Source organism: Hydra viridissima, unplaced genomic scaffold (assembly GCF_058129835.1).
Source record: "Hydra viridissima isolate aposymbiotic clone 2 unplaced genomic scaffold, HvirCarnegie_v1 scaffold_11, whole genome shotgun sequence".
NCBI lineage: Eukaryota > Metazoa > Cnidaria > Hydrozoa > Anthoathecata > Hydridae > Hydra > Hydra viridissima.
Genome location: NW_028324310.1, coordinates 9,970,342 through 10,035,000, shown reverse-complemented (window position 1 = coordinate 10,035,000; position 64,659 = coordinate 9,970,342). Strand labels below are relative to the sequence as shown.

Genomic DNA, 64,659 nt, shown 5'->3' with positions numbered 1-64,659 from the left:
ATAATCTCAACGAAATCACTGGGAGAATTGTGTGTGACGGAAAAGTTTGCTTCGCTGAATTTACGATTGTCGAATGTTTGGATTACATGTTTAAGATGTTTTGGATTTTTAATTTGGAGAATCCTAGCGGTTTAGAGATGTTTTTTAAATTTTTGCAATTTAATATATATAACTTAACTTTTGGCAATGAAAGAATGATTGGTACCATTAACAGTGTAGCTCACCTTTTTCAACTATAGCTTATACTATCTAGTGATCACCACTGATGATGTATAAAAGCATGGCATAGTTAAATGAATATAAGTGTCAACAAATTTGTATAATTACTTCAGTTTTTCTTGTATAATTACTTCAGTTACTTTGTGTGCTCATCATGCTACAGTTATTAGATTCTATTAACTTGAATATTTGGTTGTGTAAATGGTCTTGTTTCATTGTATGCTCATGCTGCAGTTGTTTCATCGTATTTACACGAATATTTTACTTTTTAAGTTACTTTGTAAATTTCTATGCATGTGCAGCATTTATTACACTGTATTCACTTTAATTATAATTGGCTGTACACTTGTTACTTTTTGTGATTTGTGAATTTATTTAATGCGCTTGATTTGATTATGACGTGGAACTTTGGTGCTACTCATCGTGCATCTATTTTGTAATGTAGCTTTGGTATATGTTTCAAAGTAATAACCAACGCGCTGCTTAATAACACAATTTTGTTTTAAATGTAAGCAATTAAAACCATTCTTTAATATTTATATTTGAAACCAGGAAATATACTCTTTAATACATTTTTTAATGGGAGGAATAATTGCCTTAATTATGTTCCATGTTGTCTGGAAATTATCCCTTACTCAGGTGATTTAAGGCCAGTCCAAATTTTTATGGTAGTTCGTCCTACCTTCTACAACTCCTTTTTAAAAAAAACTGTTTTTGAAAATTTGTTGTCTAAGCTGAATAATACTTAGCAAAAGTTGGGCTAAGTTGAAAAAAATATTATTGACAAAAATATGGTGGATGACGCATATTGTCCTTAAACTTAAAGATGAATGTTTTAAAAAATAAGGGTTTAAATTGTTAAGCACAACTTTTCTAGTTATCTACAAGCTAAAAGACATCGATATTGAATTATATTGTTTTTTCATACTTTGATTCAGAAGATAGGGTAGAAAATCCGACATTTAATAATTTCTTTCAACGACGTACAATGAAGTGTCGAGAACTCGGTAATACTTAGCGATTTTGTTTTGAAAGGCTTTTTGATGACCGCATAAACAGAATGGTTTCTGTTTATGCGGAAGTTATTTGTAATAAACAAAATAGAGCGTGTAGTCACCATATATACATATAAATATACATATTTATATGTATATATAGTGTTAATACAATTTATTATTTTTAATTGGTATTTAGAATTAAATAAATTTGGTTAATAAGTTTGCTCATTTGTTTTTATAATTTTTTAAAAGGTACTTATTTTTATGTCTGCATTTAGAAATAAGTTCAGTTTTTTTTATTTAGTAAATTTTCTTGATCTAAATAAGTAATAATTTCAAACTTTTTTGTTAACAAAATATACATTTTTGAGATATGTTATTATAGGTAGGCGCAGTTTTTAGAATAGACCAGTTTAATTTAAAGTTAATATTTTTTCCTTTTAGTTGCCAAATATGTTTTGACAGCATAGTCTCTTTTCAGTACTTTTCATGATTTTTTTTATATATACATACATATATACTTGCTGCCAGTTTCTCTTTTTTCAGAAGTCTTTCTATTTTCTTGTTCTTTAAGAACATTGAGCACTTTCTATTTTCTATGTTCTGTTTTGAACATTGAGCACTAATTTAGTAAAATACACTAAAACAATTTACATCCAATTTAAAAAACCTATTGCAAATAATAAGTATTCAAGATTTGAATAATAAATAATGTGGTTTGTTATAAGTCATTATATTATATACTAATTCATAACATGTTATGAACTCATGATATACTCAAAAAATTAGAAAACTTTCTTGTCGGACTTTTTTAGTTACCGCTTTATTATAAACGTTTAGAAAAATCCCGCGGGATCTGAACGGCACAATTTTACGTCACCCTCAGATAAACGAAACAAACCCGAAATTTACGGAGACTGGCCTTGAACTACATGAGTAATTACAATCCTAAATGTCAGTAAAAACTGCATTAATTAAATTCCTCAATGTCGGGAAATATTGCCTTAATTACATTCCTTAATGACAGGAAAAATTGCCTTAATAACAATTCCAAATGTAAGGAAAAATTTCCTTCAAGTTTTTATTTACATTCAGGAGAATGTTTTTTTTTAAGGAAATTATTAACTTAATTATTTCCTTTTTTTAAGAAAAATTTTTTAAGGAAAACTATTTCCTTAAAATTATGTTTCCTTATTTTAGGGAAATCTTTACCGGTGCTGATTTTAAGGAATTATTTCCTTATTTTTTCCTTTAAATGTAAGGAAAATTTTTTTTGAGTGTATGAAATTATAGTTATACGTGTTTCTAATCTATTTCTAGTTAAATTTCTTATGACAAATAAGATTATAAGGAACTAAAAACCGGATCATTTTTGGATACCAAGTCAATATCTATTGGCCCAAAATGTTAAGCGGTCTCCAACAACATTTTGGATCGAATTTTTGTGTGGACTTTTTTTTAAAAAATACGATGGCCAGAGAAATTCAAATAAAACTTGAGAACATATGGTTTAAAATTTATAGAAGTTTGCACATTTTTATTGCTTGCTACCTGAGACTAATATAGAATGGATGTATTTTTTGCTTTCGAACTGTGATTTCGAACTTTCGTAACTCCTAATTTACGTAATGGTCAAATTTGCCTGTAGATGATTTTAACAATTTGGTCAAAAGTTTGTTCTAAATTTTTAGCAACTTTTTCCAATTTTGATTAACATATTTAATTTTTGGTTTTTTGTTAGCCACTCTAACAACATAGCATTACAAAATAAATTGATTCTTATAACGTTCCATTTTGTAAATAAGTTACTCAGTCCTTCTTTTTCATCAAACCTTGGAAGTAAAAAACATTTAAATTTGTAACCGCTATACCCAATTTTTCCGAAACAAAGTATGACTTCGTCACCTAATGTGGTGTGATTGATAAAACACCTATTCTTCAAAGCCTCGTCCCTTTATATTTTTTCGTCTTCACTTTGCTAAGGCTTGAATAAATGTTTGACATAATAAGCCTTAGAAAATAAAAAAAGGCTCATTATTCAGTAAAAATAAAAAAAAATAAAAAATAGCAGGCGTCTTAGCTTCAAAGTATAAAAGTAAAAAAAAAGGATTAAAATGTAATAAATTTAAATGCAAGAATGTTTTAAAATACCTGAAGATTTAAAAATTGAGAACAAAATATTTTCATCATCATCATCATCTTCATCATCATCATCACCATCATCGTTAAAAACGATGAAATGAATATTCTTGAAGAAATATTGACTCGCGTTTAGGAATACTTAAAAACCATACAGAAAAAAACAAACTCGAAAACACTCAAAAAAAAACACGAGGAGATTTTCAACGTCTTGACGGCATCTGAGCGAAACAAATGTTATCTGATGGTGCTGAGTCTAGTTTAAATATTGCATTTTTAGGTTTCCATAACAAGGTGTGGATGAGCGTTGTCATGTAGCAATATGACTTTTCGCTTTCCAGGAGCCCAATTCTTTTTTATAAGATTGCTTCATTCAAAGTGCTTAATTGTTGAGAATAAAACACAATAAATCATTCATAGCCCGCCAAACGCAAAAAGTTCTTTTATTATAGAGTTTGTCTCTTTTTGGAGAAAACCAAAAATGCTTTTCATTTCTTCCTTTACAGTTTAAGTAAATTTAATAGATTCCTCGACCTCAGCTTCACTTATACCACTTATATAAAAACACTCAGCCAATAAGAGAAATTGTTTATAAAGTTTTTGATAAAGTTACAAGACTATTTTTAAACCGCGATAGGGGGCTCGAGACTGCAACATGGTAAATATTAATAAAGAACATTTAGGCAAGCACTTGGATGTTCAAATTTTCAGATTTGTTTTCTTTAACAAGTTCATCCGGAATTCTAAAAACCGAAGTACATGGAAATACATGGTGATAATTTAGATTTTCTTTACTGTTGACGTGACGTCAAATTAATGTTCTAATTATATTTTTATTTCCTTTTAAACTGTATTTCAAGTTTCGGAATTTCGTATCAAAGCAATTATGTGGGTGTTTAACTTTATTCATTTATTCTACTACTGGTTTAGCATTAGCAACAGTAAGTTTTTTTTATCATCTATTTCAGCCGTTTGTTAATATCCTGAAACTCCTATTTATAAAAACTTCAAAGACTTGAAAGAGTGCAAAAGAACAAATTCCAAAAGACTTAGAGTATTTCTTATACGCGTACACACACGCCCGCGCGCAGATCTATATCTATATCTGTTTACATATATACACATATATTTACATATATAGCAATTCATGGCTATTTCAAAAAAGTTGCTTGTCTGGGGGACAACGCAGTAATTGATTTGGAGCTGAAACACTTTGAAGTATCAAAGTACACGTTGGCGAAAGATGGAGAGGTAATTGTTCCTACAGAGCGTATTGGAGTCAAAGAAAATGGCTCCTTATATGTATATGGAGTAAGTGAATATGACCGTGGGATATATGAACTTCACATACAAACGCTCGAGTTTAAGAAAACATTTGTAATTGAGCTGGTTGTTCCAGGTATTTCTTTTTGCTTTTAATCATTTTAAACTTAAGAAAAAAACAGAAGTTTTGTGTGAATAATATTTTGCGTGATCACATTACAAGTATCATGTATGTAGCGGATATACGTTAAACAGATAATAGATTGGAGCTTCTGACAGCCCGTAAAGTTTATGTGAAAGAACGAGGCAACATCTCTATTAAAGTCAAGACTAATGTTAACGGAAAGTCAACGTGGACTTTCAGAAACAAGCTAAACCAGAAAAAAGATTTGCAAACCGTTGGGGAAAAATACAGTTTCGTTGGAAACGTTTTAAATATTAACAATATTTCAATGAAGCATGCAGGTCACTATCAATTTCTACACAACGTAGATCAATGCACTTCAAATGTTGAGGTGGAAGTCATTGTCTTTACGGGTGGGTGTTTATAAGTTTTATGAGAATGAAGAAAATTTAAATATACTTTAAAAAACATCGCATCGATTTCCATTTTGATTTGCATATATGACAATTTTTTTTTGTTTTCTTTTAAAAATCAATTTTTTTTCCTTAATATTTTTAAGAAGAGTTTGTGGACTACATGCGCTGGCGATGCCAAGAAGATGTGCTGATATTATCATTTCTTTTACTGGCATTTTGGGTGAATCGCATTGAGATTGGTTTGCTAAAAAAAAACTAAAACAAAGTTAAAATGTAAGGTGAGAATCTTGCAAATGGTTGATTTTGTAGGCGGGGATCTTTAAACTCTTTTGAAGCTTTTGTAAGGAAGTTGATCTTTTTTAGGTTTTGCGTAAAAAAATACAAGCATATATTTAAATCCTAACTGGTGGAACGTTAAAAATATTTGTCAAAGTTTGTTAAGCATTTTTGAAGTTTTATTTATCTTTATACTTTCTTATAAATATTTTTGTAAACTGTAAATAAACATATATTTCATTAAATTGTTGATTTTTGATTGCATATTCCTTGTTACTTAAAGCGGACCAAATATCCACATCAAGTGCTTTTTAAAACCTTTTCAAACGCTCATAGAAAGGGTTTTAAAAAGCATCTCAAAGTATAACAAAAGTATGCAACCTTGTACCCATACGGAGAACTGTGTGCCCTGGATCAAATTTCTTAATGGGACATAGAAGCCTAAGCATAGTAGGGTTGCCATAAATTGACTAAAGTTAGGTGGATTTGAAAAATAACTTTTTAGAACAAAACTACGAGTTTTTGTTTTAGAAATATTACACATAGCTTATGTAGAAGTCAGTTTAAAAAGAAGATTCTACAAAAATATCAACAAATAAGTTAAACAAGCAAACTTCAATCAACTTGAAACACAAACATACAGGTTATTTGCTTTTTCTTAGGGACCTTTCGTATTTGAATGCTCACATCTTTTACAATTGAATAATGACAACATTTATTTTCAACACGTAGAAATCATAACGTGTCTAGAGCATAATTAACCCTTTGCACTCCAGCCTAGTAATGCATAAAGGCTACCAGCAACTCCAGCACTATATTAGTTCCAAGTACATACCTATGATATAGATGAAAAATAGAGTCGTTTAAATAAAACAAAATTTTTATTTCTTAGTTGTTTTATAAACAAAACATATTCTAATTTATATTATAAAAGAAAAACATAAATTTTATGAATTAAAATTTTTTAAAGTGTGATATCTTTCGAAACAATTGCCCATATGCATTCGCGGTTTACCGGGACAAGCATCACAGTATTCCGAAGTTTCGCGTCTTTATCCTTTTTCCTGTCTATTAGAACAAACAATACAATCTCTTTTCTTGCCTTTTCGCAATATGTGCAGTTTTTTGTCCAGTCTTGTTTCAGTTGCCGAAGTGAAAGGTGTTGATCGACCTTCGCGGAATTCGCCTACAAGTTGATCGACTAATCTCTTGACGAACTTCAAATAGGGTAGTGGTTTTTTATTCTTGCTTTTTTTTACACACTTATATAAAATGTATGCATTTATTGCAGATATCTCCATTCCCCAAAAGAACATCTTCCTCCACCACTTAAGAGATTTTCTTAGAAAACAATATGATGATGCGTATTGATCAGCGCGATCAGCACCACCCATTGAAGCCGAGTAGTTAACAACAATATTTGGCTTTTCCACATTTTGTTGTTCACCTCCTCTTACAAATCTGGTTTTTGTAATGAATTCAGCGCTATCACTGGTGCTTATCAGCGTAACCACCCGTTTATCTTTCCAAGACAATATCATCGTTCTTCCCTTTTTGTAAGCGATCGATTTATTTTCACCGAATTTGGGTTTCTTTATTGGATCAGGTATGCCCTTGCGATTAATTTTTATTGTACCTGTTAGATGGCATTTCATTTGTAATAATTCTTCCGCCAGGACAATGCTAGTTCAATACCTATCTGTATACATATGGTAACCTTGTGTGTCTGGTACGTTCGACAATAAATTGTTATACAGGTGCAATGGAATTCTAGTACTGACAGGCAATTGAGGTTTTGTAAGATTATCGGAGGTAATACCACCATTATATGGGAGAATATTGTACACATATCCAGTTTCTGAGTCAGCCAAAACGTATATGCGTATGCCCCATTTTGTAGTCTTATTTGGATTGTAGGTTATAAAACTAATTTTACCTTTGAATTTTATTACCGATTCGTCGACACATATATCTTGTCCTGGTACAAAATATTCCGCAAATTTTGAATTGATATATTCCATAAAATTACTGACCCGTTGAATCCGTGTTCTGATGTCTGTTTGTTGCTGATTAACTGTTTTTAAATGTAACATCCAAAATAATTGGTTAAGTCTGCTTATAGTGAACACATCAGAAAAAAATGGTATTTTGGTATTTGCACTAGTACACCAACAATCTTGAACATTTGGCAAAACCACAGTTCCCATATTCAAAATTACATCGATAAAGGCCCAAAACTCCTCCTTATTTGTGTCGCGCCATGTATGCCATATAGAATCTTTGGAAAGAGTTTTATTTTTCAATTTGGTCTTCGCGTAACTATTTGTTTCTGACACTATTTCGTCCACTAACTCTTCCGTGAAATACAGTTTAAAAAATTGTAATGGTTCCTCGATGTTGAAAACTTGTGGCCCTGGTATTTTATTTCCTGTTGAAAAATTGATTTTTTCCAAAAGAATGTTGCTTCCCGTAATATTACTCCATACATCGCCGTCTACAGATGGTGTATCTTCGTCCTCTAAATCAGATTCAATAATTGCAATTCTTCTTTTTTTTCTAACTACTATTACGTCACTATCTGTCTCTAAATGATTTTCTAATTCGATTTCACTTAAATCGGCGCTTGCAAACGCACAATCGAGTTCATCTTCCACATCACTTATTTTACAACTATCGTCAAAATTTCGCCGTCCATCTTCACTACACGAAGGGTTATAACGTTATGAATGTAACGAAATATACTAAAATAGAGCACTTTTTACTCTTATTACAATGTAAGCATAATAAACGTATGATAAACACTATAAGATAAGCACAGACTACTTTGATTACCTAACTGTTAAGTGCGCACAGGTAGCAAAACAACTATGTCGCCGTAGAGGTGAAAGCGGATTTACTGTTAGCTTTTTACGGAGTGCAAAGGGTTAATAGTTTCCCCTTTAATGTGAAGTCCTGGAATTCCCTCCGATTAAAAAAGTTTTTTTTCTAACGAGCCGAACTAAATGAACAGGTTATAGTTAAGAGCCTCATATATACACTCGACTTTTATTTTGTATGGGCCTCTACCCAAGTGTTGAATCTCCTCATAGATGTTGTTTTTTAAGGGCCACTTCATTGTTACGGTTACAGAAAAAAAAAACATCAACGAAATGAATGTAATTTGCGACTGTTCATAAATCAAATATGTTTTTGTAGGAAAAAAAAGGAATACTGTGTATATAAAAAAGTTTGAAATATTAGAGGCATTATAAAAAGTTATTGACACTCTTAATTTATTTGCGAATTTAAAACCTCTTGGCATGAATAGAATGTAACTCTTGCAAATCCACTAATTAATTATCATAATATTTTCATTATAACTTCATAACTGCTTTGTAATCAATTTAAAAAAAGAACATTTGAAATTAGATCAGCCCAAATCAAAGGATAAAATTAGTGTGATTGCTATGATTACGAAAAAGGTAACTGTTATCGTTACAATAATGTAACTGTTATCGTAACTGAGAAGTATTTTAATTTTATTCTAAAGTATTCTTAAAACTCTAAAATGAACATAAAACTGTTATTGTGGAAAACGTTATTTCACTAACAAGCATAATTAAAATCGCAAAACGATTAGACAAAAGTGTGCAAGTTGAAATTGCTTGGAGGTGTTCTAGTGTACTAAAAAAAAGCAAACTAAGTTTGTTTAGTTTTTAAATGCAGAATTGCGGTTTTTCTTTCTCTGATTTTGAAAAAGGAAAACCGGAGTTCTGCATTTAAAAGCTAAGCGAACAAAGAAACTAACGCGCACAAACCATTTACTTTTGTTCAGATTCATGCAAAAGCGGAAAATATACAAAACCGTTATTGAAAGGCAATACAGAAACCTTCTTTACACTGATGAGTTCAATCTTAAGAAACAGAACTTTTTAAAAATGCTTGTTTTGCAACTCGTGAGTTTTGGTTGTTACACTTTCAAACTTGTTTCTTTAATCTTTGCAGAATATTTTCAAACGGGAAAGCCGATATTTTATTGGTTGACAGTCTTGACTTTCGACATCTTCTAAGAGATGAACCAATCAGCGAATGTTGTAAGCCACAAAGGTTTCACCATAAGTCTCCAGCATAAGATAAGTAGTGACTCATGAACTCAGTATTAAAGTTCAACAAAATAGAAACAGGAACATCCAGCAAGAAAGTGTTGTCGCATGTTACTGTGAAGCACAGCTATCAACACAAGAGGACCAGCATAAAGCATAAACTAAGTTCTTTTGTTTTTCCATCCGTTAAGTTCACACAACGAACGCGCCTGAAAAGCAAAGTCGGATGGTTGCTTGCTATTTAAAAAAACAGTCTGTTTGAAACATCACCTCTTAAAATGTTTGACAGTCTGAATACTCAAGTACCCTGCATTAAAAAAGTCAAAGTTATTTTCGTCGCTCCGAGACCAAACTGGAGAGATCATTGTGCTGAAAGTTATACCAGTTGCACAGAGGTGCTTGACTTCTAGAACAAATTCCTTCTAAAAATCATCTGAAGCTTGGGGCTCAGATTTTCCACATGATAGAGAGAAACATGCCCAAACTAGGCCGCATTTGTACAACTGATGATTTAAACAATGGCAAGGCGTCTATATTGACCTTTAAGCTAATCTCACTAAATCCAACCAAACCTTTTTTTTTTTTTTTTTTCGTTTTGTACGTTCAATCCTGAATTCCAATACAAGTATAAGAACCACCGCTGGTTTTTTTAGTACAGATTCATCTATGAGTCTTCAGCAACGTTCCAGCATCCTTTTGTAATCTCTCGTAGCCGTTTTTATTGTACATTTAAAGATAAAGATAAGAGATGGAAAAGGTAAAAATCAACATTATCTTTAGATTAAAAAGGAAACAAAACGAAATAAGAATACACACACACACACGCGCACACACGCACGCACACACACGCACACACACTCACAAAAACCAATCAAAAGTCAAGAAAAAATTCAACTGCAGTCAATGAGCTTTAAAGCATATTTTTGCTTCTTAGCACATTCTAGCCCACTGTGCGTCAGTTCAAAGAAAAAATATAAAAACAGTTTTAGTGTTCTATGGATTCATATTGTTATTTGACCGTAATAGTTTAGAACAGTTAATAGTTTAATAAAAACCTTCTTTAGGTTCGTTTTTAAATTCATTTTTGTTTTTCTAAAACTCATTCATAAGGGGTTTTATTTTTAGTGTTTATCTGAAAGCTGGCATTTAGTGATTTTTAATCGGTAAACCGAAATGATGCCACAAGAGATTAAGAATAGTGCAATATTAAGGTGAAAATCTTGAAATAAGGGAGGAGATGTGGAAACCTTTATGAAGAACAACCTGACTATTAGTTGCGCTGTTAAACAAGGGATTATCTGAGATGGAGTGTTGGTAAGAAAACGCTCCTTATTTTTAAGTAGTTTTACACTCCATCTTTTATGACTAACAATATAGATGTAAACACAAACATAACTATACTTTAAATCCTCAAATAAGTGACCAGATGGCTTTTGATTCGATTGAAATGGTTGCAACCGTAAATGACGGGCTATTTTTAGCATTTCTATTTTATCTAAAGCTATGTAAAACTGTATAAACCAGTAAGAGCTATGTGGTAGAACTTGAATTAATGATTTTCTATTATTTTATTATATTTTTGTATTACTACGTTGTATGGTGCAAAACTGGCTTTTTTATAGGATCGTTTTTGTTGTAATTGCGCTTTATTTATTGTAAAACCAACTAAGTTTAGTCAGAGAACTTTAGAATACATCTAATTTCCGTTTATAATAGTTACAGAGTTATCTTCTATACCCAAATTATAGATAGAGATTGCTTTTTTCATTCATACTTAAACTTAAATGGGTTCTTAATAAAGAGAACATTTTTTGGTATTAAATCTGTATTTAACCTTTGCTTTTATTCTTTCTGTGTCCAGCTTTCTCCTTAGCGAGCGTTTTTTCTTGGTAATTTTAGCAAAAGCTCTCAGCCGTTAAGTCTTGATTGACGGCTTGAAATAAAGCTTTGTTTTTCGAGGTTATCAATTTCTTTAAGAACTATTTTTTAGAGAGTTCAGATGACGTGTGATTTTTAATTTTAAAAGGTGAAAATTTGCATAACGATATGTAATAGTAAGATTATCTTCACCTAAATTATATTTCATGCAAAGACTTCAATTGTTTTATATAGAGAGGTTATCATCAGAGAATCAGGCAGTTTCTGATCTTCCGTAAAGTTTTGCAAGTCGACCAAAAGTTGAAAGAGTGGTTGCGCCAATAATTGTTAATAAAGAGGTAAGACTCTTTAATACGAAATGAAATTTAATACGAAACGCTTTTAAGGAATTTAGACCTTACCGTAAAATGTTTGCAGATAAACGTAAAAAAATAAACACAGAATTTCTATTTGTATGAAAAATTCTTTTGTCTTTTCGAAGAATTTGAAAAAACTTTTCAATCGACAAACAATAAATGGCGATGCAAAACGATAATGATCTGAAAGTTGAAGCTGTTGTCAGAAAGTGTGCAATTTTTCTTCCTAATCTTTTTTTTTTTAGCTTATGACCCTGACACTCTTCCTCTCGTAAACACAAGAATTGACACAGAAATCCGAAAACTAAAAAACCAGAAAAAAAGAGTTGGATAATTTGAAAAGAGCCAAAAACCAAAAGCCAAAAAAATAAAAAATAAAAAAATAAAGCGGTTAAACAAAAGTTGAAAAAAAAGTTACTTAAAAAAAAAAGTGAAGGCTGAAGCAAAGTTAACAGCGCTTGAGCTACTAAAAAATGAAAAGAAAAAATACTCACGGCTGAAAATAAAAATGCTAGCTTTATTTTTTTTGTTCAAAATTGCGAAGCCAAACTGCAAGAAAAATTGAGCAAAAAGGAACTCAAGCAGTTAAAAAAAAGAGAACAAGTTAACAAAAGTGACTTCGAAAGCTGAAATAAAGAGAGAAATTAAGGAAAGTAAACTTATGGCAGCTTCTGCGCGAAAAAGTTTGTTTAGAATACCTAAATAAGATCGAAGAATTTAAAGAAGGAGCACCGAAATAAAGAAGAGCTTTTTCAGTGAAACAAATTAAAGAATTAAAAAAAAAACAAACATGAAAGACGCATCGAGAAGCTGAAAACAACGTTGATAAAAAAAAGAAAAAATAAAAGAAAAAAACAGCTTTGGTTCCATTTTTAAGAAGTCTCAACTTTCTAAAAAGTTGCATCACAAGTGAAACGCGTTACAAATTCGAAAATAAGGTTCAAAATCAAACGATTTATCATCCACACCAAGTGGCTGGTCACTAGTATCGAGCGGTTGAGGACTAATATGCAGCGTTTAAAAAATCATCTTGCTGATCAATCCGCAAATCGCAGCTCTTGCCAGATATTTTCAAAAAATATTCTCCACTCCTAAATCTCTCCAAGACCCTTAAAAATACATAAATATAAATATTGATTCTCGAAATCTGAAGCTTTCACAGAGGGTTTTAGATATTTTTATGCAAGTCCATAATTTTGCTTCTGAATATTGTTAATTGATAAGTTAACAAACATGTTTGAACGTAGTTAAATTAATGGTGACGATTTAATGATACTCTTTATGCCCATTATGGCTATCTGTAGCGCAATAACATAAGTGAAAATTGCGGTCGCATATGGGAAACCAGGGCCAGTTGCAGCACAATTTTAAAAGCTATACTTATTTCCAACAACTATGATTATCTTTTTTTTTTATTTTTACAGGATAATAAAATAGATTTAGTGATGAATTAATCCACCGTTGATAGTTATAAAACTTAGTTATCCCGCAATTGTGTAAATAAAGTAAAAAAAAAACGCTGTAACATATCCCGCTCCGGGGGAAATTGCAACACAATACTTTAAAATATAAGCCTTACAAAATAAAAATAAAAATTATTTATTAGCCTGTAGTTTATATTATTTCACATTTCACACAAATTTTGTACTTCAGAAAAATTCCAAGAGAAACTTCTGTATATAAAATGATGACTGATAATGTAGGAAACTTAATTAGAATTTTTTTAAAGACAGTTTGGTCCATTTTATAATAAAAATATTTCCCCGTAGGCATCATAATTAATCTGATGAATGAAATTTTAAGCTATGAGAAATAAAAAAATCTTTTTCAAATACAAAAAGTTAAAAAAAAAAAAAAAAAAAAGTTTTATTCACTTAAAACCTTTTTTTTCAACTTTTTGTATTTGAGAATGATTTTTTTACTTTTCATAACTTTCAAGGACCGGGACTCTGGATACGGTAAAGTTCGATGCGACATAAAAATTTAATACCGAGTTTCGAAAAATTTTTGTTTCACAAAAAAAATTTTGTGTCAACATTTTCAGAAATTTCTCGAATTTTTTGAGAGCAACGGTTTTCTTCGAGAAAAAAATTATAAAGTTCTGAAAAAAAATTAATTTTCGAAAAAAAAGCAATATTTTTAAAAATCGTCAAAATCGTTTGTTTTTTTTTTGTAATAAATTATTTTCCTCCGAATTACTCATTCAAAATTCGACTTTTTCATTTTCATTTTGATATCTCAAGGATACAAGTTATTTTTATTGTAATCCATCATTTAATTTTGAGATAAAACAACTAATTTTGCACATTATCATTTTTTCGCACAAATTTTATTGATTAGAAAATGATAAGATAAACTAAAAACAGTTTAAATAAATCCATTATGTCTTGCCTGGGTTCTTTCAAAGTTCTTTTGCTGGAAGGCTTCTTTCTTTTTGAAGACTTGGGTTTTGATATTGCCACAGGTTATTTTGGGGTTGTTTCTTTTTCTTGTGCTTCCTGTTTTGCAATTTCTCTATCTATTTTTTTCTTTTTCTTCATCTGTTAGCCGTTTGACTGTCTTTTTTTTTCCACCAGTTCATAGTTGACTTTGATATTGTAGGGTCCAAGTTCTGCCTTTTGGAAGTTATGATGTTGCCACTTTGTGAGAACAACTTCTCACTGCTACTAAATGTTGCTCGAACACAAGGCCACTCCCTAGCACTATCTGCAGGTAGAGGTAGGTGTGCCTTGTTGGTTTTTCACCATAGAAGAAGACCAACTCTGAGTTTTTAGGTATCTAAAGCATGGCTTGATATACATTGATCTTCCTTTGCTATTGGTTTTTACTTGAAAAAAAAAAAAATTCTGGATTTTCTTTTTCTCTAATATGGATCAAAGCCTTCTTCATCCTTCGGATAGCTAAAGAAAGCAAAGGAAGGCTAAGTCATTAACTATTTCAAAGGCTAAACCTAGAATTAAAAAAAAAAGAAATATAATTTCAATTTTATCGAAATTTTCCGAAATCAAACATGTTTTATTGAAAATAACTATTTTTTATCAAACTTAATGTAATGTGAAAAAAGTTGAAATTAAATGCAGTAACTACTATTTTCTAGAATTTATTTAAAAATTACCCAAAATGACAACTTATTTAAAAAAAAAATGCTCGAACAGTAAACTTAATGATCTCCATGTTAACCTCCAACTGCATCTTCATGTGCATCTCCATGTGATCTTAATGAGCCTCCAACTGTATCTTGTGTTGTGATGGATATTTGTCAAGGTCAAATTAAGCAACTGTTTTTTGAGTGCCAATAGCCCTTTGCTTGTCCCAACAAGATAGGGTGTAGAGGGCTACCTTGTCTTAAGTCTCATCTAAGTGGACTACTGCTTCTTGAACTCCTTTCAGAACTTCAGCCCTCTTCTTCACTTTAATCAGTTTAGTAAACTTTACAAAGTCCAGAGTGTGTTTCGTCCTTCCACTAGATGTTGATGAGTGTTGCATTTTCATCTTTTAACCATATTTTTTATACACAGCCAAAGGATTGTTAAGCTCAGACACAACTTCTTTGTTAAAAAAATTCCAAAAGGCTTTGTTAGATTTTTGCGTTTTGACTTTTCTTAACTAAAAATTTTGTTTTAATTTAAAAAATGAATGACTTGTCACTATGAGATCTTAAATAAGAATTGACATAAAAAGTGATGAATTCCTGAATTGCAGAATTTACTTTTGAATTTACGAATTTTTTGTAAATAGCGTTAATTTATCGTAAAAAATTAGATATTTTCGTAAGATATAACATTTCATCGCAAATAGGAAAGAAAAATTGATGAAACAAGGAAATTCTCTGAAATACTAAACCTAGTTGACCAAATTCTATTGAACAATACTATTTTTACTTCTTTCGATCCTTAAAATAAGTTTTACTTGCATTTGATTAAGCGTTTTCTGTTTAACAAAACGAATTAGTAAAATGACTCACACATTTTTCAATTAAAATAAAGCGTGTAAACGAAATAAATGTGAAATAAGAAATGTCGTTTTTTTTTTTTTTTAAGTGGTTGCATTAATGAATTTTTAATTTGTATTTTGTTTACACCATGTTTAACATGTGCAACCCAAAACACACCTGAAGTTTGGCACTCGGGATGAAGAGAAGATCACGGTCGTGTGAGAGGAGGATATTCTGAAGCATCAGATAAACAAATTTAAACAAAGCATTGGACATGCAGGCAGGCCAACCCACCACAGCCAAAGCTAAAGCAAGAACCATGGGTCCACTCTGTAAAGAAGCTATAATTGAAGGCATGTTGTACAGGAAAAGCATAATTGAAGGTATAATTGAAGGTATAATAAAAGGTATAATTGAAGGCATGTTGTACAGGAAGGCATGTTGTACAGGAAAAGGAAGCAACGACAATAGCAGTACCAACAGCAAAAGCATCACCAACAACAACAACAATAATAGCAACAACAATAATAGCAACAACAAGAAAAGTAACAATATTACTATTATTTTTTGCTAAATATTTATATTTCTGATTGCATTTAACTTTACTTGTAGCTGATCGATTTTAATTATTCCTTCGGTAAAAGTTAAATTTTTTTGAAAACTTAACTTTTTATTGAAAAAGTTGAGTTTTAGTCGGGTGAAAAATTATTTCTCGAAATTCGTCGAACAAGACGAAAAGAACCCAAAGGTTTCGAGAAAGAGTTTTTAGTTCCGACTTTTCGGTGAATTTTGAGAACGAGAAAAAAAAAATTTCTTCTTTCCGAACTTCTCGAAATTTTTCGCGAATTTCTCAGACTTTATCGTTTATTAGAATTCTTTTTAGCAAAGTCTGGTCCTTAATAATTCTAGTCATCATTTCTTAGTTTACAATAAAACCAAAAAAAAATTTCAAAACTCAAGTTAGAATTTTATATATATAAATAAAAAAAAATAAAGAAATAAAAATAAATTTTGCGATTATTTATCATTACTATAAGTTTTTTTTTTTAGCAGACATTTTGTCTGTATTGTTAAATAATGTAAAGAGTTGGGAATAAAAGCCAAAAATCATCCTATGAACGGCACTGTTGCAACTTGTCCGTATTGCAAATACGCCCCGGTCTCCCCTACGGTAAAAGTTTGTTTTACCATTTAACATAGATGAATTTATGTAGATAATATTGACAAAAGTTTACCAAGAAAGTTTACCAAAAGTTTACTGATATATTATGTTTTTAAACAAGTATTGTGAAGACCTCACATAACATTTCTAATCTAGTTTTATACATTTTCATTAAAACAATTACACGAAAATTTTTCCAAACACTCTCAACGGCCGAAAGAATTTATCAATTGTTTACAGGTTAAGTGTAAATGTAGCCTTGGTTTAATTTGGAAATCAGATGAATTTGAGCCATTAGGCAACATTGGTTCTATAACTTTAATTTAAATTATCATCAACTTTTTTTATCAAACAGAACGTTAATTAGCTCAATTTCTTATTTAAATACTCACTTGCTGTATTTAATCGTCTCATACTATAACGTTTTGTTTTCAAGAATGTAAAACTAAATATTAAACAGATCTTACATCAAAATATCACAACAAAACATCGCATCTAGATGTTCTAACTTAATAGAGCTTACAACTGAATTTACAAACTACAAGCAAAAAAAATAATGCTCTAACAAGGAATTCATGTTAGAAGGTTCTACATAAATTAAAAAAGCGTATTTACAAATTAAACAACTCTTGTTAAAATAAGAAACCATTAAACTATATGTTAGTAAATTTATAAAAGATGTCAGTCGAGTATTTTATTCTTCTTTTTTCGTAATTAGTTTAAGTTTAAACAAGCTATTGTGCTTTTAGAAATGAACTCATTAACAACTCAACAAAAAAACCTTACATTTTCACCTCTCAACTTTGCATCCTTATTTATTAAGTTTTTCAAGCTGGCTGCTGATCTCGAGAACTTGTTTCTTCAAGATGTCTATAGATACGTTGCAACTTTCTTCTAATCTCTCTTGGCGTAACTTGATGATAAGTAAACCGTATAAGGCCATGTTCTGCGAGCGTATATACTCCAAATACTCTTGTTCTCTTAAGGTAAGTGTTTTAAAGACCGATCCGGTCTTCAAACCTTTTTTCATAGACGGTAAAAGTATTAACAAATAAGTTGTTACATGGTAAAAAAGCCCTAACACCGAAGAGATTATTCCGATAACGATGAAAAACCATAGCAAGATTAAAACATAATGGTATAGCACGTGGGTTGAAAACTCGCAAATCAACTTGTGCTCATTAGCTCTACTACTGACTTCATCCATCCATTGCTCTTGAATATCACATAATCCAAAGCTCGGAAGTAAAATTTCTCCAGCTCGAAATGTGCTTCTATATTTTGAATAATCGAGCATTAAGGAGCTTTCCATTTCTGTCCATCGAAACCAATTGCGGGCGTAGCTCAGGTATCCTCCGTTAAGACTGCTGTTTATAAGGAGAAGCGTTCCAATGTTTGAAAAAATGTATGCAATTTTAACTGCAGTATTAACAAACACTTTATAGCGCATGCGTAAAGCTGTGTTTACTTTAATGTTGAAATAAGTGTTAAAAACCTCTTCACACGATTGAATTTTGATTGCATTCTTAAGAGTTATCTAAAAAAAAAAATAAAAAGAAAGTTTTACAAAAAGTTCTATTTTTTTAACGTGTTTCTTCTTCAATATTTATTAAACATATTTCGTTAAACATTTGAATGAGCGGATTGTTCAAATCAAGACTGTTGATAAATTTCCCAAAATCATTTCGGTTTGCGCACGTTCTGAAATTCAGCTAAAATTTAGACGTTAATATTTAAGTCATTAATTTCATTAACATTAAAACTACTGATGTGCATAGTTATCAAATTCGATAAAATTGTTGTGCGTTAAATTAATAAAATAACAACTCTGTTTTAATAGTAAAAATCATTAAAGATTTTTTAGATTGGATATAGATTACGTCATATTTGCGTAGTGGTAGTTACCACCAAGAAAATTGCTTACCAGTCTTAAGGGTGTTTTAAACATTTTCTAACAAAAGTGGGTTAGTTTTAGTAATTACTCCTCATTGAAAATATATTTTGATTTAAGCAACTAAAGGTTGATGTCAAAAACGAAAACATGACAGGCACTATTATTTTTCACTTTATAATCAGATTTTATTTGATACTTACCAGATCTGTATTTACAATTTTAAAAACAGTGTGAGGAATGTAATACAAAATCATTAATGAAGCCATGAAAAAGGGAAACCATTGATACTGAATGTAATACAGCTTGTCCATACGGACACAAATTTGACCTTTTTCTTTGACAGAACACAAACTTCCATCTTCTTTAGAAAGACCATCTTTACTTATATCTCCAGGTATGCCGTAGTATTGAGTCATCTTATTGGTCATATTTTGATATATATAAAACCCATTTATCCAACAAGCTTCGTTAATAAACTCGTGTGAGAATTCAACTTTTTCTGATACAGTACATGTCAGCTTATCAACATACCAGTTTACCCCAACGGCGAGTGATGATAGCAGCAATATTTTTGGCATAAATATTCGGCTGTATTGATCAAATAATCCATCTTGACGGGGTTTAATTTGTATTGACAATATACGTTTCACATCTTTTATGAAAACATCCATTCCTAATAATAGTAGGTTTATAAACCTGCTCCTGGAATGCCACTGACATTAACCCCAAAGAGATTTTAGTAAAATAGCTCGCCAATCAGCTGGTCATTCAGCCAATCAGTAATCTGGGTATCAAAAGATTTATTGTCACTCAAATTAAATAAAACTGCTTTGTAAACTTTGAGCGTTCAGATTTCAATTTTTTTTTACTTTTTTTCACTGCATGACAACAAAATATTGTTATGCGAAAAATAAATTTTTATCGAGAGAAGTTTACAATAAAACGTGAACATCTTGAGATTGAGCGAATAAAGAATGACGAATTGTTGCCATCGCCACAGATTTTTATATTTACCTTATAAATTAACAATCAAAAAAAGTCTTTCGCTTCGAGATGAATATCAGCGCTAGTGAACAGAGATCTAAATCTCATATACTTTATCTCAAAGTAAGATGGTCACGTCTGAATTTAATGTATTTATATTTTTTAAGAACTTAAGAACATTTAAAGGGTAATTTAATGTGAGGTTTCATGATTTGTTTCATTTTTTTTTTTTTGAACTTAGTACTCAGTTCATGGTGATCTGTGTTGTAAAAGCAAGTCATTGTAGAATTGATCTTGTTTCAAATTTCTTTTTCTTTAATGTAAATTTTCTTAGTTTCAATTTTAAAAAATTATTTATAAAAAAGCATGGGGGGGGTGAAGTTTGTATGTGTTTGTGAAAGAAATGACTAAAAATAATCAACAATCAATGAATTTTTACTTATTGCACTTATATAAAAAATTTCCAGAGAAATGTGATATATTCAAAGATAAAAAAAGTTTCAAAAATAAATGTTACAAATTATTTGAATGGTTAGTGAAACACTTTAGTCAAAGTTCGTTGGGGAAAATTTTTCTCGTTTATTGAAGACACTTTAAACGTGATCTTTCACTCATCTTAGCCAGCCTTTACACGACACCAAAGTGAACTGAACCCGATTTAGAAAGGTTAAAAACCTGTTTTTATTCATTTTTTTGCGTGAAATTGGAAGAAAGATGCTCAATTGCAATCTAGTTCTGAAAGAAGCCTGGAACAGAAAATACTTTCTTAATTCCTTTTTGGCTATAAATGTTTAAATGTTTTCTTATATCATCTACATTTAGTTTCAACATACTCAATTCGTATACTAAAATTCAATATTTTAATTTTGTAAATCAAATAGAAAAAAAAAAGGGCCGTTTAGAAAAACTTATATTTTTCAAAACTTTATATATTTTTTGTCTTGATACAAGTATACTTCGTTCTGTTAAGTAATCTTACTTCAAAATAACATCATTGTTATTATGTATGTTTTAGCATCATTAAGAATGTAGTAGAGAAAATCTCATATATATTTGTAGAATTCCAGCACAGAACATATTCAGCATTCATTAATTTCATTTGTTCGTTTCTGAACGATACTCTCAACCTGATTGCGAATCTCGAGCACTTGTTTCTTTAGGATTTCGATAAACGGTGCATCGCTACTTTCTCCCAATCTTTCTTGACGAAGTTTGTTTAAAAGCAAACCGTAAAGCGCAATGTTCTTCGAGCGAATATAATCTAAATACTCTTCTTCTCTTAGCGACAAGGCTTTTAGAACGTCTCCAGTGTTTTTGTTTTTATTAGGGTACAAATAGAGAATCAACAAATATTTCCCAAGCTGGTTTGTTAACCCCAATACCGAAGAAACTATTCCAATAACGATGAAAAACCATAACAAAATCAAAGCGTAATGATATAGAATATGTGCAGAAAACTCACAAACTATCCTGTATTTATTTGAACTAGATTCTTTCATATCCGAGGATAATGTTTGGACGTCGCACAACCCAAAGCTTGGAAGCAACATCTCACCTGCTCGAAATGACTTTCTGAACTTAGAATAATCAAACATTTCAGAATTGCCCTTGAGTGTCCAGGACAACCAATAGCTCGCGTATTTCAGATATTTTCGGTCAAGGGTATGGTCAATTAGAAGAAATGTCCCTACATTTGCAAGAATATATGCGATCTTGACGAAAACGTTTCCAAAAACTTTGAAGGACATGCGTAAGGGAGTATTTAGTTTTATGTTAAAGTAAGTATTGGATATCTCTTCATAAGATTGAATCTTAATTGCATTCTTCAGTGTAATCTGAAATAAAGATTTCTAAAATAAAGTCTGCAATTGTGATAAATTTTTTAAAAAATGATGATAATAACTTTAAAGACAACATTGAATAAAAATTTTTAGCAAAAGAAATTTTTAAAAAATTTTATTGATTTCTTAGAGATTGTACACCTTTTTTTTTAACAATAAAATCAAATTAAGTTGTTAAAGAAGAAATTTTTAATTTATGTCAAATTTCTGAGATTTAATTTTAAATTTTGATCAGAATCTCTAATTGCTTTGCAATAAAAAAATCAAATAGATAATATATAGGTTTGGGAAACTAAACAAAGTATTCATTGAACTAATATACATACATACATACATACATACATACATACATACATACATACATACATACATACATACATACATACATACATACATACAAACATACATACATACATACATACATACATACATACATACATACATACATACATACATACATACATACATACATACATACATACATACATACATACATATATCTGTACCTCGGAGGGATACAACACTATGTCCATTTTTTTCCATATTGACTTTATTACAGAGTTAAAATCAGCTTTTCTCATATTTCTTAGAGGAATAGAGCACTATGTTCAAAACCAGTTAGAACCGGATATAGCATGTTTTAAAACAACACCAAGTCCTGTGCCAATAACACTTTTTGTTGAAAAAAAGTTTAAAACTCCTCTCCTGTAAAGTTGTGAAAATGGACATAGTGTTGCATCCCTCCGAGGTACAGATATATATATATGTATATATGGGGCTTCTTTTTGAGATAATTAAATTTTACTATTTGCATACTTACCAAGTCTGCGTTTACAATCTTAAAAGCGATGTGGGGGATAAAATACAAAAATATTAAGGATGCCATGAAAAAGGGAAACCATTGATACTGAATATAATAAAACTTCATCATTTGAATGCAATTTTTGGTTTTTCCTGTTTCACATAGATTTCCGCCACTTGTCATACCATTTTCTTTAATGAGTTCAGGAATGCCGTAGTACGGCGTCATTCTAGATGTCATGTTCTGGTAAATGTAAAAACCATTAATCCAACACACATCAGTTATAAACTGACGTGATAAAAAAAGTTTTTGGGGTATAATGCATGTAAACTTTTCGAAGTACCAATTCACACCAACTAATAACGAGAAAAAAAACAATATCTTTGGCATAAATACGCGGCTATATTGGTCAAAAATACTGTCGTGTCTTGCTTTAGTTTTTATTGACAATACGCGTCTCATATCTTCCATTATTAAATCCATTTTTTTCTTTTTTTTTTTCAGATTTATTTTAGCTGAAGTTGAGCGAAATACTTTTATTCAACACTGATTAGTTAAAGCAAAGAAAACTATGAAGCTCAAAAGAGTCAGAAGTTTCAACCGCAAGAAAATTATATTTATCGGTTGGATAAAGAGCTGGAAAACTTTTGAAGTTCATATTGATATTGCTTTAAAAGGGTGTTATAAACCCGTATAAGGTCACGATCACAGATGATTAAAATCTAGAGCTGTTTGTTTGGATTTATCTTTATAACTATCAGCATCTTGCAAAATTAAAATATTAAAAAAAAAAAAGAAAAGAATTCTTAATCTTTAAATTCAAATATTTTTTCTAAATGAGCAATAGTTCTAACGTTATTTCTAACAAAACAATTTTTCTTAAGTAAATAAAATATCATTGTATTTAAATTTTTTAAAAGGCCATAAGGTTCAGGGCTACGTTGCGATGTTCTTAAACTAAGCGAAGCAAACAGATGAAATGAAAATGTCTGAAAATGTTTTTTGTAAAAACATATCAGTTTTATTTTCAGAAAAAATTACTTCGAAATAAAGTTTATTTAACAAGTAAATTTTAAAATTTTCCGGGTTTAAAAGCCACCATTTTTTTTTTAAAGATCTTTTCCATTATTCATACATCCTTGAAATTCTAATAACAAATTTCTTCATAATTATTCTTCGAATTGATTTTTTTTTATTGTAATCATTATTGACTTTTTTTTTAAACTAATTTTAAGTAAAAAATTCTAGAGATTCTTAAACTACTTTCTGTTTTAGAAGATTAAACTTTTTCAACTTTTGCAAGTTTCAAATACAATTAATTATAGTATAATCTCGATTAGACCAAACAACTGATAAAACGAATAAATCTCGATTAAACAAACTAAACTTTAATTTAACTAAAACTAATAATTGAAACTAACCTTGTATTCTTCGGAATCAATAAAATATTGAAAAAGATCACTAAGACCCTGATATTAACTTTTTTTACGGTAAAGATTAGATATACCATATTTTAATATTTGAAAGTTTGAGCTGATTTGCCAAAAAATTGGTGTTCCGACAAATTCATCCACACACTTTCATATTTTTTAATATCAGCTAATTTTCTATGAAAAAATATATATATATACGTAACAGCAAACACGCATACAGCAACAACATACAAAGGGGGAGGTGAACTATCACTTACAATCAAACTATATTTAAGATGAATAAATATTTGGATATCTGATGTCGATAGTAAGGCTTCAACATTTAAAATTCGAAAAATTCCACGTGGTATGGACTACCTAAAGTTGATATTTGCGCAAACTAACATTTCATTGTGAAATTTATTGTATCAATGAGTTAAATGGTTTAAAAGCTAATATCTAAAATGTTATAACATAAAAAATAATAATAGAAGTTCTTAGTGATGAACACTACCATACAAACTATCTAAAGATAAAATGGGGAGTTTCTGGAAGTCCCATTCTTGATCCCTTTTAATTCTTTCTTATCTTTTTATGTGACCGACTGGGAGAAAAGGTACCAAAAGTGTAAGATGGACTAAATAGTGCCAATGTGTTCGCTTTAGTCATTAGCATTATTGTAAAAAAATTTCAATGATATTACTGCAAATTCTGGAGATGTTAAATTTACAAATAATACTATTCAAATATGCATTTATGGTACCTTTTCTATATTATGACTTTTTGTTGATAAATAATTAGTGATAAAAAAAAAAATCTAAAAAATTGCGCAAAACATACTTCTGTGCTCATACAGAGCGAAAACATCAAGAATAAAAATAGCTAAAATTTGACCTCAACTTCTATTCTACTGCACTAATGGTACCTTATTCCCAGCCGGTCACATATACTTATTACCTTTCAAATGTTTTCGATTCCTCAATAATGTTTGCACATAATACAAGTTTGTCCTACGTCTATCGGAAGCCTTTTGGAGACTCAAAATGTTGAACTTAAAAAACTGGTAAAAATTAAGAGAAATGTTAGTCATAAAATGTAAAACTTAGTAGATTTTTGGATATTGAACCCAAAAATCGTACTTAGAAATCAGAACAGTCAAATTTTCGCAGTCATTATTTAGTTCTACAGGAGTAAGCACCAAACATCGCAGTCATTAAGTAGGCATAAAAACAAAATTTTTGAAAAACTTAAAAATCCTCTTTTAATAACGTATTTTAACATATAAAGCTGACACGTAACTCAAAGTTAAATCCGTTATAATAGCAAAATAGTTCACAGTTTTTTTATTTATTTTTGAATGAAGTTTGGGATTTTATGAACTCGAATTAGCAATTTCATTTTTTCCCACTATTTTTCGATGACAAATGGCCTTAGTTACTTTATTATAAAATGATTCGCTGTATATCGTCTTCAACTTTTAAATGTAAGTGAAAATGACTTATATTCAAAGTTAGTGCTTATATCTATGTTATAAGAGCTGCCAGCGATAGAAAGTACACGGTTGAGCTTTCGATTTATCTCAAGAGAGTATACAGAATCAGGAGTGCAGGGAAACGTTGAGCGCAACTCGCCATTCATAGACCACTTAGATACAACTGGTTCAGTCCCTGCAATAAGAATATAGTCATCTTCAAACTTTGAAACTTGAGCACATGAATTTGGAGTAGGTAGAACAGCTGTAGCAGTTTTTGATCGCAGATGCCATACCGATGAATGAGCAGCTCCTCCACACACCTAAAAAGATAAACGAAATCAAAATATTCTTTATTTTAAAATAGAAGACAGATTATCTGAAATTGCTGGAATAAGCTTCAAACTGACATGATTTTAGGAATGACAATTAAGGTATGTTTCTTGTTTTCTCAACAAACAAACCTCTTATCCTCTTTTCAAAACACTCAAAACTTTTTTTTAAGTTAAAACTCAAAATCAAAGACATCTTCACTCAATTGAGAGTTTCTTCTCCTGTCTTAAAGTAATGGAGTCCACCTAGGCTAGTTCATGGAGCCTAGCCTTAGACAGTGCTAGTTAGAATGTCAGCATTAAAATATTGGTACCAGGATTAATTATTTTATTCAGGATGGTAATCATAGTGGTCTTTAGATTTTTCTTAACCAAATGCATGCATCCTTTTGTATCATTTTAGATTTTTAATAGAATGAAACTTCTTGAGTTTCCATACAAAGCTTTAAAGAAAATAAAAAATCTTTATCATTTTCGAATTTGTTGTGTGAAACCAAAATTTAAAACTGGAAGTTATCATTAATTTATTTGTATTTTACCATTGCTTACCCAGAGACTAACAGGGAAATAGGTTTTCTTTTAAATAGATGGTTAGAATGATCTAGAACATACCAGAAATCTCCAACCCCATCTAGAATGGTGTGGAAGATTGAACTTCCTGAAAATTCGGTAATAAGATCTGGAATATGAACAATTTTTATAAAACAAAACAAAACAGAAAAACTAGTAAAAGCATGTTTAAATTTTCTAAAATTCTTTAACTCTGTATTAATTTCAGCAAAAAAATTTGTCAAAACTCATAACTAAATGTTTGTCTGGATACAAATAGTTATGGGGTTTAATTTTATATGAATATGTAGAGATACATATACTTATTTAAATACCTATTTAGTATAGAAATGAAGTTTGAAATTAAATATTAAATACCTTAATAACTTATAAAAAGACTAACTACACTTACCATCCACTCTTCTGTTTGGTCTACATCAAAACAAGCAACCCAATGCCCCACTGTTTCTCTACTAGCTGTCTCAAGAGTACTTGGATTTATTTGTTCCACAAACTTGTAGGATCTTGCATCCCAAAACTTCACAAACCCATCTTCACCACCACTGTAAATTGTAAAAAAGGATCAAGAGCTAATATTTATGCAAACAAAATTTCAGTCTTTTTTTACCTAAAAAAAGATGTAACTAGTTACCTTACTATTTGATGGCTTCTTCCTAGATATCCAACAGCATGAATAAAGTCTGAATGTCCTTTTATTGCTTTCAAAAGGTCTCGTGTTTCTATGTTGTAGACATAAAGATTGCTATCACCGCAACCTGCAATTAAAGTGTTGTTCGCTTCATTAACTGCAAGTGAATTGGTTTCTGGAATATCAAATGGGTTGCTGCTAGGTGGATGAATAGACCAAGCTGGTTTAGGTGACTAAAAAAGTGGCATTCACGGTTTATTCCTCATTACGTACTGTTACTATGCACCATTGCTAAGACACAAAAGTTTCCAACATGTGCATATAAGCATCTAAATTCTTACAGAAAATCAAACTAGTATCTAACAAACAACTTAAGTTTTAATTTTGGAATCATTCTTTTTCAAAGTAAAAACATTCAAAAACCCATTTTAGAACAATTAGGACTCTTTAGAAATAGGCATCAATACTTTTTTTTCCATTAACAACAAATAATAACAAATAAAGTGCAAATTAATAAAGCAAATCTCAACTAATTTATATATTTAGTTTTTGCCACAACATAATTTTTTACTGCTTTAAACCCATAAAAGTACTGGTAACTACAAAAAGTTTGATTTATCTGAAAAGATTGTTATAGAACTTTGTACTTTATTCATTATTAACAAAAAAAAAAACCAAATGCCAATGCTTACTTTAAAACCTCAAGCTAGTGAATATTTCAATTCTGTAATGAAGTTTAAAATGCAAAAAAATTAGTTTTTGATAATAAAGCATTGATATAAGTGCTATTTAGGTAAAATAAATTAGAAATAAATTAAATATATACTAAGAATAAATAAAATAATGCAAGGCATCATCTTAAGTTAAAATTCATGCAACATTAGTTTTTGCGCACCGCTAATTGAGTTTTTTTAGATTAAAATTTGCTAACATTTTTGAAAAATATTAGAAAAGACTGTTATCTTTTTCTATATTAATTCACCTTATATTAGTTTATAGTCACAACAAAATTAATTTTACTTAATTTTTTTTAATAATGAATTGAAGTAACAATTTTTGCTGATTGCATAGCTTAAAATGTCTAAATACTTCATTATAACTCATTATATGTGTAGGGCAACACCCAAACTAGCTTTCTGAAATTTTTTCAAAAAACAATTTTTCATTTTTAAGACTTAGCCCATACACATGGATGAACTTACTGCTTGGGAGTTTTTTGGAAAAATTTGTCAATAGAAAAATTTTTAAAATACAATAACTAGCCATTTAAGTTGTTTAGAAAAAAATTTAATTCAATCTTTTTATTTGAGCTACTTTTTTTTTTCTGTGTAGGAAAAGTTTGAAAGAGTATCTCACTTTGGCTATGCATGCCAAAAGTTTAGTACAGATAGAAAAGTCTGTTAAACCAATTTTTCTTAAAGAAGCTTATTTTACATTTTATTACTTCATCTCTGCATACAACATATTACATGAGTGCTATTAACAAAAATCAAACTCCTCTCTTTTTTTTCTCCTTGTTTCCAACTACACATTATCAACATAAGACAACAAAAGGTATCAATAACCAAATACAGGGATTTTTCTAACTTTACTTTGCAAATTTAAAACGCACAAATTTAGGGACAAAATATGTGCTATGCAAATTTAAAAGCACCTTTGATATAAAAATAGTAAATATATAAAAAAAATAGTAAATATATAGCATCATGATATAAAAATAGCATAATACTGAACAAATCTATACAAGATATAATATCAATAAAAAAGCTTAGAAATAAGTTTCAGGATGTAACAGACAAAAACTTTTTAAATTATGTTATCTAATTAAACAAATTATATGTTAAAATTAAAAAAGTTATGTCAAGGAAATACTTTACAGCAACCTTTACAAAGTTCTCTTAGATCACCTAAGAATACATACTAAAAGATTTAAATGCTACTTTTAAAAGCTTTTGATTTTTACTGATAAAATACTTTGTGCGCTCATCATAGATTATGCTTTGTTACAAGTAACAAAAACTGTTTCTTGAGTTGTTTTGTTTTCAATATTTACTAAATCAAAATGAATACCTTTTCATGAATCAGATCCTTCCAGACCCATGCATGAATTTCTGTTGAACCTCCACTAATTAAATATCTGCCAGTTGTGATAAAGCAATAAATGTAACTTTCATGAGCTTGAAAGCAATGCATAGGTATTTTACACTTAAGTGATGCAGTTGCCGACAAAGCATCTGTAATGTTAAAGACAGCTATTTTTCCATAATTATTACCAGTAACTAAGTAGTTTCCGCAAGGTGAAAACTGCTGAGCAAATACTGTGGAATACAATTCTTTTCGTGTGAGTGATAACATAATTCAACTCTATATTTAAAGGGCAATCAAAAACTAATGTTTTAAAACCAATAACACTTTTTTTTTTCAAAATTTCAAATAATTATCATAATTATTTGAAGTAATAATTATTAATCATTTCAAATAATTATCTATTTAAAAATGTCTGATCTATATTGCATTTAGTAATGAATCTAAATAGGCTTGAAAAATTATGAAACTGATGCAAAATATATCACTTGATAATGTCTACTTAGTATAGATGCAGATCTTATCTAATAACTCATATTGTTTATAAAATAGCAAGCAAAATTTTCTCATAAGTCTTCAATCAAGGAATAAAACACTTAAATGCAAAAGACTGAAATAACTTAGATCTAAAACATACACCAACAAAAAATGCTCTTAAAACAAAGAATAATACTTGTTAAGAACAGAAGTTTATGTCTAATCAAGAGAAACAATAAGAAAATTGCAATAAAATCTTTGGAATAGAAGCTACATGTATAAACAAATTTCATAGGTTTTTTGAGACAACTATTTGATACAAAAAAGAGCTGCACAATAAATGAAAGGAACTCTATTTCATTGCATATAAAATCTACAATTAAAAAATAGACTAATGTTTCCAAACATATCATGCATCAATAACAGAAGTAGAAACAAGAGGTTAATATAAACAAAACAAAAAAAAAAGAATTTTTTTTTTACTATAAACATTAACCCACTAGTAATTTGCTTTACAACTTTCAAAAATCAATTTTTTTTTTATAAATTATTTTGATTACAGAGGTAAACAATTGCTGTTGTTATTAACAGCATATACTATGAACTTGTAGAATTTAAATATAAAACTAGACAAAAAATTTAGAAAACATTTTTATCATAAAGTTCTATAATTATCAGGTTTTGTAAATGGCCTGGTAAGAATATAAAAACAAAATGGTAAAAACACTAACAACAAGCTAACTCCATCACGAAGTGGAGATTTCATTTCTGTTATAGAAACTATTCCATAGCCATGAGCTATGCTGAACAGAAACAATATTCCAATACTTCTTAAAGTTTTTAGTTTATTGTAGAACCCGCTATTAATTACACTAAGAAATACAGCCGTTCCAATAGATGAAAAACTGAGAACTAAGTAGGGGTAGACATAAAAAATAACTCCTGCAAAGCATGTGTGTACAGCACAGACAATTGGTAAAATGTATAAACCAGCGTACAATGATTTAATATTGTTTTTTGAAAATTTCCTCATTGTTATCCCTCGAAAAATAATCATGGTCAGCAAACAAAACGCAAGGTACACATATACTGAGGTATAAAGTGGGTAGACAGCTTCTTGAGTGCAGTGTATTTTCTTGCTAAAATTCTCAGTAGGATTGTAAAATACGGTGTACCAGTCTTTAATTGAAATAACATTGCATGAATTCAATGCAAAACTACCACGTGGTTCAAATACCAAGACCATACCAATAAAAGAAACAATAGATTCAGTAAGAGCTAAACCATGAAAACGCCAAACCATACTTGTATGGTAAACATCGATAGAAAAAAAGTGTAATGTACATACACTTAAAGCCATAAAACCTAAATACAACCAACTATAAAAATCTAAACTTTTATCACATTTTTTACAGAAATATTGATTGCTTCGGTATCCTCGAGCACAAGCTGAGCATGGAAGAGAACAGTTTGAAAAGTTTTTATCCATTGTTCGCCCACAATAAAGGCCAGGACACATGCCACATTTAGTATCTCCTTCAATTGTTATAAATAAGGAAACCATTGACACTATCATTATGTTCATTAAAGACTTAAACTGCATTACTGTTGTACATTTCTTCAATTCTAAATATATATATATATATATATATATATATATATATATATATATATATATATATATATATATATATATATATATATAAAATAAATAGCTAGATATATACATTAGTTTTACAGTTAATAATACTGTATATATCTACCTCTCCCATACAGATATACATTATAAGAAGTTGTTTTACTATAATAAATAGGGATGTTTAAACAATCTGTAGTTGTTAAAACCATTTTATGATCGTTGGATTTAACAATAAAAATTTAAGTAACAATTTACTAAATTAGCTAATAGCTTGTTATTTTCATTTCTAGGGAAAATAGTAAATAATAACTAGCTAGATTAAAATTGGTTAATATAATACACACTGGAGATAAAATTTGAGCTTGAGATAAGTTAAAATTATGTTATTCAACTTTAGGCTTTTGTCAATAGAAATTTCGTATCGAGCTGAATTGGTTGATTACTTGATTACTTGTTCATTAAATGATAAACGCAATTTATAAATCCCTTATGATTGCATAATTTGATGAGTTCGTTATGAGAGAATAGTATATTTTTCATGATAAAAAACATTCAAGTGAAATGAACACTTTTCATCTCGGTCATGGAATAATGCGAGATAATTATTTTTAAAACTATGTTCAGGAAAGCGCTTATGTAGCTAAATTGGAATAATATCTATTCTCCTTGCTTTTTTTTTTTTTTTTTTTTTTTTTAAACTATTAATAGTTTATCTGGCTAATATTATCTGCCTACCATCTCTTTTTATACTTGATAATGACGGAGATGAAGAATAAAATTTGCTTATGTTTCTCATGATGAAGGAGAAGAGTTACAAGCAAATGATAACTAATAATAACTGGCTTTTTTTAGTAGTAAGTAGTTTTTAATGAAGATTCCTCCTTAAACAAGATCAAAAAAGACTGTTTTAAAGCCGTGTGAGATCGGCGAAACCGAGGAAGTTGCTATCTTTGGCCATAAGTGTAAGGAGCAAAAACGAAATCGGAGAAACAATATTATCTTATAATCTCGGTCTTGTCACATTTCACTTTCAGAAGCTTTAAAATATTTGGTATTGTAGAAAATTTTAGAAATTCATTTTTTAATTTATTAGTCTTTTAGATATTTTTTTTTTTTAAGCTGCAATAATACAGGTGTTTCACTGTCATTTTTTTGTTGCCAATTAACATTTCACCTTGTTTATGTTAATTCTTACATTAGAATAAAATGATACTATAAGGGTAGAAATAATTTTTCTTTAGGTTAAAATTACAAAACAAGTTTGAATATAAATTTTTATGAAGATGAAGATAGCTGTTATCTCCGCAAATTTTAAATCTTCATTTAATTAAAAGTATAGCTATGATACTTTCATGAACTATTAAAGATTCATTCAACTTAAACACTGGGTAACAATCATTTGGCGAGATTTTCTTACTAGTAATTTGATAAGAATACTTTATTTGATTCTTTGTATCTCTATGTGGCTAATTAACAACAGTTTTTTTAAAAGGTCGTTGGGGAAAAAATAAAAATAAAAAACGAAAGAGAAGTTTGATTTGAACAAAAAAGAAGGAAAGGAAATGAAAGGAAATCTCACTTTAAAAAAAAGCAACAAACAAGCAAAAAAAAAAAAAAAAACGCAGTAAAAAAATTTATCCCATAAAGTTAAAAAAAGTAAAATTCCCCATAATATACTGCGGACACATATTAGGAGAAAGTGGGGGTCGGGGTGGGGTGGCCAACTGTAGCCTATTTGGGGCTCCCAAGAATTATATTCAAGAATTACAAAGAGACTTTCATAAAAGGTTTCTCCTCCTAAATAAATTCTAATTTCAATTATAAAATTCCACTATTGAAATTTAATTTTGCAGAAACTTTTTGTTTCTAAAAGTTTTAAAAGAGAAACTTATAAAGTTGTAGAAAAACCAACATTTTAAAATTTTTTTCATCTTTTTATAGGAACGCACTAAAAACTATTATTTAAATCTGTTGACTCATTTGTTGTTAACCAGCTGTTTAACCTTTTGTTTCAGCAGTATTTTCAACATGGAAAAAAAGAAGAAAAAAAAAGAAAAAAAGAAAAAGAATATCGTGCAGTGATCGAATTCTTCGTTTTGGAAGGTTTATCTGCTACTGAGATGTTAATCCGTAATAGGATTAAAGAATCTGCTCTTTATTCTCAATTGTTCATAAATGGACTGTAGAATCTAATCGAGGTTGTACAAGCATTAAAGACTTCCAAAAACTGCAACGTTATAAGTTTTTTTAGAAATAAAACGAGTAGTGTACTCTAAAAATTTAGCATACAGTTTACCGTAAAATATACCGTAAAGTATACCATATAAACTAAAATTTATACTTAATGATTTTTTGGCGAAACCGTAATACAAGTTTGTAAAGAAGTTTTAACGATTTCTATTGTTACAAGATTTAAAACATGTTTTTTTATTCGATTTCTTTGTTTGTGCGTTTTATTATAATATTTAATGTTACATAACAAACTTATTTTTATTAACCATTGGTATAGCTGTGTTCATCGGTAAGTCATTAAGCATCTGTTGGCCGGTGACCCTGGTTCATTTCTTTAATGTGCTATTGCTTTTTTTTTTTTTGCTTTTAACATAGATTTAAAATTTTTTTTTGACGGAGAGAGTGGGCACAAACGGACAATATAACAAAACTCTGCATAGTAATCCAATGATAATTTTTCCGTTATCGCACACTTAAAAAAACATTTGTTTTTCCAAAAGATATTACAATTTATTTTAATTAAATTTACTTATTCATAGTTTCTGAAGATTTAATATATTTTTGATCCTTTAGATTAATATTACAAGGGTAGCGAGTTTCTCCTTTAAGTCCATCTTCTCACAATACCTCTTACAGCTTTTGTTAGACCAAAAACAGCTCAACAGTGGTTTTAGAAACCGGCTGCATGTTTGAATCTAATAAAAAGTTTTCGTAGAATGCTCATTTGAGGGCAAGGTCCCTGAGGTATAACTCTTTTTATAAAGAAATATATTGCAAAATATAAGATCCCCGCATCACTCTAAACTCACACAAGACTTTGATCCTTGGATTTGCTTTATTTCCGAACAAATAAGTTTTTTTGCTTTTTTTGTAGAACTTAGCTCTTTAAAATAAACTCTAATTTTTTCAAATAATTTTGAGTAAAATAACAAAGAAAACAGAGTTAAAAAGAAATATAAATAATAAAAAAATACTAAAGTAAACAAAAACATATATTAATCTTTTACACAAAGTTTCAATAACATTTTTCTATGATGTAAATTATAGATTTTTTAAACTTATCATTAGTAATTAAGTAAAGATTTTTATAAATCAACTAGAGTGAAATCAACAGAAACATCATCTTCATCATTCTCATGATCACTATTATCAAGCATTATATCAGCGATTCACTTCCTTTTCATGGAGTGTGCCATTTAAATACATAAGAACTAAGCCAATAGCTTTGTCTTTTGCAAGCCGGTTTCTATGCTTTAAATGTTTAAAATTATATAAACTCCATATTTATTTACTGAAGCTTGAGAAGTCAGAATAGTAAAGACTAATCAACCTTTGCTAAGTTTGGAACCTAAGAAAACTTTGCTAAATTTGGAAATTTACTTGCACCCTTAATTCCTCACCAGATATCAGGATCCATTAATTCATTTTGAGTTGTTAAAAAATCTGGTGTTAGATTTGCACATTGTCTCTGAAAAGATTTCATTTCATTTTTTGAAGTTTGATAATTGTAAAATCCTCTTGCTTCAACTATGTACTTTGAAAATAACTAAAGAACCATAACAAGATCACTTTTACAGGACAGAGAAGGTTCAGTATACACATTTCTACCACCATGATTTCATGGATCAAGAGAATATGCAAATCTCATGGATGGTGTGTGAATAAGTTCCATCAAAGTAAAACAAGAGCTTTCAAAACATTTGCTCCATATTTGCATTAAAATAATAATAACTCCTATATAAACTTCCAAAAGTAGATAACTATCTGATTCCAGTTTATCTACTAGTTTTAGTATTAATGGTTTCATAAAATTAATAATGTTGACAGTCTTCCCAAAAATTTTTTTCTTGTATGTTTATATCCTTCTGATTTTTTTTTGGATATATATGAGAAGACACCTGTGTGGACTAAATTCATAGAACTAATTTTTTTTTCAAGATTACAGGCTACTCGTGATAATGCTTGCATTTTCTTCAAATTATTTTCTTGTTTAGTACAATTATATGAATTTGATCAACAAGAAATATTCTTCGCTTAAGAAATGCTATCAGTTTTTCAGACTTTTCTAAAAAATTCATAAATTCAGGAAGAAGGCAAATATCTTTTAATAAATGATTGCATAGGCAGCACAACCATTACAAAACATTTTCAGATTTTATATATATATATATATATATATATATATATATATATATATATATATATATATATATATATGTAATATCCCATGCAGTTCTCAGGTGTCAGTTGCAATTCTTGTAACTTTTTCAACGTCAAGCTCAAGAACTACATTTTGCAATATTAATGTCAGTTTTTTGCTCTTGACCAGTAGTAGGCTAAGATTTGTAAGCAATTGGTTTCATGGCCCTATTTTCAACATGAATTGAATCTTTATATAAAAACTAATGCATTTACTAGATGCAGGTTTATATGCAGGTCTAAGGTTAACATGACATTACTTCCAAACAGAAGAATCGGTTGATGCAAAATGTACTCCTGTATGGAAAAATATCCTTGCATATGATTTCTCTATCTTTTTGATGTTATCTTTGTTTATAGTGTCAAAGTATGAATTTAGCGTAGTTCTTTTAGCAGGCTGCCCAGATTATCTAAAAACCAAATGTTCAGAGGTTTGAGAGGTCATATTATCATTTCCTTTTGTTTAAACTAGAACACTCTAAACTTTTCTTTTTTTTCTTTTTGAAGTACAACTTTATCTCACCAGACAATTTTTCACATCCCCTTAAATGCTACACCCATCTCAATGTCGAGCATGCTGTTATTTGTTTATTGCAATATTTGCAATAAGTTTTTCTTGTTGAACCTTTTCCAAAAAAAAGAGATATGCTTGTAAATTTGATTAGACTTAAAATATTTTACTTAAATGCAAGAGTAAACATATGTATAACCATTATTAATAATGTTAATAGTTTAATTCAGATCACAAAAATACATTGAATATATATATATTAAAAAAAACACAAAAAAAAAAACAACCCAAATTACCAGTTATAAACAGTTAAGAGCAGCACAAACAGCGTGGTAAAAAAATAATAGTTAAGCAAATTAAAGCTTTTACTAAATAAATCCAAAAAACATTAAAAAAATAAATTCAAAAAAAAAAAAAAACACTTTAAACATGATAAATCATATAATATATATTGTATAGTTATTTAGTTCATTAAGATAATAATTAAATTATCAAGTATTTCCAAAATAAATGTAAACAGGTATACTGATCTGTTTACTAACTTTTAGTATGCTAAATATACGGCAAAGTACCGGGTATTTAAAATTGAAATGTGACATTTTTTGAGATGTTCTAATTTAATAAAAATTGCAGGTAAACAATTATGAAATCTACTTTATTTCTTATTACTTCTACTACAACTAAAAAGTTTATAAATTGGTATGTTTAATTAATTCCAAATGGAAAAAAAAATTAAAAGTATTCAATTTGTGGAGAAAATTGAATTAGCCTCATTAACGTTATATACAAAAAATAAAGAAAATATTTTGTTTTTACGCTCATTTAGTATTTAGTATTGCTTCCTGAATTTTTAATGACTTTAAATATTTCATTCCAAGCTTCTATGATACGAGTTTTCAGCTCCAAGGTGCATTCAAATTGCTTACCATTTTCATAAACCTTTCTAGAAAGTATTCCCCAAAGATTTTCAATTGGGTTAAGATCTGGACTACGTGCGGGCCATTCCATTACGTGAATATTTTTTTCTCTAAACCAAGCTTTTGTAAGCTTTGAATTATGGATAGTAGCATTATCTTGTTGGAAAGTGAAAGTTTCACCCATCAATTCCTCACCATGTTCAAGTAAACTTATTTCTAATAAGTCAATGTAGTCCTGTGAATTCATTTTTGTTGAAATCCATGCCAGTGGAAGTTTTCCGGCAAAGGAAAAAGCCCCCCAAACCATAACATTTCCACCCCCAAAGTTACGACTCATCAGAGTTTCTTTCTCTTTTCGAAGATCGTGCCAGTAATATTGATAGCCATCAGGACCATCTAGATTGAACTTTTTTTCATCACTAAAGAGAACTTGATGCCACTCTTCTTGCCAAGACATGTGTTCTTTCGCAAATTGTAATCTAACTTTTTTATGACGAGCAGTAAGTTTTGGTTTTGGTTTACGCTTTTTCCAAACTGTGTTTGGATCTTCATGTAAGATTTGTCTCACACGTTTAACAGATACAGGTAATTGTAAATCAGCACGAATTTGAGATGCAGTCATGTGCTGAGCAGCAGCACAACGTACAATAACTCGTTTAGTACGATTATCAATTTTACGTTGGCCACCACTTCCCTTATAAGCTCCATAATTAACGCCAATCTTGAAGTAATTGCTAACCACTTTTGGAGATCTTTTAATTTTCTTTCCAATTTCCCGATTAGATAAGCCTGTATCTTTGTATGCTTTGATTACTGCTAATTCTTCATTCGTTAAACGCTTACCACGTCCCATTTCAAATTAAGGTATCAAAAACCAAATGTAAAAAACTTTATGAGCACTGATTTCACAGTCTTTGTTTAACTTACAAATAATAATAAAAAACTAACTCACAAATACGTATCACCAGATTAAAATATACAAGTAAACTGAAAATAATTATTGATGAGGCTAATTCTATTTGCTACCGCAAATATCAAGTATTATACATTTTATGGTTTTATCAAATGTACCGCAATTTAATTATGCTATATTATAATCTAAAAAGTTGTTGTTTGTAACAGTAATTATATGTGTGTGGATACAAAAGTTGTACCGCACAAACTTGTTTACAGATTTACAAAATATTGGATCAGCACATGGTGAGGCTAATTCTATTTTCTCCGCTGCACTATGCATCGCTAAGCGGAAATAGGATTTTGTACATATTTTTTAGTGATTTTTCATATTTAAACTTTTTAAGTTTTTTCTTTTTGCATTCAATTTTTAATTCTCTATAAAAAAAAAATCATTTTTAGTTTTTTTAAACTTTTGACATCTTAAGGGTTTTTTTAAGGTTTTAAAAAACTCGCTTTTTTGTTAAAATCCTTTCAAAATATATGATAAGTGTAGAATTTCTATACTATTTTTATGCGAAATTAAAATAATAATGTATTTAATTGAATGTAAAACAAGAAATAGAAAAAAAAGGTTTTTGAATAGCATTTTTTTGCTGATTTTTTGATTTCTTAAACATTGATTAATTTAAGCATGTGGTCACAGAGGTCGCCTCGTTTTTTTTAAATAAAATATAGCTACTGCAAATCAACTTTACTGCCATGCAAAAAAATTGAGGCGACCTCTGTGACCTCATGCTTTAAAATCATTTTTACTACTGTGAGTTTTATTAAAAACCGACTAAATTCTGTGAAGTAAATGAAAATTCCGAAGTTCAATAACATACGGTAAGTTTTTGATTCAGTTTTACCTTGCGATGGTTTTTATAAATTATCAAAATGGCTTGATTCACTCATCGTCAACTTTTAACACATACATTTCCAGAGCAGGTGAAATATTCAGAAACTGAAGTAAAATATAGTCTCTTCAATATGCTCAAACATTCAGTTTCTAGAGAGTTTGAGTATCTTTTGGAGTATGAATATAATTCTATTAAAGTTTTAGCACAGGAGGAACGTGATAACATGTTATTTGCAAAGTGGGTGGTGATGGTCAGAGTGACCAATCTGAGTTTCAGAATGCAGTAACTATGAAGAAAGGTGTGGATGATTACACTGTGTATAGTAAAGTGTTTGTACTGTTGGAGATTAGAAGTGGAAAAAAGATACTATGGAAAAATTGTAATCCAAATAGTCCAGATGCAACCCGTCATCTTATGTTTTGTTTTTCCAAAGAGACTGCTAGTTTTATTCAAGAAAAGTTTGAACATTTACAAAATGAAATTTTGTCTTTAGAGAATATTAAAAGTAAACTTATACTTCATGACAATACTTTTGTTATAAATTCAAGTTTGTCAACTATTTATACCACAATGAATGATGGTAAAACACTTAATGCTGTGGTATCAAAAATGCTTTAAAAAATATTGCATCTCAGTGCTGTCATGTATGTCAAGCAAGTCCTAAGGAGTTTAATTTGGAAACCATTTGGAATAAAGATAAAAATGCAGACAAAAATATATTGAAACTTGGAATATATTGAAATCTTCAATTGTGGATATTCAGCATGGAGTTAGTTTTTTTTTAATACTGCTTGCAAACTTCCAGCAGTGAAACAAGGAAGAAAAATAGCAGCAAAAAATGGCCAAGAATTTATTGAAAACAAAAAAAAAACTCCAGCACTTATTCAAAATACAATTAAAAATAAGGGTATCTTTTGTCAGGAAGGGAAGTTGTACATCCAACACTGGCAATGTTGCACGAAAATTCTTTAATAATCCATCTGTGACTGGAAGAATACCACTATGATGAAATTATTTAGGGACCTGCTCATTGATATGAATAGTACAACAGCAAGACCGGATGTGAAAATTTTCAAGCAGAAATCTGAATGTCTGTTTGGTCTCATTTCTAATGATCAGTTTTTAAAAACCATTCCAATGTCACAGTCTTTGCATAGAATGGTAGTTCATGGTGTTTCTTTTATTAAATATTTTAAGTATCCAATAGGTTCTTTGTCTGAGAGTGCCATTGAAGCCAGGAACAAAGCCAACAAAACTGCATGAGTACGTCATGCACGTTTAACTTCTTTTGCTGAAAATACTAGGGATACAGCTAATTATTTATTTATGACATCTGATATGTACCTATACTGTAAGAAAAACAAAATGCAAGAGGTATTAAGGCTATACTGCAAGAAGATTAAGCTGATAACTGTTCTTAAGGTAAATATTGGAGAAAGCTATGTATATCTTAAATTTAAATATTTAATGTTATCGTTTAATTTTATTAATGATACATTTTAGGTGCTGGTGGTAGCCAATCTGATATTTTTGAGATCTTTTCACATAATCAACACAGCATGTTTTTTTATGCTTGAAAAAAAAAACAAAAAACTAATTGTTAGAAAAGTTGAAGCATAAGAATCCCAAACTTTTATGTTTGAGGAAAAGTTGCATCAATTGGCCTCAAATTGACTCAATTTTGCCATGTTTTTGTTTTCCTCAAAGATGTGTCTAAAGTCCTATTTCTACTTAGTGATGCATAGTGCAATTCTTGAAGGCTTGTTGTAGATATTAAATTTGCTCCACATAAAGATTGCTGAGACATGTTTAGAATGAAAATTTTAATTATATTTCAATTATATACATTTATTACAGTGAATACAGTTTTTTCTTGAATGTAAAATTGTTAAAATTAGAATTTGATAGATAAATTCTATAATAAATAGTTTATATCTTAAACTATACTATTTTTTACAATAACAAAACTTTTTAAAATTTTAGTGTTTGTTGTTAAATAATTTTAGGAAGTCAAAGAGTAATGGTTCATATTAAGAAAAGAAATCAAGGAAGCATCATTAAACCATGCAGCTGTAATTGATAAGCAACTTTTAAAAAAAGGCTATTCTCATAGCCACATATTGTTAAAAACCTATTTTAGCATCAGAACCTTGATTCTGCATTTGAGGGGAATGGAACTTCTGAGTATTTATTTCACTTTTATTTATAATAAAATATTTCTGCTATTTCCTTTTTTATTTAACATGAAAATATAAGTTGGAGACTAAAAACGCCTGTAACCCCTAAAAAAGATAAATTGATATATCAGATTTAGAGTTTAAAATATCAAAAACTATCGGTTTTATATCTTTTTAATCAAAAATCGAATTAGTCCGGATAAACCAACTAAAAAACCGGAATGAAACCGGTTTTAAAAAAGACCGGACTTTTTTTTATAAATATATGTATAAACAAACAATATCTCATAATTGATGCTTTGTTAAAAAAATTACTTCAAAATGTTAAATAGTTCTCTAGTTATAAGGCTATTTCCTTTTTTTTCTATCAGCGCGACGCATAGTGCGCTGTATCAAGTCAAACTTGATGGAGCCGAAAAAAAATAAAACCCGCTTAAAACATCTCCGTTTCGCAAAAAATCAAAGATCAATATGCCCTACAACTACAAATTATACAATTACAAAAATAAAAATACAACTACAAAAAAATTGGCTGCCCAAGCTGTCCCGAAAAACAAATTGCAGATTTAAAAATGTCTCGTTATACTCAAAATACTATTTCATAAACTTATAACGGATTAAATGATCATTATGTAGGAAGTTAGGTAGTAAATTAGGTATTTCAACTTCATAAAAATTTAGCTTCATAAAGTTTCCTTTTTAGTTTAATTTTAAAACTGGAAAGTACCAGTTCAAAATAACTAAATCATGCAACCTAGCAAGACGAGAAATAATCGATTATTACGACAGAAATAATACTAATTTTGAAAATGCTAGAGCTGTAATCAACCATATGAGTCAAAATTAGTTTGCATGAAGACTCAGCGGAGACTCTAATCAGCGATATAAAGTATTTGGAATGGAACTAGAGAGCTGAGTAGCAGAAGATGTCAGAACCAAGAACAGATTTCAGCCTCATAAAAAAGATTGGCTTGATCGCTAAGCACTTAAAATGGAAAAATTTATTCAAACTTCTGGTATAAATAGTAATAGAAGAGACCTACTAAAGATTTTTCTTAAGCAAGTAATAGAACTAGATGAAGAACTGCAAATGATTCTGTACACCCAACAAAAGATTTAATGGAAATTGTACTATTAGGAGCAAAGAGAACGGCATTCAATAATAACGACAGAATGAAACTAATTAGCAATATCATAAAAGAGTTAAAGCTGAAATAGAAGCTGGAGTGGCTGAGTTAAGACAAAGTCTAAAAGCACTACCAAATGAAAAGACAGTTTTGTGGATTTAGATTTCATAATGACCATAATCGATGGAAAGTCTTAACTTACATCACCAACAAGAAATCTATTCAGAATCGTTCAATCTGCGGAAATTGTTCAATCTTTGCAAAATTGTTCAATCTGCGGAGCCAAGCCGAATGAAATGAGTAGCATAAAAAATTTAAATAACTTTTAACCTTGTGAAGGTTTTAAGTTTTTTAACTTCTAATGTATTTATATCACCACTTCATGCTTGGATCCGGTTTTTTGAATGAAATCAAAACTTCGAGAGTAACTAAAAAATTCAAGGCGAAGTACATTAAGAGGAAAAAGTTGATTAAAATCGATGACGCATTTGGATTCAAGGTGGACATGCTAAGATCTGAAGAAGCAAAAAACCAGCACGACAAGCAATGTCTGTAGCAAATCGTTTTTAAATCCAGCATTCTCAACTGAAGTTCTCGATATAGAAAAAATCTGATAAGATTTAGCAACATTTTCATTGCAATCAATTGCAATAACTCTATTAATCCTACTAAGTTTGCAAACTACTGTAACGAAATTTACAAAATTTTCTTAGATTCTTATTGCAATTGGTATAAAGTTCCTGTTTCAACTCACAAAATCCTTGCACAAGGTGCTGATACATTTTTGAATTCACCTCTCCCAGTTGTTGCTTAAGATGAAGAAGCTTCAGCCTGTGGAAACAAGTTCTACTCCAAATATCGTCAAAATCACGCCGAAAAAAACTCAAGAGAATCCAGCTCATTCGATGTATTTAGGAGAGCAATTAGTACTTCTGACCCAATTACTAGTTCTCTATCTTCGGCTAAATTAATAAACTATGAGCCGAAAACTACACTACCAGAAGCTGTGAAAAGTATGTTCATTTATCAAGAGACTGATACGATAACTTAAGCAATAAATAACACAAACAACATAATAGAAGACCTTGAAAGATGTGATGAAATTGTTAATTATATCATATATTTAGAAAAAATCAGTGAAGAGGAGTTGGAAACAGAAGACGATGATTAAGACTAAATGTTATAAATTGAATACTTAATTTGTACTTAAACAATGCAAAAAATAAAAAATTTCTTTATACTTTTAACGAAAAATTGTGATATGGGGGTATGTACAAATTTGAGGAATTGTTAACTATTTAATCATGGTAAACACCAAAAGTTACTTTTAATATTGAAATTTTGACAAAAATTGAGACATTTCCAGTTTACATATTACCTTGAAATGTTAAAATGGTACACAAACTTTGAAATGTTAAAATGGTACACAAACTTTGAAATGTTAAAATGGTACACAAACTTTGAAATGTTAAAATGGTACACAAACTTTGAAATGTTAAAATGGTACACAAACTTTGAAATGTTAAAATGGTACACAAACTTTGAAATGTTAAAAGGAGCTTCGTTAACACTTTTCCTTTTAATTATCAGAACGTTAGGTGAAATTTTAATTATCAGAACGTTAGGTGAAATTTTAATTATCAGAACGTTAGGTGAAATTTCAAACTTTTTGCGATTCTAAGAATTGCATGCGTCAAATAGAAATAGTAACTTGAGAGATTTTAATGTTTTTAATTGTTTGAAAGCTTACTTTGGTTGTTTGTAACTGGGATAAAAAACTGTTGGAAATTAACAGCTTTTGTAGGTAAACCTGATTTTTCAAATTATGAACAGCGTAAAATATTATTACAATTCTTTAAACTAAGCAGACGGACAACGAAAATTAATGTGCACTCTATTCGCCTCAAGGTTAAACCCACCACCATTTTCGTTAAATCCCAGTTTTATTACAGCTTGTTTTTTCTAATGTTTTAGTTAAAATAGGCCTTTAAAATTTTAATTAAAAAAGGCCAGAGCTTAATTCAAACAGCATATTTAAAAAGTAGAAACTACTTTTTTTGAAGTAGAATTAGCAATCAAGTTCTCAAAACTAGCAAGTAGAACTACAGTCCTGAAGTATACTGGAAGAGCACGCAGATACATTTAAAGTGTAAGAAGAATAAAAAAGAATGAGAAAAAAAACAAAAACAAAAAACAACTATCCCTTTGTTTAAATAATTTGACTAGTGTTCCGTTCAATTTTACACTCAAACCCCATAAAATGAGCCTTAAAACATTTCACGAAAATTGAGTAAATATGTATTACCTACCTGCAGATTTGACAAAAAAACTTAATAAACCCGAAACAAAGATGAGTTCAAGTTACATCCGTAAATTCCATCGAATGTATGGCAAAGATTTACAAGTTCTTCGTCTAAACCTTCTCTCAATAATAAATTCAAACTTTACATAAAATTAATACAAGATTACATTTGGCCGTAGCATAAGCATTTCGAAACCGATTGATCGCACAACATACGAGTTTCGATTGCAAGTAGAATTAACCTCATAGACACGTGATCTAAATAAAGTTTAAATAATTTATAGCGTATCAGCAAAAAACCTAACAGATTAAATGTTTTAAAGTAATATTTACAGTCTCGATACGTTGAAATAAACTACAAACCTGAATAAGGCACTGCAACTTCCAATACTTTTTCTTTTCTTTTCTTTTCTTATACTCAAACTCATTTCATGTGATGCAATATTTTTCTTTTGTTAACAAAAACTTAGCAAAAATCCATCTTCAAAAAACCCCATTTTCAAGGTTTTTATTTTATTTAGTTTTCAAACAAAAAATAGTCTGAAGAAAAAAAAGCAAAAACACTCTCAAAAATAAAAAGCATCAAAGAGTCCTAACAATCTCAGGTACATTAAAATGCTTTAAATGACCACCAATGTCAGGTCTCCAGGCCAAGTCATGGAATAACACAATTCTTCACCTGTATGTACAGAAAACATTAGTTGAGAAAATAAATTATATAAAAGGGAAACCTTTATTCTTAAGTTAAAAAAATCTACACGAAAGCTCAAAAAGTCTCTAAAGCCGGTTGTCTCGATAAAATCAAACCCAAGTTTTTACAAATAGTCCGATGTTCGAATGTATGAAAAGGATGTTTAACTCCAAAATGAAAATTCGTAAGCTTGACTTTCAAGAAAACAACTTCTCAGCAAATAATTGTAGGGAGAGCTAAAAATAAAATATTGAGTTTGAATAAAAAAATGTATCTTTGAAGACACTGGAAGCGTAATTGACTTTCAATTACTTGAATGGTCAATCATGCTTCACTATCTGTCAAATCAAATACCTTGAAACTTAATAAGGAGCATATCGGCCACCTCTAGAACCACCACGACTGCCTCGTTGAGGTTGTGGAGCAGCATACCCACCACCATAACCATAGCCATAGTCATAACCAGCACCATACCCAGGACCATATGAATATCCATCCCAGCCGCCATAACCACCATAACCACTATATGGATTGTAGGCAGCACTGTATGCTCCACGAGCAGCTGCATATCCAGCACTTACAGCACCTCTTTTACCACCAACTATAAAAAACCAACTATAATACTTCCCAACTATAAAAAACTTTATAATGATAAAATCCACCCTAAAGTAAGCACATTCTCAGTTTTTTAGTTAGTGAAGAAAATGCAAAATCAAACTTTGAAGGCATATAAAATATTTACACTTGATGAGTTAGATAAACTTAAAGTTTATTAAATAATCAATTAAAATAAATATAATTATTAGTAAAATTTACATGGAGCTGAATGATTCTATGCTCTAATATAAAAGCTGATAAAAGATTGAGATGGTGCGTTCTTACTTTGAGGTGATGTTTAATTAAAAAAGCCATAACAAGAAACACAGCATCAAGATGAATACCTATATACATAATTAACACAAAGTTATGAGCAATTGTTAATTCTTACAAAATTTGGCTAAAATTTAAAATAAGTCACTGCTGAAATAAGGACTATAATCTTAAGAAACTGTCGCATAAAATAAGGAATATAATCTTATAAAACTGTTGCATCTAATGAAAAATCCCATAAATTAGATTTTATTAATTTTAATCAAAACAAAAACAGATTTCTCAATTTTGGAAAACTATTTTATATATTTGGAAGCTTACCAAATTGCAAAAATCTCTATTACTAGAGGAATAAATGGTTCTAAAAAATGCATCTCAAAGTATCATCATCACTTTAATTGTTTAAAGAGTTTTGCAACAGTTTTTTTTTCTTCCTTTTCTTTTTAAATTTTGTTTTTTTTTTAGAATTTCCTCAAATCTTTTTAAAAACAGCAAAATACCTACATTCAGAAGTCTTTTCGAAATGCCACTTTTCATTGAGAAAGCGTAACTGCAAGGAATATTTTATATTTTTTTTACATTTAAGAAGTAATAACACTTCTTAAATATTAGAATATAAAAATATTCATAATATACAACTTAAAATAATTTCAAGTTTATGCTCTGTTTGATATATTTTAAGTATTTCTAAGTCGGAAAGCATAAATTCTTAGCATTTGCAATGGTTTCTAAAATAACTTTTAAGGATGTAAAAATTTTGTAGGGTAAAAATTAATTTCTTTTTAAGGCAAGAAGTGAAACAATTTCAAGCTAATGTTTAAACTGTTAAAGTCAATTCCTAGATCTCTCTTTTCATTTAAGAATTTGCCATCAAGTGTTTAAAAGCCTACAAAAAACTGATAAAATTGCTTTATAAAAGTAAACACACACAAAAAGTAGGTGGATTTATAAAAGATCTTTTATTTAAGCATAAAACTAGTGAGCATTAATTTATTACTTCTAAAAGAATTTTCCGGGGAAAACACAGTAAAAATATAGCACACAAAACGTTTAAATCAACTCATTTCAATTGCCTAGAGAAACTCAATTTAATTTTAACAACTACATACTTTCATTTGTTGGTACAGATTTCTTTAACTCAATCCGCCTTCCTCCAAACTCAAATGTTGCATGTTGAATAGCCATTTTATCAGCCATGTCTTCACTAGAAACCATAATAAATCCATAACCTTTATTTTCATCTAATTTATTTCCCTGTTCATCTTTCTTTTTAATGAGCTGCACTGATTCAATAACACCAAATTTTTTTGGATGACGACATTCAAAATAATTCCTTATATCATCTTCACTGCAATTATTTTTGGGGAGGTTAGCAATAAAGAGTTTTTTCGTTTTTTCATGAGCACCAGGAGATTGATTATCTTTAGGAACAGCTCGATTTACATCTAACAAACGCCCTTTAAAATTTAAGTCTTTTCTCCTTAGCAGTACTTCATCAACCATTTCTGAGGTTTCAAAAGTGATGAATCCAAAATGGCTTTTCTTATCTGAGTCCTTTTTAATAATAACATGATCTGAAACTTTGCCATTGGCAACTTGTTCAAAAAATGCTTTTAATTCTTCATCAGTAGAATCTGTTGTTATTCCTCCAACAAACATTTTTTTCATTTCTTCTTTATCTAGTATAGGATCTCGTATATATTCTGTATTTTCTGTAGATGAATTTACTGTTGTTTCAGGTATTGTCTCAGATTGCTGTTGAGGTATTGTTTCTCCATTTTCATCACCCATTTTTTAAATACTAAAAAAAAGCATCTTTAGTAAACTTCCTTATTACAAAAAAATAAAATGCATACATATATTTTTTTTGCAATAAAATATTTGGTTAAAATAATAACAAAAGTAGGTAAGAATCTACCTCAAAAATATGACAAACTTAAATACATAACTAACAGATTTAGAAATTTCAAGACAGTGTATTTATTCCTCTATATCATGTGATTTTTACAATAGAAACCAAAAATGCTGTCGGGATTTCGTTATTTGTTTGCTAATTTTATACTTTAACTAAATACTTTTAATATAAACTATCTATCATGCCTAATAGTATTGACACTTAAAACAAATTTTTATAATTTCAGCTAGATTACATAAAAGTAATACACAGCAAATGATTAAACGTCTTTATTATTGATACCATTACAATATCTGTACACAATACTTCTATAATCAAACGCTACCAGATTGCGTACATTCCTCAATCAGACTAATGGTTTAATTTTACTGCATACTGTTAGTTATAAGCTATACTACACAACTAATCATTTTATTTGCATAACTAGAATAACTGACCCTGCACAGCCTTCCGAATCAACGAAATAGTCAAGAAAGAAAAATGGCTTCGTACACTGGCGCTAAAACCTACGAGGGAGAAACAGCCTCTTTTGTTCGGTTTAATAACGTATTTATTTTAACAAGGTTCGAAGTTAATCAAGTTCTGCACGTGACAGTTCCACAATTCTTCACGGGAGGTTTACTTTAAAAATAATAGAATGGAGCAGAGCAACTTCCTTCACCCTAATGCGCATATAACCAATGTTTCTATTTTTTTACACCGGGTTTAAATTAACTCTTATCATTTCTTTACTTTTTTTGAACTAATTTCTTTCTTTATTACTTGTTATATTATTTAAAATAATGATAATAATAATAATAATAATAATAATAATAATAATAATAATAATAATAATAATAATAATAATAATAATAATAATAATAATAATAATAATAATAATAATAATAATAATAATAATAATAATAATAATAATAATAATAATAATAATAATAATAATAATAATAATAATAATAATAATAATAATAATAATAATAATAATAATAATAATAATAATAATAATAATAATAATAATAATAATAATAATAACAATAATAATAATAATAATAATAATAATAATAATAATAATAATAATAATAATAATAATAATAATAATAATAATAATAATAATAATAATAATAATAATAATAATAATAATAATAATAATAATAATAATAATAATAATAATAACAATAATAATAATAATAATAATAATAATAATAATAATAATAATAATAATAATAATAATAATAATAATAATAATAATAATAATAATAATAATAATAATAATAATAATAACAATAATAATAATAATAATAATAATAATAATAATAATAATAATAATAATAATAATAAAAATAATAATAATAATAATAATAATAATAATAATAATAATAATAATAATAATAATAATAATAATAATAATAATAATAATAATAATAATAATAATAATAATAATAATTGATAATATACCTTTATTAGAACTGATAATTGATAGAAGTTCTATTGAAGTAACATGTTTTAGGTATGTGTGCAAAATTTTTAAACTATTCAAATATTTAATTATTATACATCTTTGTAAAGAGCTTTAAATCAGTATTACGATGGTGAAAATTTCATAACAAACTAATGATTCCACTAAAAGTTATGCCCATTTAAGTGACAAAAATTCATTATAAGGAATGCTTAAGAAAACTGCAACCAACCTAAAAAAATAGCGTTCGGCTTACGGTGGTTTTATAATTGAACTTCATTGTTTAGTTTATAGCGCATTACTTTGCCTCGGTTATATTTTTATTCAACTAATAACAGAATATGGTTTTTTTTGTGTGTGTTTGTGTGTAAATCACGTTTTGAATACTTTAAAAAATCACCAATATTTAAAATAAAGTTTTATTTTTCTAAAAAAACAATTTTTTAATGAATAAAAAAGTCAAATACACAAAATGCTCATAATTGTGAATCCCCCCCCCAACCTCTACAACAGAAGAATATTTGGTACCTTTACTGCGTGGAAAAATAGAATATGAGCGTGTCATTATTTTTTAATGAAATTTGGCAGGTACATAGAAAATAGATATATAAAATTGATCCAAAAGTTAGAAAAAAAACCCATCACTCCTTCAATGTCAATTCACTTCCAGAACAGGAATGAAGTTTTCAATAGCAATGAAATCACTAAAAAAGTTAGTAAGTGCAAAAAAAAAGCAAATTACAGTAAACTTACAACACTCTACTTTTAAAATATTATCTAAGTCAATATAAAATTCCAAAAAAAAGACGAGAAAAATCCATCCATACGACACCTACCTCGAGCACGCGGTGAAAAAATGGTCACAGATTTTATCTTTAAAATCGGTGCCGTAAATCGCAGATACGCACGTACCTACATGTTTCTCTCTTTTTTTTCTTCAAAAACTGACTTATGAAGTTTTTACAGGCAGCGCTTCAATTACTATTGTTTATTATTTTGATTATTGCTTTTATTATAATTTTAAAATCTTTGTATTATTCTTGTTGTTATTTATTTTTTTAAGTATTTTTAAAAAATAAATTGGTCATATTTTTAAGATATTTCTTATTTATTATTGCTAATGTTTATTAATTTTATTGTTTTTTGTTTTTGTTATTTATTAAATTTATTATATTTTAAAGTTGTTTTTTTATTACTTCATTAGTACTTATTATTGTTATCCTTTGTTGTTTTTTTAATTATATTTGTAAGTTTTTTACTAGTAGTTATTACTTATTATTAGGGACAGGCGAAAAATACGAAAACACGGAAATTACGGTGTTTCTCGCACTTTTACCGTGTTTTTTTGCCTGTCCCTACTTATTATATATACCGATAAACAATTCTTATTAAATTAAAAAAAAAATTTGATTACTCTAAATTGTTAACATTAAATATTTATGTTAAAAATATTTTTTATACTATTTATTATTTTTATTGTTTATCATTTTTATGATGTTTTGTCCTTGTTTATTACTTTATCAAATTTTAAAATTTTTGTTTATATTTATATATGCTATTGTTTATTAATTTAATTACATTTTTGAAGTTTTTAAACTTTTTTTGATTGTTGTGCTATTTAATGTAAACAGCTGCAGCGATATTTCGTTTTTTGAGCAACAAGATGTTTTCAACTCCTCATTCAAACCCCTCTCATCCAAATTATCCTCTCTCTTTCTCCTCCGCCTCCTCCCCTACCCCCGTACCAAAAATAAGGCCGGTATGATCCATTTATTTATCTCCTATCGACGCCAGATCCACAACATGCGCTGGTGTTGGCCAGGTTTTTTTTTTTTGTTATTTTTTGTTATTGTTTGTTATATCATCATCATCATCATCATCATCATCATCATCATCATCATCATCATCATCATCATCATCATCATCATCATCATCATCATCATCATCATCATCATCATCATCATCATCATCACCATCATCATCATCATCATCATCATCATCATCACCATCATCATCATCACCATCATCATCATCATCATCATCATCATCATCATCATCATCATCATCATCATCATCATCATCATCATCATCATCATCATCATCATCATCATCACCATCATCGTCCTCATCATCATCATCATCATCATCATCATCATCATCATCATCATCATCATCATCATCATCATCATCATCATCATCATCATCATCATCATCATCAAAACGAATATAAAAGTAGAATTTGTCTCTTTTTGGAGAAAACCAAAAATGCTTTTCATTTCTTCCTTTACAGTTTAAGCAAATTTAATAGGTTCCTCGACCTCAGCTTCACTTATACCACTTATATACAAACACTCAGCCCATAAGAGAAATTGTTTATAAATTTTTGACAAAACTTGAAAACTATTTTTAAACCGCAATAGGGGGCTCGAGACTGCAACATGGTAAATATTAATAAAGAACATTCAATCAATCAATCAATCAATATATATATTTCGTGTTAAGGATGTTAAAAAAAACACAGGTCATTGCAAATAGTAATTCACTAATAAAACGCAATGACCTAAATAATATAAAGAAAAGATAAGAGAAAAACATAAGAAATAAACTAGTCACATAGTAAAAATAGAACATTACAAAAATTTATAAGTAACACTTATAAAACAGACTTTTAAAAGAATTAAAATATAGGTCAAATAGTTATTATAATGTATTCACATATACATACATATATACGCATATACACAAATAAGAAATTATAAAATGTACATAAACATAAAGAAAAAAGTTATAGAGGTTAAGAATAAAGTTAAGCGTAACTTTTTAGATAAAAATGATGGAGTGACTTTAGGAACAGATTCTTGGATCTAAGGATAAAATCTGTTTTTAGGGTGTACAGAAAGGTGTTCCAAGAAAGGATACACTGATATGTAATGGAATTTATTCCATGTTTAGTTGTCTGTTTTTGTGGGATGGTTAAGTTGTTAAAAGTGACTGATCTTAGGTTATGCCCACACGTTGTCCTACTGTTAAAGTAGTTACGAAATATGAAAGGAAGGAGACCGTGTTGTTGATCCCAGACAAATGAACAATTTAGAAACTGGATTAAATCATTGAAACGAAGAACTTTGGATGTGAGATACAGGATGTCAGTAGGGAAGTCTCTTGGACAGAAATGAATTATTCGTATTGCTCTATTTTGAAGCGAAACGATTTTAGACAGACGGACGGTTTTAGATTGTCCCCAAACTTGGCATGCATATTGTAAATGTGAACCAAAAATTGAGTGATTTATAGATAGTAATGTTTCAAAATTAACGTAGTGTCGAATTTTTGCTAACATGCCGTTGGCACGGTTTAATTTGAGAGTAAGGTTATTTATATGTGTTTTAAATGAAAGTTTCTCATCTATCACAACACCAAGATAAGTTATGTAACTAGACAAAGGCAGCTTTTGGCCACTTATTCTAAAGTTCAAGTATTTTGGAAGATTCTTGTTAGTTTTTTTAGAAAAGTTAGTATACTGCGTCTTAAATATTACTATTTCTGTTTTTTTAGTATTCAATGAGATTTTGTTTGCTCGGAGCCATTGAACAAGACTGGCCGTATCCTCATTAATATATTTATTTAGCTTTTTGAGGGAGTTTGTCGTTAATTAAAGATTTGTATCATCAGCAAAATGATACGTGTTTGAATGTTTGATAGAAAGATTAATACCATTGATGTAAATAATAAAGAGAAGAGGACCTAATATGGATCCCTGAGGAATACCAATGCAAACGCTTTTGATGTCTGAGAAGGTGCCATTTAAAGTAACAAACTGTTGACGATTGGAAAGGTATGATTTAAACCATTGCAACGGGATGCCGCGTACACCATATTAGTTAAGCTTTGATAGGAGAATGCCATGGTCTACGGTGTCAAAAGCTTTTTGTAAATCAATGAAAACCCCACAGGCAAAGTTTCCATTATCAAGAGCAACTCTTATACTTTCTGTAATTTCGATAAGAGCGTGAGCTGTAGAATGCTTTTTACGAAAACCAAACTGGCGTTTATATAAACATTGATTTTGGTTTAGGAAGTCGTATAATTTATTATGCATAACTTTTTCAAAAATTTTGCTTAAATTAGAAAGAAGAGAGATCGGACGATAGTTGGTGCAGTCAACCGTTGATCCTTTTTTGTGGACTGGAATAACTTGGGCCAGTTTGAAGACATCAGGAAATATTCCTTTGCAAAATGAATTATTTAAGATGATACTTAGTGGTTTGCATAGATTTTTTGATACCAGTTTAAAAAGTTTTGTTGGAAGGCTGTTCGGTCCAACACTCTTACCTTCAATGATAGTGGAATTTATATAGTCGAGGGTTTCCTCTTCAGTTATTGGTTGCACATAAAAAGAGTTGCTATTAGGATTGGTCAGATATTTTTGAAAGTTGAATTTAGACTTCGGAATTCCATTGGATAATTTTGAAGCAATCGTAGTAAAGAAATTGTTAAAATGGTTAGAGATAGCTTTAGGATTAGTTTCGCATTTGTTGTTGATCAGTATGCTTGTTGGGGAGTAACTTTTATTTGGGTTTACATTTATCAACTCTTTTATACCTTTCCACGTATTTTTTATATTATTGATATTGTGACTGAAAAAGTTTGTGTAATATTCCTTTTTGCTAAACTTTATAAGATTGCTTATACTATTACGATATTGTTTAAATTTTACAAAAAGTAAATTTTTCTTTCTACAGTCTTTTGATTTTAAATATTTTTTATGAATTTTATTTTTAATTGTAATTGACTTGAGAATGCCTTTCGTTATTCAAGGTTTATTATCACTAGTTACTTGATCTTTTGTCAATTTTTTGTAAGGGGCATGTTTGTTCAAAATACAATCAAAAATTTCGATTAATTTTTTAAGGGAATAATTGACATCATTTTCTTCTTTTATAAAGTCATCCCATTCAACATTTGAAATATCTTGGATAAATTCAGCTTTTTTAAAGTTTTTAAAGCACCTCCTAAAAATAGGTTCAGGTGAAGTTTGCGTTTTGGAATGCGGCATTATTATAAACTGAGCAAGATGACCAGATATTGAAGCTGTAAGATTGCCTGAGATTATATCAGAAGAATAAAAATTTAAAAAAATATTATCAATTACCGTTTCAGAATGAGTGGTTATGCGTGTAGGCTGTATAATAAAAGGAAAAAGAGAATTTGAAACCATTGATTCTAAAAAATGTGAAACTTCATTGGATGTATTGTATTTGAGCAAGTCAAAGTTGAAATCTCCCATTAACATAAACTTCTTTTTGTCTAAGCTAATTTTCTCAAGAAGAGAATTTAGGTAATGATCAACAAATTCAGATGGACACATTGTTGGATGACGATATAAACAACCAACTATTAAGTTGCTTTTTTTTAGCATTTATTACTTCAATAAATATAGATTCAAGTTGTTTACTTTTAACCAGGATTAAGTCAGTTCTAACTTTAAAGTTTAAACTAGACTTAATATACATCAAAGCACCACCCTTTTTAGCTTTAGTTGGCGTGTGAACGGTTACATATCCGTCTAAATTAACATTAGTTATAGACACAACTTTATCATGCAGGTTAGATTCCGTTATTCCAATAATATCAGGCATATTATTAAAAGATGCTAATAGTATTTTAAAATCGTCAATATGATATGGTAGAGAAGATATATTTATATGGAGATAACTTACGGAATTTCGGGATAACTCATTGTAGCTAGGAACATCTACGTATTTGCAGTTGATTGAAGTATAAGATGAGTCATTGAGGTCCCCAAAAAGGTTTTTCAAATTTGGATTATTAGATGGATTTTTAACGAGGTTAAATTTCAGTGACTTTCCTGCAAGTGTGGTAGATAACTCAAGATCAGAAATATTAGAGAAAGGAAGAAATGTTTTTGTACAGATTAGGCAGTACCAGGTATTTAAAGTTTTGATTTTTTCATATGTCAGTTTGTCAACTCGATTACATTTTCTGTGTATCCACTTGTCACATAGATCACATTGGATAGCTGATTGATTTTTAGCTACAGCTTTAAAGAATATACCACAAGATTGTTTCACTACCATCATTAAAAGTTACAGAAGAAAGATGGTTAAAAAAAATAAATAAATAAAAAAAAAAATAAAATAAAATAAAATAAATAATAATAATAAATAAATTTAAAAAAAAAAAAAAATCTAAGTGAAAAAATCTAAGTGAGTTGCATAAAAAGAAAATCAAGAAAAAAAAAAAGTATATGTATAATATGTATATATAAGTATATTATCTAAGAAGGAAGTTATTATTTAAGTTTATATAAGAAAATATAACTTTAACAAGTATATAATCTTTAGATAAAAAAACTTTTCATACTTCTTTTTCATTGACAGCAGTTGTATTTCTTCTTGATTTTAACAGTTTTTTGTGTGTTTTCTTGTTTTGGCTTATCTGATTTTTAATATGAAAGTGGTATTGATATTTACTTTTCCTTCCTCTTCTAATTTTTAAACTTACAGTCAACTTTATCTTTTGATTTTCAATAGAAATATTTTTTCCGGTATCTGAGATTTTCACGGAAACTTCTTTAACCAAAAATTCTTTTTGAAATACTTTATCTACTTTTTACTTTTTCTTTTCTTTTCACAATCTTTTCTTTTATAATCTTTTTTGTCCAAACAATGTTCTACTTTTCAATTAAAACTTAACCCTTTAGCGCCCGTGTAGCAGATCTGCTACATAACTTCAGAAACCTTTTAATGCCATCCTGTCAACACAGTGATCTCAAAAACACCTTTTGTAGCATATTTACAACATATTTTTGTTGATCTGATTTAGCTAGGTTAATATAATTAGATAATCAAGACTTAAAAACACATCAAAATTGTCTTTTTAAAAATCGGATGATTGCTGTCAGACAAGGTATTTTCAAAGAGAGTTTTTTCCTGTTTTTTTACGAATATTAAAGCTTATTTGTTTATTTTATTTTAAATTAATAACACATGTAAGTTTTAGAAGTATTTAAGAGAGTTTCCTCTTTTTGAAACTATCACAAAATGCTATCTGAATTTATATGTATCACATATGCTGCAATGACAAAATTGGGTTTGCTAGTGAAATTTTAAAATTTTATTTTTTAATTCATAATCTAGGCCCTAAAACAATTGCTTTTTGAAGTTTTTGGAGTTTTTTGAAAATTTTAAGCCCTGGTGGGCGCTAAAGGGTTAATCAGTTTTTATTTAGCTTTTTTATTTTTCTTCGCCATTAAAAAAACACGTCCGCCATTTGCGAAGACATTGCAAAGATGATTCAGGCAAGTACTTGGAATCGGATGTTTGAATTTTCAGATTTGTTTTCTTTAACAAGTTCTCCCGGAATTCTAAAAACCGAAGTACATGGAAATACATGGTGATAATTTAGATTTTCTTTGCTGTTGACGCGGCATAACCTTGACACGAGTTCTAGTCCCAGCATAAATGACGTAACTTCAACGTGACGTCAAATTAATGTTCTAATTATATTTTTATTTCCTTTTAAACTGTATTTCAAGTTTCGGAATTTCGTATCAAAGCAATTATGTGGGTGTTTAACTTTATTCATTTATTCTGCTACTGGTTTAGCATTAGCGACAGTAAGTTTTTTTTATCATCTATTTCAGCTGTTTGTAAATATCCTAAAACTCCTATTTATAAAAACTTCAAAGACTTGAAAGAGTGCAAAAGAACAAATTCCAAAAGACTTAGAGTATTTCTTATACGCGTACACACACGCCCGCGCGCAGATCTATATCTATATCTGTTTACATATATACACATATATTTACATATATAGCAATTCATGGCTATTTCAAAAAAGTTGCTTGTCTGGGGGACAACGCAGTAATTGATTTGGAGCTGAAACACTTTGAAGTATCAAAGTACACATTGGTTAAAGACGGAGAGGTAATTGTTCCTACAGAGCGTATTGGAGTCAATGAAAATGGCTCCTTGTATGTATATGGAGTAAGTGAATATGACCGTGGGATATATGAACTTCACATACAAACGCTCGAGTTTAAGAAAACATTTGTAATTGAGCTGGTTGTTCCAGGTATTTCTTTTTGCTTTTAATCATTTTAAACTTAAGAAAAAAATAGAAGTTTTTATGTGAATAATATTTTGCTTGATCGCATTACAAGTATCGTGTATGTAGCGGATATACGTTTAACAGATAATAGATTGGAGCTTCTGACAGCCCGCAAAGTTTATGTGAAAGAACGAGGCAACATCTCTATTAAAGTCAAGACTAATGTTAACGGAAAATCAACGTGGACTTTCAGAAATAAGCTAAACCAGAAAAAAGATTTGCAAACCGTTGGGGAAAAATACAGTTTCGTTGGAAACGTTTTAAATATTAACGATATTTCAATGAAGCATGCAGGTCACTATCAATTTCTACACAACGTAGATCAATGCACTTCAAATGTTGAGGTGGAAGTCATTGTCTTTACGGGTGGGTGTTTATAAGTTTTATGAGAATGAAGAAAATTTAAATATACTTTAAAAAACATCGCATCGATTTCCATTTTGATTTGCATATATGACAATTTTTTTTTGTTTTCTTTTAAAAATCAATTTTTTTTCCTTAATATTTTAAAGAAGAGTTTGTGGACTGCATTCGCTGGCGATGCCAAGAAAATGTGCTGATATTATCGTTTCTTTTACTGGCATTTTGGGTGAATCGCATTGAGATTGGTTGGCTAAAAAAAAACTAAAACAAAGTTAAAATGTAAGGTGAGAATCTTGCAAATGGTTGATTTTGTAGGCGGGGATCTTTAAACTCTTTTGAAGCTTTTGTAAGGAAGTTGAACGTTTTTAGGTTTTGCGTAAAAAAATACAAGCATATATTTAAATCCTAACTGGTGGAACGTTAAAAATATTTGTCAAAGTTTGTTAAGCATTTTTGAAGTTTTATTTATATTTATACTTTCTTGTAAATATTTTTGTAAACTGTAAATAAACATATATTTCATTAAATTGTTGATTTTTGATTGCATGTTCCTTGTTACTTAAAGCGGACCAAATATCCACATCAAGTGCTTTTTAAAACCTCTTTAAACGCTCATAGAAGGGTTTTAGTTAAAATCTCAAAGTATAACTAAAGTATGCAATCCTTTAGATATACCCTTACGGAGAACTGTGTGCCCTGGACCAAATTTCTTAATGGGACATAGAAGCCTAAGCATAGTAGGGTTGCCATAAATTGACTAAAGTTAGGTGGATTTGAAAAATAACTGTTTAGAACAAAACTACGAGTTTTTGTTTTAGAAATATTACACATAGCTTATGTAGAAGTCAGTTTAAAAAGAAGATTCTACAAAAATATCAACAAATAAGTTAAACAAGCAAACTTCAATCAACTTGAAACACAAACATACAGATTATTTGCTTTTTCTTAGGGACCTTTCGTATTTGAATGCTCACATCTTTTTCAATTGAATAATGACAACATTTATTTTCAACACGTAGAAATCATAATATGTCTAGAGCATAATTAATAGTTTCCCTTTTAAAGTAAAATTCTGGGTTTCCCAACGATAAAAAGGTTTTTTTTCTAACGAGCCAAATTAAATGAATAGGCTATAGTTAAGAGCCTCATATATACACTCGACTTCTATTTTGTATGGACTTCTACCCAAGTGTTGAATCTCCTCATAGGTGTTGTTTTTTAAGGGCCGCTTCATTGTTACGGTTACAGAAAAAAAAACGTCAACGACATGAATATAGTTTGTGACTGTTCATAAATCAAATATTTTTTTGCAGGGAAAAAAAAAAAGAATACTGTGTATATAAAAAAGTTCGAAATACTAGAGGTATTATAAAAAGTTATTGATACATCTTAATTTATTTGCGAATTTAAAATTTCTTAGCATGAATAGAAAGTAACTCTTGTAAATCAAATAATTAATTATTACAATATTTTCATTATAACTTTTTAATTACTTAAAAAGTTATAATGTAAGAACATTTGAAATTAGATCAGCCCAAATCAAAGGATAAAATTAGTGTGATTGCTATGATGACGAAAAAGGTAACTGTTATCGTTATAATAATGTAACTGTTATCGTAACTGAGAAGTATTTTAATTTTATTCTAAAGTATTCTTAAAACTCTAAAATGAACGTAAAACTGTTATTGTGGAAAACGTTATTATTTCACTATTAAGCATAATTAAAATCGCGAAACGATCAGACAAAAGTGAGCAAGTTGAAATTGCTGGGGGGTGTTCTAGTGTGCTGAAAAAAGCTAACTAAGTTTGTTTAGTTTTTAAATGCAAAATTGCGGTTTTTCTTTTTCTGATATTGAAAAAGGAAAAACTGAATACTGCATTAAAAAAATAAACAATTTAATCCGTTGGTGCAATAGCGACGGATTGATCTCTTACCCATTTCGTTATATACAACGGATTTTTTTTTAGAGTGAACTAATGCTCATTTAGATGGATAAACTAAATAAAGCATGTTTCAAACATTTTCCAATAAAAGTGGGCAAGTTTTTATAAATGCTCTCTATGGAAAAGTGCATTATGATTTTAGTACTTAAAGGTTGCAGTCAAAAACAACTGCATGACAGGCACTATTATATTTCACTTAACATTGAAAGTTTATTTGATACTTACCAGATCTGTATCTTAAAAACAATACGAAGAATATAATACAGAGTCATTAATGAAACCTTGTAAAAGGCAAACCCCTTATACTAATCGCGAGGTTAGAATTATTTTGTTCTATCTCCAAGTTTAAACGTTGGAAGAAAGTTTTTGATTTTTTTCTCAAAGTAAAGATTATTTAAAATTTTAGCTTTAATTTTTAAAGAAATAATAACTTATGCTTTACGTAATTTATGTTTAATCAAATTATTTAGAAAAAAATTTCTAAAATATAGCGTATTTTAAAAGTAATCATTATTTACTAAAATTAATAACACATTTTCTCCCAACTTTTAAAATAGGAGATACAACAAAATAATTCTAACCTCGCGTAATGTAGTACAACGTGTCCAAACGAACACAAGTTTAAACTTTTCTTTTTGACAGAATACAATCTTCCTTTGTGGTGATAAATGGCCAAATCTGTATGCCGTAATTGAATTTTTTTGTCTAAAAATTTATTTAATGTTACATTCAAATATTAATATCTATGTCACTAATGAATTCCATGACGTATGAAACGTTTGACTTGTAAGATTAAAAATTTTAAAGTTACATTCCCTGTTTTTTATTACCTTGTTTAAAATCCGGCCGGTCAAAGTGATCAACAGCCTGGTCGGAGTGATCAAGTATCAATATTTATTCCGGAAGCGGTTTTCTTGAACCTAATAATTCATATTTTAAGTTGCACTTTACTTTTAAATAAGTTCCTTCAATATTTGCTATTATACATATTGCAGTTTTTACTTCTTAGCACGTTCTAACCCACTGTGCAACAGTTCAAAAAAAATATCAAAACAGTTTTAACTTTTTATGAATTCATATTGTTAATCGATCGTAATAGTTTAGAGTAGTTGACTGTTCAATAAAAATCATCGTTAGGTTCATTTTTAAATTCGTTTTTATGCTTCTTGAATTCATACATAAGGGGTTTTATTTTTAGCGTTTATCTCAAATTTCATTCCATCTTTTATGACTAACAATATATAAATGAGCTCAAACATAACTAACCATAAATCTTCGAATAAGCAACCAGGCGGCTTTTGATCCGGTTGAAATGGTTGCAACCGTAAATGAAGGGCTTTTTTTCGCATTTCCATTTTTTTCTAAAACTATGTAAAACTGAGTAAACGAGCAAGGGTTAAGTGGTAGAACTTGTAGTAATGATTTTGTATTATTTGATTATATTTTTGTATTACTAGGTTGTATGGTGCAAAACTGATTTTTTATAGAACTGTTTTTGTTGTAATTGTGCTTTATTTATTGTAAAACCAACTAAGTTTAGTCAGAGAACTTTAGAATAGATCTAAGTTCCGTTTATAACAGTTGCAGAGTTATCTACTATACCCAAATGATAAACAGAGATTGCTTTTTTCTTTATTACTCAAACTTAACTTAAGGGATTCTTTTAATGAAGGGAACATTTTTTGGTGTAAAACTAGTCTGGATTCGCATTTCTCTTTAACCAAAATTCGCAACTCTTTGAATTAGATAAAAAGATTGCCTGGGTGTGAATAAAGAAAAGGAAAAACTGAGAAACATTAAAAAATAGGTGGTACATAAAATGCTAGATGAAGGTCAAAATATTTCAGAGGAAATAGGCCAAACAATCACTGCAGAGTCCTATTGTGCTGAAGTCAATGAAATATGTGCAAAATTACGCCAGCAGCAACCGAGATTAATCAACAGGCGTGGTCCGATCCTTTTACATGACAACGCTCGGCCACACGTTTCACAAATCTCCATTAAAAAATTAAATAAGTTGAACGTCGAACTTCTGCCTCAGACACCACACTCCCCAGACCTTGCACCAACCGATTACGAACTTTTCAGGCTTTTTTAAACTTTCTCACTATTAGAACCTTCGTCAATCAGGACCAGGAAAATCCGGCCTTTGTCGACTTTATGGAATCTCGAGCACCACATTTTTTTGCTGACGGAATAAATTTTCTTGTTTCTTGTTTTCAAAAGTATGCTAACTTAAATGGTTCTTATTTCGAATGATTTGAATAATTATTGCTAAAGTTAGTCAATGTTAAAGCTTACCCACTAAAACAAACAAAACTTTCCTGCAAACCTAATATTTGATATAACATGTGACTACTAAAAATCCCAATGATATATTAAAAATAGCTAGATGTCTAACTTCCGCGTATTTTTTGAAGCAAAAATCGGCCATTATGGAGGGCAAATTTAACAAATCAAAAGCTTCGTATTTGTTTTGTTTTGATAAATAGCGTAAAGATTTTGCCCCCCATAATGGCCGATTTTTGCTTCACTTTTTCTTATGCCGATTTACGGCAATTAGACATCTAGTTATTCTTAATATATCATTGAAAAATCCAGACAAACTTTGAAAACAAATATCTCTTGAACGGAGTTATCGAGTTGATTAATTTTAAAAGCATAATAACAAAAACTTGTACTCTACAAAATAAAATAAAAATTATTCGTAATCAGTCCATTTCGGCGAACACGGTCAATTCTTGTGAATGAACTCGCCCCAAGTCTATATATGCGATTTTTGTCAATTTTTTTCTTACTACACTTAATTCAATTTTCATAGTTAGAGGAGATTTTGAGCTTGCCAATTATCTGCATATACCAATCTTTTAGTTTCAGTCCATAAATCCTCGATCGGAGGCAATTCCAGTACAATAGGAATGTTTTTGTCCCTTGACACGTATTCGATATTTTCGCCTTTAAGATAATCTTGCACTTTGTTTGAATAGTGTGTAGATGCTATATCAGGCCACAACACAACATCTTCGCTTTTGTGAACGTCATTTATGAACATCTTTAATTTAACCAGACATTTGGAAATGTGCACATCCTTCTTGACTGCTTCGCCCATAGGAGCAATCTAATGCTTTGAGTCCTTTCTCAGTAAAGGCTATCCAAACTAATAATTTTGGCTCATATTTACTTTTTCTTTTGAGCTTGACTTCATTAGACGTTGCTTCTGGATCAGAAGTATAATATCCTGCGTTGGAAGAGAGATCGATGTTGCTTAAAGGAAAATATGATTCGTCGTCAACGATCACAGTTTTATCAGTTTCGAAGGTACTTTCTTTGCAGACCAACCGCTTCCAACCTTTCGTTTTTACTTTGGCCCAATATTATTCTCTTTTTGTTGCAGTATATTGTATACGGTCGATTTTTAGACATTCGAGGTAGTCTTTTAATAACACTAGGTGAGTGGTTTTTATCACATTTAACGTAACTCAGTTCATTATCACATTTCGAGTACGGTGGGAAAGAATTGCTATTAAGATTGAGTGTCACATGGAGATAATTTACAATTTTCATATTACATTTGATGGAAATAAGAAAATCATCATTTTTAAATATTTTTACAAAATGTTTTTTGATTTTTTCAATCTGCTGGCCGTTTTTATTGTTAAATATTGCTAGCCTGTCGTCACTATATAGCCCGAAATCTTCTCTTTTAAAATAATGCGAAGGTTGAAATAATAGAAAGATTCCTACTAATGTAAATGTTTCAGCACCATCGTAAGTCCCCATTGTAGCATTAAACTTGCCGCCATTTTTCTTAATCCACGTTTCCTCGTTGTTAAAAAGTAAAGATTTTCTTGCATGTTTTATTAATATTTTTTGCTCAGTGTTTATTATAAGGTGCTGCTCGGCAAAGTTGATTGAAATGTTGAGCGTTTTTTCATTTATTGATAAAAATCATTAATGTCAAAAACTAAAAATTTGTAGAGATGTTTGTCTTGTCTTGATGTGCTTTGTCTTTGTTTTACAAGGAGCTTATTTTTGAGTTCATTGTTGATTTGAGATAAAATTATTTTGCGTATTCTTACTAATTCGTTTTTTGCTGAATTTAAAAGTCAAACAGAAGGGTTGTTGAGAAAGTTTTCTTTGTGATCTTTCAATGAGATAAAACATCCAGAAGATCCGTTTATTTTGATTTTATCATAAACATCGTGGTTACGCAAAAGATCCTTCCCTTCTTTATTTATTTTGTCTTTTAACTTTATATCAGTTTTTTTGTAGGTGGTGGTGATAGCATTAGTTAAAAGGTGGTTATATTCTTCTTTAGATAACTTCTACATATTTGACGTTTTGTCAGCTTTTATAAACGTTTTGTTAGACATCTGTATCGTTTTTATGTCCTTTTTCATTATATTTTGAAACGTTTCATTATGTTTTGGATCGAGTATCTTAAATTTAGTTTTTCCATTTTACTGGACGAACTTGAGTAGAATGCTCAACTGATAGGAGCAAATATTGATTGGTTATGTTGATTAGTTATGTATAATACCAAAATAATACAAAGCTCTTTTACCTAAAAGAGTGCTCAATATTATAATACATACATATATATATATATATATATATATATATATATATATATATATATATATATATATATATATATATATATATATATATATATATATATATATATATATATATATATTTCCACGGTGGAAGAGATAAGTTTCGTGTTTAAAAATTTCTTTTTTCAAAAAATTTTTGAACCGAGTAGATAAATTTGATGAATGTTAGCAACTATTTTTTCTTTTTATTATTCGAAAAAATGAGTAAAATTTGAGGGCAAATTAATGCAATATTTTAAACAAAAAATATCCATAATTTTGTTTAGAAAGAATCTTTGAGATTATATATGTCTTGAGTAAAAGAACTTTTACTCTTTAAAAATAATTAAAGTATTTATTTGTCAACATACACATCTGCAAAAATCAGGTTGCGTCACTGAACTTAAAGCTAAAAAAGTTTAAGTGTCACAATGAAATTATGCTTTATGGCG

General features: G+C 29.2%; 7 protein-coding genes across 16 annotated transcripts; 2 read left to right on the top strand and 5 right to left on the bottom strand.

Annotated features, from left to right (window-relative positions):
- Positions 1–4,126: 4,126 nt before the first annotated feature.
- Positions 4,127–12,260, top strand: LOC149882101 (uncharacterized). Of its 7 annotated transcripts, XM_090067678.1 has the most exons (11): positions 4,127–4,297; positions 4,498–4,755; positions 4,875–5,156; positions 5,303–5,437; positions 5,967–6,078; positions 6,406–7,041; positions 9,420–10,038; positions 10,171–10,274; positions 10,643–10,831; positions 11,630–11,733; positions 11,997–12,260. In XM_090067678.1, the coding sequence occupies exons 1-4, from the start codon at positions 4,243–4,245 to the stop codon at positions 5,416–5,418; spliced, it is 711 nt and encodes a 236-aa protein (XP_089923804.1). In that variant the 5' UTR covers positions 4,127–4,242; the 3' UTR covers positions 5,419–5,437; positions 5,967–6,078; positions 6,406–7,041; positions 9,420–10,038; positions 10,171–10,274; positions 10,643–10,831; positions 11,630–11,733; positions 11,997–12,260. The 7 variants fall into 7 exon arrangements, 3 of the variants coding, with proteins under 3 accessions (XP_089923804.1, XP_089923805.1, XP_089923803.1); XM_090067679.1 differs by lacking the exon at positions 5,967–6,078 and having other exon boundaries at positions 4,173–4,297; positions 6,580–7,041; XM_090067677.1 differs by lacking the exons at positions 5,967–6,078; positions 6,406–7,041 and having other exon boundaries at positions 4,173–4,297; positions 9,420–10,274.
- A 5,076-nt stretch (positions 12,261–17,336) lies between these two features.
- On the bottom strand, positions 17,337–19,694 carry LOC145191797 (uncharacterized). Its single transcript, XM_080068976.2, has 2 exons — positions 18,942–19,694; positions 17,337–18,384 (listed from the first exon to the last, which is right to left on the bottom strand). Exons 1-2 carry the CDS (start codon positions 19,410–19,412, stop codon positions 17,659–17,661), a joined length of 1,197 nt encoding a protein of 398 aa, XP_079925102.2. The 5' UTR covers positions 19,413–19,694; the 3' UTR covers positions 17,337–17,658.
- A 928-nt stretch (positions 19,695–20,622) lies between these two features.
- LOC149882100 (uncharacterized) lies at positions 20,623–22,996 on the bottom strand. Of its 2 annotated transcripts, none has more exons than XM_090067164.1 (2): positions 22,387–22,996; positions 20,623–21,560 (listed from the first exon to the last, which is right to left on the bottom strand). In XM_090067164.1, the coding sequence occupies exons 1-2, from the start codon at positions 22,849–22,851 to the stop codon at positions 20,805–20,807; spliced, it is 1,221 nt and encodes a 406-aa protein (XP_089923290.1). In that variant the 5' UTR covers positions 22,852–22,996; the 3' UTR covers positions 20,623–20,804. The 2 variants fall into 2 exon arrangements, with proteins under 2 accessions (XP_089923290.1, XP_089923291.1); XM_090067165.1 differs by lacking the exon at positions 22,387–22,996 and adding an exon at positions 22,073–22,213.
- A 2,019-nt stretch (positions 22,997–25,015) lies between these two features.
- On the bottom strand, positions 25,016–29,178 carry LOC145191295 (THO complex subunit 6 homolog). The gene is made up of 4 exons (XM_080068360.2): positions 28,852–29,178; positions 26,785–27,014; positions 26,545–26,695; positions 25,016–25,574 (listed from the first exon to the last, which is right to left on the bottom strand). The coding sequence occupies exons 1-4, from the start codon at positions 29,134–29,136 to the stop codon at positions 25,251–25,253; spliced, it is 990 nt and encodes a 329-aa protein (XP_079924486.2). The 5' UTR covers positions 29,137–29,178; the 3' UTR covers positions 25,016–25,250.
- A 385-nt stretch (positions 29,179–29,563) lies between these two features.
- On the bottom strand, positions 29,564–30,975 carry LOC145191296 (JNK1/MAPK8-associated membrane protein-like). Its single transcript, XM_080068361.2, has one exon. It carries the CDS (start codon positions 30,944–30,946, stop codon positions 29,999–30,001), a length of 948 nt encoding a protein of 315 aa, XP_079924487.2. The 5' UTR covers positions 30,947–30,975; the 3' UTR covers positions 29,564–29,998.
- Positions 30,976–44,145: 13,170 nt separating this feature from the next.
- LOC145191193 (heterogeneous nuclear ribonucleoprotein A1-like) lies at positions 44,146–48,265 on the bottom strand. 3 transcript variants are annotated; one of them, XM_080068207.2, is made up of 5 exons: positions 48,157–48,265; positions 46,914–47,605; positions 45,289–45,535; positions 44,607–45,170; positions 44,146–44,501 (listed from the first exon to the last, which is right to left on the bottom strand). In XM_080068207.2, exons 2-3 carry the CDS (start codon positions 47,593–47,595, stop codon positions 45,297–45,299), a joined length of 921 nt encoding a protein of 306 aa, XP_079924333.2. In that variant the 5' UTR covers positions 47,596–47,605; positions 48,157–48,265; the 3' UTR covers positions 44,146–44,501; positions 44,607–45,170; positions 45,289–45,296. The 3 variants fall into 3 exon arrangements, with proteins under 3 accessions (XP_079924333.2, XP_079924335.2, XP_089922666.1); XM_080068209.2 differs by having other exon boundaries at positions 44,607–44,922; XM_090066540.1 differs by lacking the exons at positions 44,146–44,501; positions 44,607–45,170; positions 45,289–45,535 and adding exons at positions 45,756–45,875; positions 46,309–46,354.
- Positions 48,266–56,688: 8,423 nt separating this feature from the next.
- Positions 56,689–57,930, top strand: LOC149882099 (uncharacterized). The gene is made up of 4 exons (XM_090065890.1): positions 56,689–56,808; positions 57,009–57,266; positions 57,387–57,668; positions 57,815–57,930. Exons 1-4 carry the CDS (start codon positions 56,754–56,756, stop codon positions 57,928–57,930), a joined length of 711 nt encoding a protein of 236 aa, XP_089922016.1. The 5' UTR covers positions 56,689–56,753.
- The last annotated feature ends 6,729 nt before the right edge of the window (positions 57,931–64,659 follow it).

Coding starts and splice junctions, on each gene's coding strand:
- LOC149882099 (XM_090065890.1), top strand. CDS start 56,754: ATGTGGGTGTTTAACTTTATTCATTTATTCTGCTACTGGTTTAGCATT. Junction 57,267..57,386: donor AATTGAGCTGGTTGTTCCAG/GTATTTCTTTTT, acceptor TACGTTTAACAG/ATAATAGATTGGAGCTTCTG. Junction 57,669..57,814: donor GGAAGTCATTGTCTTTACGG/GTGGGTGTTTAT, acceptor AATATTTTAAAG/AAGAGTTTGTGGACTGCATT.
- LOC149882100 (XM_090067164.1), bottom strand. CDS start 22,851: ATGGATTTAATAATGGAAGATATGAGACGCGTATTGTCAATAAAAACT. Junction 21,561..22,386: donor AGATTGTAAACGCAGACTTG/GTAAGTATGCAA, acceptor TCTTTATTTCAG/ATTACACTGAAGAATGCAAT.
- LOC145191797 (XM_080068976.2), bottom strand. CDS start 19,412: ATGGATGTTTTCATAAAAGATGTGAAACGTATATTGTCAATACAAATT. Junction 18,385..18,941: donor AAATTGTAAATACAGATCTG/GTAAGTATCAAA, acceptor TTTTTTTTTTAG/ATAACTCTTAAGAATGCAAT.
- LOC145191296 (XM_080068361.2), bottom strand. CDS start 30,946: ATGCAGTTTAAGTCTTTAATGAACATAATGATAGTGTCAATGGTTTCC.
- LOC145191193 (XM_080068207.2), bottom strand. CDS start 47,595: ATGGGTGATGAAAATGGAGAAACAATACCTCAACAGCAATCTGAGACA. Junction 45,536..46,913: donor ATCTGTACCAACAAATGAAA/GTATGTAGTTGT, acceptor GGTTTTTTATAG/TTGGTGGTAAAAGAGGTGCT.
- LOC149882101 (XM_090067678.1), top strand. CDS start 4,243: ATGTGGGTGTTTAACTTTATTCATTTATTCTACTACTGGTTTAGCATT. Junction 4,756..4,874: donor AATTGAGCTGGTTGTTCCAG/GTATTTCTTTTT, acceptor TACGTTAAACAG/ATAATAGATTGGAGCTTCTG. Junction 5,157..5,302: donor GGAAGTCATTGTCTTTACGG/GTGGGTGTTTAT, acceptor AATATTTTTAAG/AAGAGTTTGTGGACTACATG.
- LOC145191295 (XM_080068360.2), bottom strand. CDS start 29,136: ATGTTATCACTCACACGAAAAGAATTGTATTCCACAGTATTTGCTCAG. Junction 27,015..28,851: donor AGGATCTGATTCATGAAAAG/GTATTCATTTTG, acceptor CCACTTTTTTAG/TCACCTAAACCAGCTTGGTC. Junction 26,696..26,784: donor AGAAGCCATCAAATAGTAAG/GTAACTAGTTAC, acceptor TACAATTTACAG/TGGTGGTGAAGATGGGTTTG.